The sequence below is a fragment of the Gossypium arboreum genome, chromosome 6 (genome assembly GCF_025698485.1).
Source record: "Gossypium arboreum isolate Shixiya-1 chromosome 6, ASM2569848v2, whole genome shotgun sequence".
Lineage (NCBI taxonomy): Eukaryota > Viridiplantae > Streptophyta > Magnoliopsida > Malvales > Malvaceae > Gossypium > Gossypium arboreum.
The window spans coordinates 138120737-138192825 of record NC_069075.1 but is presented as its reverse complement, the minus strand read 5'-3'; the positions used below and the strand labels follow the sequence as shown (position 1 = coordinate 138192825).

General features: G+C 33.6%; 3 protein-coding genes and 1 long non-coding RNA gene across 6 annotated transcripts; 1 reads left to right on the top strand and 3 right to left on the bottom strand.

Annotated features, from left to right (window-relative positions):
• Window positions 1-8022: 8022 nt before the first annotated feature.
• On the bottom strand, window positions 8023-9964 carry LOC108486551 (ethylene-responsive transcription factor RAP2-4-like). The gene has a single exon (XM_017790670.2). The coding sequence runs from the start codon at window positions 9410-9412 to the stop codon at window positions 8333-8335; it is 1080 nt and encodes a 359-aa protein (XP_017646159.1). The 5' UTR covers window positions 9413-9964; the 3' UTR covers window positions 8023-8332.
• Window positions 9965-49573: 39609 nt separating this feature from the next.
• Window positions 49574-51606, bottom strand: LOC108484961 (uncharacterized). Its single transcript, XM_017788835.1, has 2 exons — window positions 50186-51606; window positions 49574-49754 (listed from the first exon to the last, which is right to left on the bottom strand). The coding sequence occupies exons 1-2, from the start codon at window positions 51604-51606 to the stop codon at window positions 49574-49576; spliced, it is 1602 nt and encodes a 533-aa protein (XP_017644324.1).
• Window positions 51607-61355: 9749 nt separating this feature from the next.
• LOC128293744 (uncharacterized) lies at window positions 61356-62171 on the top strand. The gene is made up of 2 exons (XR_008283928.1): window positions 61356-61531; window positions 61858-62171. It is a non-coding gene; the product is annotated as an uncharacterized LOC128293744 (long non-coding RNA).
• A 3226-nt stretch (window positions 62172-65397) lies between these two features.
• LOC108486381 (uncharacterized WD repeat-containing protein C2A9.03-like) lies at window positions 65398-71826 on the bottom strand. 3 transcript variants are annotated; one of them, XM_017790421.2, is made up of 10 exons: window positions 71459-71826; window positions 70954-71116; window positions 70672-70839; window positions 70466-70552; window positions 66920-67054; window positions 66724-66825; window positions 66539-66630; window positions 66313-66418; window positions 66141-66227; window positions 65398-66050 (listed from the first exon to the last, which is right to left on the bottom strand). In XM_017790421.2, exons 2-10 carry the CDS (start codon window positions 71110-71112, stop codon window positions 65637-65639), a joined length of 1350 nt encoding a protein of 449 aa, XP_017645910.1. In that variant the 5' UTR covers window positions 71113-71116; window positions 71459-71826; the 3' UTR covers window positions 65398-65636. The 3 variants fall into 3 exon arrangements, with proteins under 3 accessions (XP_017645910.1, XP_052885646.1, XP_052885647.1); XM_053029686.1 differs by lacking the exons at window positions 70466-70552; window positions 70672-70839; window positions 70954-71116; window positions 71459-71826 and adding an exon at window positions 68961-69549; XM_053029687.1 differs by lacking the exons at window positions 70466-70552; window positions 70672-70839; window positions 70954-71116; window positions 71459-71826 and adding an exon at window positions 67142-67158.
• Window positions 71827-72089: the final 263 nt, after the last annotated feature.

Here is a 72089-nt window from a genome sequence, read left to right as displayed (position 1 = left end):
ACTTCAATCAATTGATTCATACATGTCCAGTTAGGCAGAATCCTTTGAACTGACAATCTGTTGTTCTCCCTTCCAGGCAACCAAAGATCATTCCATAAATTAATATGGGAACCGCTGCCAACCCGCCACACAAGCCCATCCGCAATCAGTTCCCTGACACTACAAATACTTCTTTAGGTAAATGAAGGGTAAGACCCAATTCTCGCTGTTAGAATATCCAAAGATAGGAAATATCAGGCTTTTAAAACTTTAGGTAGAAGGCAACTAGGTTGAGAGAAAATGCGCCAAACCTTTTTAGCTAATAATGACTTGTTAAACAAAACAAGATTTTTAAATCCCATTCCACCAACACATTTCGGACGACATAAAAAGTCCCAAGTGCTCCAATGAATACCCTTCGCAGTTTTATTATTGGTCCACCAAAATTTGTTCATTATGCCTTCGAACTTACGACATAAGGTCTTAGGCATAATAAAGCATTGCATAGTGTATATTGGGATGGCCTAAAAGACTGACTTAATGAAGACTTCCCTCCCCCCCTATAGACAAATACCGCAAGCTCCACCCATCAACATGTTTTCTGAACCTATCAACAAAATTCAGGAAAGCCCAGGCTTTTTTCTGCCCTACCATCATAAGCAAACTTAGGTACTTCTCTGGGCTTGAAGCTACTCGAGCCCCAAGCAAGTTAATTATGTTCTCCTTAACAGACGAGTCCATGTTGGCCCCAAAATAGATAAGGGACTTATCAAAATTCACACGCTACCCAGAAATCATCTCATACTCCCGAATCACATCACGAATCACTTTAGCTCATTTGCATGAGGCATCGCCAAAAAGGATACTATCATCTGCAAAGAACAGATGAGCAATTGAAAGTTTTTTCTTGCCAATCAACGCCCCTTTCAACCGTCCTTTCTGTTTGGCTTCCTTGATAAGTGAAGAAAACCCTCCCGCACAAATGAGAAAAAGATATGGGCTGAGAGAATCCCCTTGCCTCAAATCTCTTGAAGTCGAAAACCACTCACTGTTAGACCCATTGAGACTGACCGAAAAAGAGACGGAGCACACACATCTCATAATTAAAACAACCCAATCAGTATGAAAGCCCAAGTGTGTCATCATACCCGCCAAAAAATCCCATTCAACACGGTCATACGCCTTGCTCATATCGAGTTTAAGCGTAAAGTTTTCATTCTTTTCAGTTTTTCTCGTTTTAAGGGAGTGAAGGACCTCATAAGCTACTAGTACATTGTTGGAAAAAAGTCTGCCTAGGATAAACACTCCTTGAGCATCATTAATACAATGACCCAAAATAGAACTCATCCATTTCACCAACGCTTTTGCCACAATTTTATGAACAACATTGTAAAGACTAATGGGGCATAATTGAGTCAAATTTATTGGTTTCTCAACCTTAGGGATTAGAACAATTTGGGTCTTATTAATGTCACCTAACTCAGATTCGCCATTCAAAATTGAAAGACAATAAGATAAAATATCAGGCCCTATTAAATGCTAGTACCTTTGGAAAAGTATTACAGAAAATCCATCAATTTCAGGTGCATGCAAAGGCGCCATCGGCTTTACTACTGACTCTATATCTTCTGCAGTGAACTAAGTAAGAAGATTGTCATTCATGTTTTTCGTAACTCTTTTCTCCACTAACTCAAAAACATGCTCATCAGGGCCCATTTCAAAAGTCGAAAAAAGATCACTAAAGTATTCAGAAGCAAGTTTTAGCATTTCATCATTCAAGGAAATTCTCCTACCATTCTTATTATCAAGCTTAGAAATTCTACCCCGCATTTGACGTTGCACAGCTATATTGTGAAAATAGCTAGTATTTCGGTCTCCATTCTTAAGCCAATTGACATGGGCTCGTTGCTCCCAAAACAATTCTTCCTTGTCTGCCTCCAAATTAAGTCCTAGTTGGAGATCAAAAATTTCTGCTAAAATCTCGTCAAAGAGGTCCTGGTTATACAGGAAATTTAATCTATCTTTTAAATCTGCACAGACTTTGCTTTCCTCTTTTTTTTTTTTTTACTCCAACGCTGAATCTGATAGCTCAAACTTTGAAGCTTAACCAGAATGCTTCCTGAACATTCAGTCCACCATTTTTCGACTAATCCTTCAAAAGAAGTATCCAAACACCACTTAGCCTCGAATCTAAAAGCCTTATCAATGAAGCGTTGATCCTTCTTGCCTTTCCCCACGGTATCCAAGAGAATAGGGCAGTGGTCAGAGAAAGAGTGACTCAAATGTTCAATCTAATAGCAAGGGAAAAGATTGAACCAGTCCAATGAAGTAACCCCACGATCCAGACGTTCCCTAATGTTATTACTTGAAAATTTTCCTCTCCCAAGTGAACCAGCGACCAATATAACCCAGATCATTACGATTACAATCCTCCAGTGTTAGTCGAAAAGCATCCATTTGACGTTCTGATCTAAGACGACCACATTTCTTCTCAAAAGAGCTGACAATCTCATTAAAATCTCCAAGAACGACCCAAGGAATAGCTTGATCATGACTTAAGTGCCGAAGTAATTCCTAAGATTTCCTTCTATTCTTTTCCTCCGAATTACCATAGAACCCCGTTAAGCGCCAAGCAACATCACATTCATTATCCCTAATGTCAATGTCAATATAAAAAGAGGAAAAACTTCGAAGGCTAACCAAAGAGGTTACCATTCCAACCCAAAGATGAACCGCCTCTTGACCCCATAGCTCCAAAATCAATCCCGTTCTCGAAACCGCATCTCAACCTGACTCTTTTCATCTATTTAGAACATAATTTTGTTTCCATAAGAAACAAAATTTGGGGATTAATGGCTCGCAATTTGTTCTTGAGCCTTTTAACAGTTCATGGCCTCTCAAATCCACGAACGTTCCATCTTAGGATTTTTATTGTGCTCGGCTGCTCTGGTCACCAGAGCCAGCCGTTAAATCATAGGAACCACCTTCTGTATAGATACCCAAAGTGTCTAATGGGCCTGTCACAATTCTTTGACCCTTTTTTCCTTTTGCAAATTCTAATAGTTCATTTTCCTCTCCCAGGACAATATCCATGGGCCCTTGAGCCAGCCCACCACTGTACAGACCACTTTTGCCCAGATTACGTCCATTAATATTCCCATTAATAAGATTTTGTTGATTGGCCCTTGATGAGATTAGATTGGGATTTAACGTCTGATTCCCAAAATCGCTCCCTGATTTCCATCTAGAATCATTCTCCCAATTAAAGCTATTGCTTTGACTGACACTTCTCATGTTTACAGTACAGTAGTGCAACCCGTCAGCCTCGTACAACCACCTGCTCACCCCCGTATTCCGCCGCCTAGTTACCGCGCGCAGCGATAAATCCCATCCATAATTAATTTTTGAAGGCTCAATTTTTAATCGGAATGGACAAAAACTTTCCCCATGTCCGAGCTTTCCACAAATAAAGCAAAACATGTTTAACTTCTCATATTTAAAATGAACATAGACAGGCGAATTATCCCCTATTTGAATCTTCTTTTTACGTTTCAGCGGGGCTGTAACATCTAATCGAACACAGATACGCATATATAAACTGTGGCCCAACGCCAAAGAAGATACATCATATTCAAGAAATTTCCCCAAAAACTCACCAAGCTTCTTACACATCAACTCAAACATCATCCCCGCAGGTAGATCATGAACTTGAATCCAGAATTCAGTATAATTTAAAACCAACATTGAGGGGATTTCTCCTTTTTTTAATTCTTTGCAGTACTAACAGATGACCATTGAAGAATCGCGGAGTGCCAGAAATCACCTTTTGAACGTCAACCTCATTGAAAATTGGAAGAGATATTGTTTGTCCCCAAGATCCGATATGTAAACTCCTCCAATAGGGTGCCAGAGGTCCGCCATGGTATTGCGCAGCGAGGGTAAATGCACCACACTGTCTGTTAAGCATCGCCCCACCAAACAGTGCTGGAAACTTTGGTCATTCACTATTTCATCTCCTTGAAGCGCCTCTTCCTCTTCATCCAATAATCTCAAATTTGCTAAGTCCTCTTCCATATCTTACCCAACCCAAACCCCGAAATCAAAATAGAACACTTAAAAGGAGAAGGAAAAAAACAGGAGCCACGCTAAAAAAAAAAATTAAAAATGACAAAGGAAGAGCATGCCAAAAGGTAGACACAGAAAACGTGCCATAAGGCAGACAGAGAAAATATATTATGATAAATTTCACTTTTTAACCCAAATATTTTTAAATTTAATAAATACATGTTTTTATACTTTTTCAAATATGTATTATGTTAAACTCTCAAATAATTTATTCATGGTGACTAGTATATGCATTTATTTTTACAATTTGCATAATAAATGAACTACGAATCTAAAATTTCAATGTAATATCATTGAGCAAAGAATAAATGCTATTTTTGTTTTTGAAGAAGTAGAAATATTTTTTTTTAAAAGGCTATTATATTTTTTGTTATATTGAAAGCTAGGTAAGTTTGTGACTAACTATGATCACAATGAATTAAGCTATACAGATTTGAGTAGGAAGAAATTTGTGTAAAGCTTGAAGAAACTGATTTTGTATTTAGTCTTCTTACTTGCCCCTGTTCATTGTGATTACACTATTTATAGAGTTTGTGTATAACTGCTTTTCAACAATCTGCCAACTGACTAGCTGTCTTTCAACTACATGTATAACAACTTTTAACTAATAGTGATGATCACATACTATTTTCTTAACATTTTACATTTAAAAGTTATTATAAGAATCAATAAAATTAAAATTTGAAATGAAATTTATTAAATTTTGTGTGTCAGAACCATATTTTGGTACAATAATAATTAAAATAAGAATTAAATTCCAATGTTCTTTTAACTTTTTTCATTCTTTGGAATATTTAATGGGAATAAATAATTTTATAAAAGAAAATGATTGAATGATTCTTTTGGTTAAATCCTATGTGAATTTATGCATTGACAAGAGTATTTCTTTTCTAATTTGGTTTCTAGTGTCATATGGAGATATTGGGCATTAAAATATAGTGTTTTTGACCTTTTAGGGTGGATATGGATGAACAATAGGGTGCGATGCGTTTAGTTTACTGTTTATTTTTCGCTATAGTATCGTTACAATATCTAGTCTTACTGACACTTTTGTTTTTACACTAACTATAAGTACACGTACCGTCTATCTAAACTCACACTTAATTTTAGAGCTTTTAGCTTTTTACTAGAGGAAGGGGCTATTGTTACACATCACCATTAGTAAGTCTTCATATCATGATTAAACCCACTTCGTTAGGAGGAGTTCGTCATCATATCATCTCCGACTACATCCTAAAAAAATTTCCCTTAATTTTAAAAATAGCCTAACAGTCGATAGGATAATCATGCAAAAGGATTACATCATGTCCCCCTCCAATATATAAACTCCGCTATAAGAAGTAGATATTGATAGATATATTAAAACTCTGCCCAACTCTCAATCTAGCTCATCAGCATCACCACGATGTGAACCACTTGTATCCTACATCACCAATAATAATCCACAACTTCCATCACTAAATATTACATCAACAAACTTAAAGCCGAAAGAATGTTAAGTCATTATGTAAGAAAGCTTTAATTCCAAAAATATGGTTGTGTATGAATTTATGGATGCTTTAGTTAACATATATTCCCATCATGATACTTGATTGGGTTGGAGTTGTTCCTATTTTCTACATTCAGGTGTTTACACAGTTTGGGAAGTATTACTCTTTAAAATGCCATACCCAAATTGCAATCAAGAATGAGATGAATATTGTTAAACCTAGTTCATCATGGATTGAGTTGAGTATGAAATTATCGCTGCTTCATCGGCCAATAATAGGTACTAAATATGGAAGTATGCATATCAAAAGTCAAATTGCATGCTAATTTTTTTATTCAAAAAATAAATATATTACTCATTATACAGACATTACTAAAAAGGTAATTATGTATTTATAAAAATTTGAAAAATTAATAATTATACCAAAATAATGAACTCCAATATCAAAGTACTTGGTCGGTGGGTGAAGGAAATATGGCATCCAATAGGAGAAGGTTGGGGAAGACTTATGGGGTCTTTCCCTGATTCTTTTCATATGGTATTCCACAATCATACCCTCCTTCCATTATTGTTTTGAAATCATCAAACCGATCAGTAAGATATAATATCTCAATTGCACTAAGTTTACGCCACCCTTACCACAACTTTTGATCGAGATGCCTTTGCTTTTCAGTAAATCGAGTTTAATATTTGATAATTAAGGTTACCTTTAATATTATCCCACATCTAGTATAATTTAGATGTATCCAATTTTATAGGTTAAGTACCTAAAACGTATTATTCTTTTATTTATGAATTATGGAAGGGTTATGCGTAGTTTAAGGCATTGTATCGTAAAAATATATATATAATCAAAATTTATAATGAGACTATTCAAAAAAAAAAAGAAAAAAATAACAATATAGACTGTTTCAATGGTGACATAGGATTTTAATATTAAATATGAAAATAGTTAACCACAATTAAAATATGAACAAAGTTCAATTTTAATATTCAAAACTTAAGCTTATCTGTAATTTATATTGTATGAAAATTATATTATACTATAATATAAAGGGAGATGTCCACTTATATTATTGTAAAAGTAATTTACGTTTATACCCTTATGAATATTTTGGTATGATAAATATTTTAATCATTTTACCATTATATTCCATATTTCATTAGATCTTGTATGTCAAATTTAACATAAATTTAAAATTTCTAATTATTTGTTTAATATAAAAAACAAGTTTAAATCGTCAATAAATATTAATATATAAACTATTTTATATCAATGCGAAAAAGATATTGAATCACAAATACAATTACATCGATAAATTCAACGATTGTATCATTGAAATATGTTTTACTCATATAAAATATGAGTTAATATTTGGTATAATGAAAATATACATTTTTTATTCCACAAGCTGCCTAAAAAATTATCATGTGTCTATTCTTTTAAAATATTTTTTAACATTTTACTATAATACTATAGGATACTTGTCAATCCCAAACATGGTGTTTAAAACTCGTAGCTGTACCAATTATTATTCCTAAGAATATAAAAAGAAGTGTAACTAAATTCCTTAATATAAATATTTTTAAAATAATTTTATTATAGGTTTTGATCACATTTATTTTTTTTAACACAATATCTAAAACTACCCATAGTTCTCCCCAACTCAAAATTAGGAGGATAATGTGCTTCAACTCACTCAACCCATGCACTCCTATATTAACAGTAATGCCTATATCAATCAAGTTAAGACTCAACCGGCTCCTAATATGAAAGGTTTGGTGGTTTTATTTATGTTAAGAATTTCAATAGAATATATATAATTATTAATAAATTTTATTATATATAAATATTTTTTAATAACTATGGATTATATTATGGTTTGTATAAATCGGATGGAAATATAAAATCATCCAATCATGAACACCTAGGGAGATAAGCGATTGTGAGGCAAAGGAAAAGGATCTCCACTGCCGAAATGGAATTGCAATCATAAGACAAGCCAGGTTAGCTGTTGGGTAGACACTTTACTTGAAAGCCAAGTCTTCAGAAATTGTGCCCAACTCAAGCCCACGGTAGATTCATTGAACGAAGTTTTAGAAACACTACAACTTCCCTGCAATATTCACCCATGTTTTGCTTAAAATATACTGTAAAAACACAAAATATGGTATGTTACTTCCGTTTTTGTCCACTTGGAGTTGAAGATACCAAGAAAAAAACACACACCCCTTGTGTCAATCTCGTGAACTCCAAACCCAATCTCCGGATTTAAACGCTTTTCAAGCCATAAAATGTCCATTAATTCTCAAAGATTTATGGATTTCAGACAAGAACCCTGAGGGTTCTGCAGTCCATCAGATCCTGTGGGGGTTATTTGATGCTGTGATACAAGTTTCCATCATGGCATGTTCTAAAACAATGAAAGTAGACAAAGGAAAAGGACCATAAATAACATTAATAGGATTCAAATTACAGAAGCTATGGAACTTTTATGGACGCTAACAAATTTCTCCCTTTCGGTCCAGCAAGAAAAAACGAGCTGACAACCATGGAGAACATCTTATAAATACTTATAAACATTAAGACTTACACGATAATACCTTTAAGAACCCTAAACTCATAAACAGACTTTAATAATAACCTAAAGAACCTGTCACTGCAACTACCAAAAACTCAATTGCAGTGAGCTTTACAAAAAATAAATACACAAGGAAAACATCTGTTGTTATATCAAACTAAGCTTTTAGAATAGAATCCCAATCGATCTCATATGATGGGTATTTGGACAACATAAAAGACTCCGACGAAGTAATAACTTCAGGCCATGGCTGCTCGTTGAAGTCCGAGAAGGTAAGATCCGACAAAGGTGAAGATTCTGTCGACCCCTCATTCTCCGACAGAACCGGAGATAAAGATGAGGGGGAGTTCTCCACCTTCACTGTCTTTTCCTCAGGCTCAGCCAATTGGACTTTGTTCTCCTTCGATAATTTCTTCGTCTTCTTGTTGTTCGCTTGCTTTTGGTTGAGTTCCAAACTTTCACAGATAGCTTGAAGCTTAGCATCAACAGAGGAATGCAAAGGCTTGTATTCACCGAACTCGCCACCGATATGGGAACCTTGGTGACGAAGGTTAGGGAAGTTGAGTCTCGCAAAATCACCCCTAAGTTTATAGGCTGCTTTATCATAAGCCAAGGCTGCTTCCTCGGCTGTATCGAAAGTGCCTAACCAAAGACGTGTCCGGTTCTTAGGTAGCCGGATCTCAGCGACCCATTTTCCCCAGTGACGTTGCCTAACTCCTCTGTAGAGCTTGGTGGGTTTTGGTGGTGAACCCATCTGTTTCATCGGGACTGGTTTGGGACTAAGAAAGCTGAGCATATGGTTGGTGTTGGGGTTGGCGTTAAGTTGAGGATTTTGGTAAAGGTAGCTTGGTTGATTGTTTTGGAAGAGGAATTGAGCCTGAATTTGGTTGATCTGAGCTTGGGTTAAGTTGTTTAGCCCAATGGTTGAACCAATTTGAGGCTGTTGAACACCTGGATATTGATCAACCGCTGGGAAATAACAACCATCTGCGTAAAAATTGGGTTGTGTTTGGGAAGAAGACAAAGAGAGATATGAAGTAGAAGGAGAAGGAGAAGGAGAAGGAGAGGGAGAATAAGAAGAAGGGGAAGGGGAATAGGAAGAAGAGGAAGAGGAAGAGGAAGAGGAAGAGGAAGAGGAAGAGGAAGAAGCACTTTTCATAAAAGGTTCGAGTGCTTCCATCAACTCTCCACCATATATATCTGAACTGCTACTATAGAAATCCGTTGTAGCTGCCATTTCTTTCAAACAGAAAAGATTGAAACTTGAATATGAAAAAAAAAAAAGTAACCTGTTTCTTATCAAAACTTAAGAACAGGTTTCAAAAACCCAGAAAAGGATTAAGGAGGTTTTTGTTTAAAATAGACAACCCCTTTAAATCCAAGATAACCCTAAAAAATCAAGCTATTGAGGTATCAAAAATCACCCCTTCAGCTGATTTTATCTACAAAAAACAGAAAAATTAAAAGCAAAAAACCTGGATCTCGATTCTGAAAACACCTGGCTTTTGAAGAAAATCCTGTAATCTAAGTTTGCTTTCAAACCACTGTCAATAACTGAAAACAAAAAACAAACCCAAAAATCAGAATTTTTTTCAAAAATAGAAACAGATGATTAACAGAAAGGGATTCAGAGAAGCGGGGATTAACAGAAAAAAAGGGGGGGGGGGAGATCTTGAAACAAAAACCACAAATAAATTCTTCTTTCTTTTTTTTCTCTCTTAAATTTTTGGTGTAAATAACTCTCAAAGCCTCACTCTGGCTTTTCGTCACAACCTTCCTTCGATTTATATAGTTGTTCAACTCAGTTAACCATCTGGTTTTAACCCCTAAAGCAAACCCTTGTAAATTTAATTAGCTGATGTAAGACTCATTTCAATAAGTTATTTGTAACCATTAAAATGATGACACGCGCACGCAATCTGATTCCTGTGACTGAAACTTGTCCTTCGTATTAGCTGTCGGTTGACAAATATTTTTGTAGTTTAATGAAAAATGAAAAGCGGGAGTCACGAGAAGTTTCACATGTAATGTGATTTATCAAAGGTGGTTAGTTTTTTACACCTAAAATCTGTCGGTGATTTCTTAGTGTGGGTTTGGATTCACCGTGTTTTTAGTTTTAGTGAGTGTAAAAATAAATTATGGTAATAGAATTAAATATTATAATAATATCGAAATAAAAAATAAATTAAATGTAATTTTATATTAATTTATAATTTAGGGCTTAAAAAAGAAATTAATTTTATCTTTAATCTTTTATAAGAAAATTAAATAAAATAAAATTTTGTACTTTTCAAATTTTAAAATTTTAGTCTTAATTAAAAGATAGCAATTAAATTTATTTAGTTAAATTCTACTATTATCTTATGTTATGTGTAAAATTATAAATTTAATCTAAGTTTTCAAATTAAATAATTCTTAATCTCTATATTTTTAAAAGTTAAAATTTCAGTTTTAATATAAATGATAGCTGTTAAATATATTAATTAAATTTTTGTGAATAACTAATTGATATTACATAATAAATATAATAATATTGGAATGTATCTAATTTAAAATAAGGTTCTAAAATGGAAGGAAAGCCTAGAAAGGGTGGTTGATAAATGGTTGTGACCTTTTTAATGCATCACCAACTTGCTTCCACTTTGACCAGTTGATGAACAAATCATTAATTACCATAGTTTTGTGCAACTAATAGTGGGGACACTCCATCATTCCACGATGGACCAACAAATGTAGGCATTTGAAAGGAGGAAGTGGGCACTCTATCATTAATGCATCATTCATTATATATCACCAATGTCTAGGCCAAATTTCATCCCACGATTCTTCATGTTTAATCATAATTATTATTAAATTAAATGTAAACAAATGTTCATAGATATCATTCAACATCGACTAAATTCTAATAAACAAATAAAAACATTTTTAATTTAATAATGTATTCAATATTTAACATAATCCATTTTATTATAAGAAAATGAACCACTTGCATTAAACAATTAACCCAAAAAAAACAACATTTTAAGTTAATATAACAAAAGTGAAAAATAATATTATATTAAAGATGATGAGTTGATAACTTTCTTTATTATTTTTATGAAAGATTATTCTATATTAATGAGTTAATTAAATAGATTGGACCTAACCAAAGAATATGATGCCAAAGGAAACGACAACCGTCGGATATTGACACAAAACCTTGACGTCATTCTTTTTATATCTAACGGTTATTATCAATCCATTCGACGTCAGACGAAATAAGAAAACAGAGAGTCATGTCGAAATGGCAACAAATGGGAATTTCCATCGTCGCAGAATTTTTCATTTTTTTTTTTTTTCTCTTTTGAAAGACTTGACCGAGGTTAATTTAAGTTGACCATGGTTGAGTTTACAGCTGAACAAGTCACGTGCGAAGGCAGTGGGGGGTGGGGGAAGAGTACGACAATCTCAACAATTGCGGCGACAGTTACTGGAGCAGGCTCAGTATTGGAGTATATTTGACTCACGATTGTTTACAGCGCGTGTTGTGCAATACGGGCATTTCGTCGCTGTTGAACCGTGAGGCTGTGACTCTCACGCGGATTTTGGAAATGGGGTTTGGTTAGAAACGAAGGAAGAGTGCAAATCAGGGGCTCATAATTGTTACTAAATTAATAGAGCCAGGAGTGGGGGAAAATCTTAGACTTAGATCCGAAGATAAGAGTAGAACCATGGGATGGGATGCAGTGTTGGTTAAGTTAGTTAACCCAACTAGCGGGTTTAGGACAACCCTGAACTGCAATCTTGGTCCTTGTCGGGTGGGGAAATTCACAACCCGAAACGCCGGTGTTCAAGTTGATGCTTTTGTCAAGAGTTTTAGACTCTGAAATTAATTGATGCAGCGAAGAGATTAAGTTGAGATTAAAATTAATGATAAAATATGTGTTTGGATTTAAAAATAATATGGTGATAATAATAAAATAGAAAATGATGATTAAATATATTAGGTAAAAAATCTTATATAAAATATGTTATATCTTTTCGTTACCTAGATACATGTCAACAAGATAAAAAACGTTGATTTTTCTAATTGATTGCTCAACCAAATTAGAGGAGCAACACATTTAGTTATTAAGACCATCAGTTAGAAAAGCACTCTTGACAAGCCCTCCCACCTTTCAATAATGAGATAATTATCTGCTTGGAAGATATTTGTATTTTGGTATGAATACATTGCCAATACAATAAATGGTCTATTTAGGCAAAACAACATCGTATTGTTTAAATGCATAACAAAATAGATCTCACGACGCACATCGTTCATGCTCATGAATATCTTTCGCACATTTAACGAGGCTGAGTACTGATCTTACCACATCACATTAGTGGACAATAGGACCTCTCTTATAAATACCCTCCTAATGATTAAAAAGGAATAAACCATTTAAAAACCTTAAAGTTATTCTAAGCTATTCCCTCATCTCTCTCTTTCTCGGCTAATCTGACCTTTTGTTCATTTTCGGCTCACCACTCTCTAAGTGAACCGGTCTCCACAAAATCACCACCGTTTCCTCATTAGTCATTACTCTCCTCTCTTGTTATACTTTGTATCAACACTACAAAATTTAGAGTATTTGTATTTAAAATATTAAAAATATGTAAATTATATTTATTAATAAAATAATAATATAAGTTGGCTAAGTTTTAACTTAATTGATATCAATATTATTACTAGTGAAAAAGATATAGTTCAAGTGTGTTGAAACATATTTATTTTATCCTCTTTAAGGGATAAATATTTCTAAGTTTTATATCAACAATAATAATCATTAATACTTTTATCTTTATTGTTATTACTGATGTAATTTATTATAATAATGCACTGGTCTTTTGTGATTCAAATAAAAACTAGCACAGCAATCGAGGTCAAGATGCAGCTAAATCCACCGATAATAATTGGGCATCCAAAGGAATACAGCAATTTTCTAATTTTATTAGAGAAAAGATAAAAAATAAATAAACTTATAAAATAATAATAATAATTTTTAGAGTTACACAAATAATTTAATATTTTTGATAAACAAGCCAACAGCCTCTTGATCCAGTAACAATAGTAATATATTGCAGGCATGAGAATTTAAGTTTGATCTCAAGTAATTTTATTCTTTTCTTAATTATTAAAAATATATTTTTGAAAACACAAAAAAACCAATATTCCTAATATTTCTCTTGAAAATTTTTAATATTTTTATATCAACTTATGTAATTCTTATTTTTTCTATATTTATAATAGAATTCTTATTTTATAATCAAATTAAGGATGGGAGTCGCTTTGCATTTTTAAAAGAGATGTAAGGTCAAATTTTAAAGACGATATTATTGATAATGACAACACCAAATTCTAAACATAAATGATAAAACGAACATAAATATTATGTAACCAATTAAAATTTCTTTTATAAACAATTAATTAAAATGTAATAAATTTAACCACCACAATAAACAAAACGATATTATGTAACTCAAGAATTGATACTCCAAGATTATATATATATATATATATATATATATATATATATATATATATATATATATATATATATATATCAGTTGATTTTGTATTATTTAAAAGAAATAGAAATTTTATTACTGAGAATCCTTCATCAGTAAAATTGGAAATATATGAAAGCAACGCAGAAGAATAGAATGGTGGACATAATTTATGATTCAATTATGTTATCAGTAGGCATAGATTAAATATTTATATATTGTACATGAATCAATCAAGTATACATGCATGTTTCAGATATATTTTATAAAAATTTCAATATAAGAGTTGAGCCAAAATTGCTGCTCCATTTCATGGTTAATTATTTGAGAAGGCACGATGGCTGCATTTGATGGAAGAATAATGTTGTTCAATTAATCACAGATTTATTGGTAGACAAATCCCACTTTTATCGTACAATTTATTTTAATAAACAATATTTAAAAAATAATAATTCGTTAGAGTAGCAAGCGGGAAAAAAGTGTTATTAGGATTAAAAAAAAAAAAAACATTATGTGTACCGTCGAACTAGAATAATTATTTTTATAACAATAAAGAAGATATGAATTCGATCACGTTTAAATGTATTTTTTTTAATTTAAAAATTGAAAAGGAATTAACTATATTTAAATTTAAAAACTTCGTTGACCTTTGCTGGAAAAAAGAATCATTGACCATAAATGATAAAAATTATCTTCTTTCATGTGTCCAAAATACAAATATAAACTTTATTGTTTTAATTGGTTGGCTTTTGTTTAATGTTATTAAATTCAACTTGACGAAAGTGCATTATTTGGCTAAGAAAATACACTTTATCAAATATATCTAAGTAATCTTTTTAATTTCAACTACTCATCACGAATTTCATAAATATAATTTCCTTTTTCATAAAAACAAAATAAAATTGTACATAATTAGCTGGTTTCATTTCTCCATGACTCATTACCATTTATGGGTGCTGACATCAATAATTGTACATTTGTAGAAACAATTTTGAATGATTATAGTGAAGGATGAATTTTAATAAGGGTAAACTTTTAAAGTAGTTATTTTTGTTTATTTTAGGTTATATTTTAATTATTTATATTTGAAATGTTACTTATTTTAGTCACTTACGTTATTGTGTTGTATCATTTTAATTATTGAGTTGTTCATTGTCGTTAATGGTGTAACGATAAGCTGATGTGACACGGTAAATAATCATTTCAAACAAAAATTTTAGGTTAATTTATACAATTGGTCCCCTTGTTTGTTCAATTTGAGCAATTTAATTTTTTTCTTTCATGTTTTTTAACTTTAATTTTTTTCTTTATTTTCCATTCTCTTTTGTTTCTCCTTCTATTTTCCTCCCTTCTCCATTTCTTTTAACGTAGTTTTTCTATGTTTTTCATTTGTTAAAACTAGTTCCTATACTTTTTTTTTTATTTTTTTGAACAATTTACATTTTTTGAGTGAAGCGAGCTTGTGGACTAGTTTTAAAAATGAAAAACATAGAAAAACTACGTTAAAAGAAATGAAGAAAGAAAGAAGGAAAATCGAGGGAGAAACAGAAGAGAATGGAAAAAAAACTAAAGTTAAAAGAATATAAAAGAAAAAAAATAAATTGCTCAAAATGAAAAACTATAGGTAGCAACTGTAGAATTTAACCTAAAATTTCTGTTTGAAATAATGATTTAACGTGTCACGTCAACTTACCGTTACACTGTTGATGGCAATTAACGACTCAGTGACTAAAATGTTACAACACGATAACGTAAGTGACTAAAATGTAAAATTTCAAACATAAGCGACTATAATGTAATCTGAGGTAAACAAAAGTGACTACTTTTGTACTTTACCCTTTTCATAAATCAAGTTGCACTTTATTGCAATTTTGCCTTACATAAGATATAAAAATCAACTTTTGAACGGTGATTAAACCCCAAAAATATTAGGTAAACAATAACAAGGAAGCTGATGATCAAAGAAGCTAGTAACTTAGGTTATATTATCCTGGTATACCTTCATTTTGGGGAAACAAAGTGAGAAGCAATGGGTATGTTAAAGGAGAGAGTATTGAGGAAACACTACAATAAATTTGAAACACTTGGTGATTGTTTTTGGAGATGTCACAAAAGGTATGATTTTCGATGACTTTTCTAGTAAGTATTATGGTATTGTCCCCTAGCTATTATTATAGAACCTTAAGGTTTTGTCCTTTGAGTTTAAAGAGAGCCTAGAGTGGAAACCATGACCACTGAAAAATAATAATGCATGGTGTAGCACTGAAGAGTACAAGGTGGTTGATACTTGAGATCTCTAGGGTATAGAAATAATTTGGACATGGATTTCTACCCTACGTTAACTTTTTGGGAACATAAAAAAAAAAAACCCTACATTCACGATGATATGTTATCAACGGAATGTACTCCCATTTCTCTCAACATTGATTCCTCATTATTATTTGAACATACTATTAATGAAAAATGTACATTATTGAATTTGTGATGAATAATTGGGTGTTTGTAAAACTTTGACAACCCGTTAACATCTCATTTCCCATGATTGATTGCAACCCAAAATTCAACTTCCATCCCTAATTTATTATTTAAAGAAAAACTAATCCAAAGTCAAATCTACCTATCTTGTTCTAAATGCATGCATTGCCAAATTCCGACTCAAAGTCAAGTGATGCAAATTTCTAAAAAAATAATTTAAAATTTGGTATTGGAATTTTAATATAGCAATAATTTATGGTTTAACCCCACTTCACAAGAAATCAAAATGCATGATTCAGGGCATAAGGTGAAAGCAAAAAACATGTTTTGAAACACCCAAAAGTCAATCTATGATTTTGGGAGATAGCTGAGGTAGCCTAACATGTTTTCTTTCTTGTGCTTGAGATAACATGACGTACGATTTCATTAGTTGCTACGTGTTTCAAAGGAGTACCATAGAATTTTAGGGTTGGTGACATAAGAGTAACACGTGGTTTTAGTAGGTTAAGTTATGTTTAGATTAATCCTTGTGTAACTATCTTTGGGTGGTGGGGCGATGATTTCCAGGATTTCAATATTCATATAAATGAATGAAAATGATTGAATTTCCGATATTTTTGAACTCTTTTTTTTTATTTCTTTAAGTTATGTTGACAAAAATAATTGAAACTAAAGCTTTAGTTAATACTATTTTTAGGTTGGATTTATAATAATTAGAAAAGAAAATGGTTTTAAGTTATGGAAATCAATTATAAGAAAAGGGTTAATGAGATTTACTAATAATCTTGAATTTTGAAAATGTAACTTTTTCTGGAAAATCCATTTTAAAAAATAATGTCTTGATGTGTCTATTATGAATGGATTAACGAGGAAGGCATCCTTTGGACGGGGAAAAACGTTTTGAATGGGATTGGCTAAAATATTTTTTAAGAATGTAATTTCATTAATTTAATATTTTTATTTTTATAATTTTAAAATAATTAAATTAATTTTTATTATTTTAGGGCATAAAGTACAATTTTATATTTATTAATTTAAAATTTTAAAAATTTAAATGATAATTTTTCTATTTTAAGGAGACCAAGGCCTCTACCAGCCCTTTAATTTCACCCCTAATAGTGGGACTTATAATTATTACAAATTCTATTATCCACACTTAAAAATATGAATATACAATAAATAAAACATACGATTTATGATTAATAACAATACATAATAATATATGGAAAATAAACAAAAACAAAATAGAATGAAATATTGGTGGGTAGTGGTAAAATTAAGGATTTATGTATGTTGATGGCATGAGTTAAAATATTACTATTTTTAATTTTTATTAATTTTATTTAAAATGCAAAAGACCAAGTATAATTGTAAGAGTATAATTTATTTTAAATATGTAAGGATAGTATAATTTTTCTAATTAAGTTGGTCATTCGTGACACCAAAATAATCAAATAATTAAATAATAGTATATATATTTGTTATAATTATATCTAAAATATTTTATATTAACATAAATTTCAATTTAATAAATTTTTGTTATTATCTTTTGAAATAGACGGTTGATTTAATATAATTCTATAATTCTATGAATATAAAAATGCATTATATTATTTTTATTATTTTCGTGTAGTAGTATTTAATATTTATTTTGGTATGTATGGGTAAGTAGCAAATGCTTTGGGTTGGTAAAAAACGTGTGTATCTCACTTAAGAAGAAATTTATTGCGTATTTATGATTGACCATGGACTTCGTATTTTCTTAGTTATTATCGAATTCAATATCGTCTAAGTTATGTCCATAGGTAGGATGGTTCACCTAATTTCATAAGTTTGGCATTGCTACATTGGAACTTGGATGAGATATTTTTCACCTCCAACTCACTTCATTTGCCGAAAATTTAACTTAAATAATAATTATTATTAATTTAAATTTAAATTTAATTATAACAATTATTATATATTTATAATAAAAATAACTTAATTCGGAATCTGACTCGAAAAAAATCCATTATATAAGTAATCCTAGATACTCTATTTGAGGAGGGAGGAGACAGGCAAAAGAGTCCATGGCTTATATTCTTCTTCTCCAGAAAGTCTTCTGTCTACCTACTCAAAAATCCCTTTTTTCACTCATGTTGATAGTGTGTATCAACAAAAATATATAATCAATATTTTATTAATATATAAATAATGAAATAGATTGTCAGATCCGATTGAATTAAGTTTAATTCAAACATCGACTTGAAAGGTTTAATTGAATTCTACAATAAAATTGATTGAACATATTTTTGTATTAGGCTGAAAAAATATTTGGTATCTATATTTGACATTTTTTTTAATTTGATATCTAAATTTGTCAAACGTTATACTAATTACTCCAATATACTAATGGTGTTATTTTTTATGAGGTAGCAAAAATCATTAATGTATGATTGACATGTAAGAGATGACATGAAATTTCTTTTTGATATTTTAAATGTTCAAATACTTTTAGCTTAATTTAATTTAGTTCATTTCATTTTATTAATTCAACATAATGAATTTCTTTTATTTGGAATTTTAAGATTCTTGTCTTCTTCTTCAATATTCATTTGTTAATTATAACTCAATCACAATTTTTGAACATGAACTTCCTCTAACATTGACTATGTTTTTGTTGAATTGAAGGCTTTGTGAAGACGAAGCCATGGCTTAAGCATGTGGTCCATCTTGAATCATTCATGCCATTAAAAGCTTAAGTAATTTCAATTTTGATAAAAAGGAAAATTTGAGTATATTGTTTACTGAAATAGAAGAAACTCTAAATAAATGTGATTATTCCTACCATTGAGTTTTATGTCATCTACCACATGTTAGTCATATATTAGCTATTTTCCCCATATAAAAAATAAAACAATTAGTGTTTTGAGGGTAATGTGTATAACATTTGACAAGTTTAATACCAAATTAGACCAAAATAAAGCTTGAGTACCAAATTAAGAAAAAGTGTCAACTTTAGGTATCAAATTGGAAAAATAATTAGTGTTTTCTTTTTTCAGTTGGGAGCATTTTCGTAAAATTAGTCTATTCTCATAAATTTTTTAAGAATCAAGCTATCCACGTAATTTTTAAAAAAAAAAATTTCAACATATTTCATTTTAATTATACTTTATAGTATTAGTTCTGATTATAATTATTCGTACACGTCACTCTATTTATTAAAGTCATATAATTCGTAATATGTACAAAAAGGAAACAAGAAGAAGAGAAGTTAAAGTGTAGCAACTTTAGCAATTCCAAATTGTAGAGTGTGAGTGTGAGTGTGAACATATCTTCCAATATATTCTGTGATTAGCACTCCATATATCAGTTTGATACGCATGGGATGCATATAAATGGAGAATCCGACTTTGATGCTGCACCCAAGTAGTTTTAAAAAAGAAGTATACAAATTTGTGCTTAAAAAAGAAGGAAGGGGAAGGTCAAGTCATGCAATGTGAGGTTGAAACTTTGAAAAGATGGGGAAAACCCATTAAACACCTTTTTGTGTGTTCCTTCTTTTAACGCGGTTTCAAATTGAAAACCAGCTGCCGACGACGTTTTCCAGTCAAAAGGGAAACTTGAATTTGTAGCCAAGTGTGGCTCCACCCGCACTGCAATAATATGCTTTACTTGGACAATTTAATGGTTGTTTATTCACATTCTCATCACTACTATTACACCTACTGTGTCTGCATCTGCATTTACTCTGTGGACTCATCAAATAATGTGAGTTTCTAAAGTAAAAGACCATGTGTTTTGCTCGTGAATTGTTAGGCAGTAAGCTCCAAAAGTTATCTAGTGCTAAATACCGCATTGAATATTTGATGAACATATAGGTACATACAAACTTTTTTATTTATTTTATAAATTTGTGATTTTTTTACATGAATAATTTTTAATTATGAAAATGCATAGGAAACAGATTAATTGTGAAAATAGACATTTGCTATATTGTTCCAATGGTGCTGCCTAACATATTGGCGGTGCCAGACTAAAAAGTGATTGACCCAAAATATTTAAGGATTTAATATATAAGATTTCCATTTAGATTAAGGGTGCCATGTGACCGCACTAAACTTTCAATAGGTAAATTGTTTTATAAACTCTCCTTATTTATTATTTTCTTTTATTTTCAATAGGGTAAATTGTTTTATAAACTCTCCTTATTTATTATTTTCTTTTATTCTCCTTTAATACTAGAAATAGAGAGGTTAAATTTATTATCAATTTGAATTAGGGACACAATATAAAATTATAATTATAAAAACTTTAGAAAAAATTTATTATGTATAAGTTATGTCGACATAATTTGGAAAAAATATTTTTAAAAATAAATACAATTTATTTCTGGTTGGAATCAATTTTTTATGAAAAATACTTTTTGTAAAAAAACTGGACTAATTGATAAGAGGCTTCTTTAGTTTTGGTGTTGAAAGAGAATAAAAAGAAAATAATAAATAAGGAGGGTTTACAAAATAATTAACCCTATTTAAAATTGGTGCCATTGCAAATCAATCAAAATAAGAAATTTACATATCAAGTCTCTAAATATTTTAAATTATCACATTTCAATTTGGTGCCGCTAATATGTCAAATGGCATTGACAAAAATGCCTATTTTCATAAATAAATTGTTTTCCTTACCAATTTCGTAATTAAAAAAACTTAAACCTATCTCTATCTCTCAATATAGTCGGCAGGTTGGGATGATGGAGTTGGGACTTTCGGTATTGAACGTGTTTTTTTTACATTTTTTCTGCTAAAGTGAAAAAAAAAGAAGTGTGTATTATATTATTCAAGGAAGCGGAGTTATTGGATCAATGAACTATGTAGTAGTTGAAATGGTTAAAACTCAAAAATGTTATAAAACAGGTCGCAAATATAATATCATATGATAACATTTTGGGTAGTTTTATATGAGTGTTTTGTTGATGGAGTGTTAGCTTGCTTGGTAATGATATTGTTGTTAGTGTAAGAGGTTGTGAGTTTGAATGCGTTGAAACATATTATTCTTCTATTGAAAGGTTGGGGAAGGGCTATGCCGTTATTATTACGTACTTTTGTGATCAAAATTTTTGTTGCTAAACTTTTAGGCAATTAGGATAAAAAAAAATTTATGTAATGTTCAAAACTACATATAACTTCTTGAGTTTTTCTCTCGTTTGAAGGTTAGAATTATAAGAAAGAATTGGTGATCCAAACTTAAGCTTATCTCTCCGATATATATTTTTCATTCTAGATTTATAATTTGAGTTTACTTTTTTTAATAATATTATTTCTAATATTTGAATTTACATGCATTTTTTTAAATACAATATATATTACTCTCACACTTAATACTTGTCAGTATACATATGTTTTTTTTTTCTTTTCTGGTATAACCTTCGTTAAGCTCATTTACACAAAAGTAGCTAACACTATAGTCCGTTAGTATTTGACAAAAGTTGCATCTTTGAATTTCAACTGATGCACATGTTCGAATATCAACTGCCAAGTTTAGTAAAAGAAACTTTGTTCTTCCTTCCCTAATTAACTTTAGTGAAACTTGTGGAATAAGTAAAGTGTTGAGGTAGTGATTCCGCGTTATTCTTAAACGAGTCATAAAGGGTATAACAAACATACCTTGTCTCCACATTGAATTAAGAAGGGGATCGGAGGGATAAAAAATGGCTAATATTAGTCATTGAACCGGCCTAACCAGCAACTAGAGCCGTATGCATTATATGAACAAAAAGCAAGCAACTGGGATCATTCAATATGACAGTATGAACACGATACTAAGGCAAACCCATGGAAATACTCCTTTATCAACAAAAAACAGACACTGTAATTTTATTGCATTGGAATATCTTCCTTTTTTTGGTGTATTTGTTCTATTCCATTAATAATTAAGGGAAGAATTTAGCTGAGTCTGATATTATCTAAATATATAGAGTTTTCTCTTAAATTTACTTTAGTAGAATTGAATTAATAATTAAGTTAATTATTTATTTCAGTTCTTATAAGACAAACACAAATAAAACAGGTGTGGAAGGAGTTAATTTAAAACATCTAATTCGGTATAATATCAAACTCAATAAAATGTTTTGTACTTACAGGAGCTAAAGATAAAAATATTATGTTGGGATTGAAATAAAATTATAAAATTTTGAGGGCTCAAGATTAAAATTTTTTAAATTGAGGTGAAAAAAGTGGATGGATTTAATATGGCTTAATTGCATAACTTATTCAATCATGCAACTGCTTTCTAAATCAAATTCCTTACTTTAATTGGTATTAGGGAAAGGTAAATCATTTGGAAACTACCACCACCCATAACTATCTATATTTATATATTAGAATAAGGTCCAAGTCATCTTCACATAGCATATACCTATCATCACATTCTATACAAATGCCAATTTTGATTTTTCTAATTTTAATTTCTAATATAATTTAGTTTTATATTTTTATAATGTTATTAATTAATTTAATATTTTTATAATGTAATTAATTAGTTCAAATAGTTTATATTTTCAGTTAAAATTTTATGTGGTTATATATAATTTGAAAGTAGATTTATAAATTCAAAAAGTAGAAAGATTAAAATCTTAAAAATAAAATTAGGAGGACTAAATTCCAATTGTACAAAATGTAAAGACTTAAAGTCATGATTGTTTGAACCGGCCAGAGTATCAGTCCAAAAGGAAACATTAAACCAGTTAACTTGTGAACTAATTCGAAATGATTGAACCAAACTAAAACATAATTTTTTTTTTTATTTTTAATAATTTATACAGTCGGACTATACGCAAAACGTATGAATATTAATAAGGTTGGGCTGGTATGAATTTCTGGAAGACAGCGAAATACTTGTCATTTTCATTACAAATGCATGTGAGTGTAAGTTAGAGTTGTGTTGGGGTGATTTTCCAAATTTCAACTTTTTCAAGACATTGCACGTTTTCCTTGTATTTGGTCTGCCACGCTTTTCACAAAAACAGGAATTTGATACGTCCACCAAAACTGTTTCCTTCTTGGTCGTGTCAAAATCTTTGATAATCAAATTCTGGAAATAAATATCCGAGGAGGGAAATTTTAATAAAACATATGGGGTCTTAAATTTGTTGGAAAACTATGTGTCACATTTGCATTCATATAGTTTTCTTATGAAAAAAAAATGGTATAAAATTATAATACTAAATCAGATTTTTTTTTCTAATTCAAATCCAACTAAAAATGCTAAAAATTAAGAAAAAAAATCTGATTTGTCATTTTGTTATTAGAAAGTGATAAGAATGACGTAAAATTAAAGTTTCATACAATCCTTTCTTTTACCTATAGATGAATATTTTAATTACCAAAATCTTTCGTCACCTTGTTGTTCAATTCATAATTTGGTGATGAATAAAACTAAATTAATTATGTTGTTTCATGATATCTTGATATATTTGAGTTTAGAAATCCATTTATACATATTGAGAAGGGATTATATGAAACTGTGATTCTACGTCATCGATATTTCTTTCTAATAAGAAAATGACAAATCAGATTTTTCCTTTTTATTTTTAGCATTTTTAGTTGAATTTGAATTTTTTTAGGAGAAAAAGTTGAATATCAGGAGGAAAAATCTGATTTGTCATTCTTTTATTAAAAAGTAATAAAGATGACGTGGAATCACAATTTCATACAATTCTTTTTCTGTGCATGTTACGTTATTTGTTTACTTTTATGGGTTCTTTTATGATATATATACACACTTGTTTTTATTGTCTTTAGGCTTTAGTATTCATTGATGAAGATATCGTAAATCTATACCTATAACATTCTCTATTCAACGTGTGTACTCTTTAGTCATACCCTTTTATTTTATTTTTATATTAAGTAAGAGTGGTCAAATTTTTAAGATTTAATTTTTATATTTTATTCTATATATAAAAGAAAGGTCGATAGGCAAACTATTGGCCTTTTTTTTATTATTATAGAAAAATAGTTAAATTTCATTTTTGGTGTTTATATTTTGATTAAATTTGATATTAGTATAATATCAAATTTAACTTTAATGTTTATATCTTTTCATCAATTTAACCTTAATTATTTTTGAACAAAATTTAACCCTCAATGATGCAAGAGAGCTCAAGATTTAAAAAAAATATTTTTATTTTAGTTTATTTATTTAGTTTAAAATATTAGATAATTTTTTATAGCTAAGATTATTATTACTTGAGGGGTTAAATCTAGGATTATTAATTATCATCATCATCTTCTTCTTTGAATCTAATAAAGAAACCTAGAGTTAAAACCCTAAGTTGTTTAAAGTTCCATCTTCATTCTTACTAAATTGCTCAACCCTAATTTCCTTTTTTTTTTCTTGTTTTCTTGCAGAACTAAATTAGATTTAAAAGCTTTCAAGTTTCTAGTGAGAAATTAAATTAGGTGAGATATAAACTTTTACTTTGTTTGGAAAAAAAAACATAAAGTAGTTGCAATGGAATCAAACTATGGCAGGAAGCCAATTAAGACTTAAGCTATGAAATAAAAATAAATAATTCTAGTTTGTTTCATTATATAAAACATTTAATAAGGGTGAAGATTGGAGTTTCCCAATAGATATTTCATCTTTATATGATAACTAAGAAAATAATTAATATTTTGATCGTTCAATTAAAAAAATAATTTAATCACGACATTATAAAAAATATATTTTTATCATTCAACTTTAAAATTTTCGCTTTATAAAAAGTCTATATTTAAATTTTATGTTTGAACAAGAAAAATATGCATGCTTTTGAATTTTGACCATGAAAATTTCAAATTCATACCAATGATTCAATGAGTTTGATATATAAATCTTTAGATTAAAATTCTAATGTTAAAAAGATCTTTATTCTAACTAAAATCATTAAAATAAATATAAAAGTATTTCACATTAAAAAAGATTGCATGCAAAAAAAATATATAAAAAGTATATGTTAAATATGGTAATGATTTAAGTTTTCTTATTTGGTTGCATGAACATATATAATGGGAAGGGTAAATTACAAGAATAATCACCTAACTATAAAATTTGTTTTATGTTGGTTACTCAGTTTTTTTCCGATTTAGTTATTCAATTTTTTGAAATTAAATATTTAAGTTACTCTTTCGTTAGTTACCATTAGCAGAGAGATGAAAAGTTGATGTGACCTTTTTTTATTGGTCTAATAACAAATTGAATACTCAATGTTTGTACATTTTATCAATTTGACCCAAAATCTAAAAATTTTGAACAAATTCTATTAAGAAACATTTGGACTCTCTTCCACTCCCTACAATACACCCCCGACTCTCTCATCAACAACCATACAATGACACATCGTTGTCTTCGACTCACCTTCACTGGCTATTGGCACCACTGACGATCTCCTCTCTACTTACTCTTGTTAAATGCAAAATAGTGAAAGAAACTATTATTTTAGCAACCATAATGTGATAATGTGATATTTTACATGAAAATAGCAAAAGAAACACTTGTTTTAATATCCATAATGTGATATTTAAAAAAAAAATGATAAGTGTCAAAAGTAACATTTTTTAACCTCATTCTTAATGCGTTTTTGGGTGATTATCCAATGTTTAATTGTGAAATTTATACTCTAATCCTTTAAATTCATGTTTTAATGCTTAATAGAGCACTTGGGAGCAAAATGAGCGAAAAATGAGTGAAAATTAGAGCGTCGGAGCAAGCTACAAGACCCATACTGGCTGAACCATTCCACATGGCCATATCACACGACCATGTGACCCACACGAGCGTGTGGTAGGTCGTGTCAATTTCACGAGATTGGATACCGAATAGCATAAAATCACAATTTTTAGATTTTTTGGGCATTCTAAGACGTATGTATGACAAAAATAAGAAGATAGGAGGGAGCCGTCATAGAATATTCAAGAAAACAACTCGAAAAACACCATTGAAGCCGACTTTGAAGTAGATTCCCGTCGAGATTGAAGATTCCCATTTGATTTCTTAAGAAGTTATCATGAGTTTTTTTATTTCTTCGGTTATACTATCTTTTGGATGTTTTTATTTTCAAGCATGAACTAATTTTCTAAACACCTAGGGGAGATGAACCCTATGATGAATTTTGTCATTTGATTTTTATTTTATGTAATAAATACTTAGTTTCTTGTTCTCAAGATGAACCCTATGATGAATTTTGTCATTTGATTTTTATTTTATGTAATAAATACTTAGTTTCTTGTTCTCAATTATGTGTGCTTAATTCTTGGTTTAATTTTTTTAGAGCTCTGTGATTTGATTTTTATTTTACGTAATAAATACTTAGTTTCTTGTTCCCAATTATGTGTGCTTAATTCTTGGTTTAATTTTTCTAGAGTATTGATCTATATTTGATATGTTTAATTCGGTGGCTGAATAAACCCTATTTAAAAGTAGCTCTTGCATAGTTGAGTAGAGTTGCATGCAATCCTTAAAATAGAATGACATAAATTTACCGGATTAGAGTTAAATCTAAAAGGGGAATGCATAATATGAGTTGAAGAGACCCATTTTCACCCGGCCCAAAAATAACCCAATAAATAAATAAATAAACACAAATAAATTCATTAAAGAGTTCAATCCATTACAAGTCCAAATACAAAAAAAAACCCTAATAGCCCAAAACATTAAAAATTTTCAAAAACCCTAGCCCCCTTAACATCATCAGCCGCCGCTCCCTTCGCCACGTCAATAAACGTACCATCTGAGGCCTGACACCACCGCCTCGTCTTTGCCACCATCATCTGCAGAAGACAGAAAAGGAAGCAGAAAAACATAAAAAAAAAAAAGAAAAGAGAACAATAAATATATTGTATTTCGGCTATAAAAAGCCAAAGTACCATCTGTAGTTTTTTCCCTTCTCTTTTACGAAGAAATTGAACAGAGCATCCAAAAAAAAAAAGGTGTTCTTTTTATTTTCAATCTGCCATTCTTTTTTTTTCTATTTTATTTTATTTTTATAAATAACATAAAAAATAAAAAACAAGATTTAAAAAACAAAAAAACTTACCGCACCGTGTCGTTTCTACTTCCATTTCTGTCGGTGGCGACTCTTTGTCGATTCAAGGGGTCTTCGAACATATTGGGGTTCGTCAATGGCTTCATCGGAGAAAAGAAACCGAAGGGTTCCTTGGGTTTTTTTTAGAAATTTCGATAAAGTTTTAGGGGTATTTAGTTTTGGATTTGGGTAAAGGAAATCGAAAGGAGCAAAAGGGGTCGTTTTGGGTATTTTTCAGCCACCGGAGGGAGCAGTCGCCGTAGCCGATGATCAGTGGTCGCAGTGGCCCTTGTGATCGGAGGGGAAGGCCTCTTGAGAGAAAAAATAAGAGGGAATGAAGGTTTTTTTTAAGGGGCTGCTAAAATGAATTTTTTTATTTTTTTTTAAAAATTTAACTTAAATAAGCTCTCCAAAAGCAACGGCGTTTTGGTCTTCGCTTAAAATGCCCAAATTGACGTCATTTTGGAGCTTGACCCAATGACCCGATTCGGATCCCATGAGGATGCGTGTGTTTTCGTAGAAGGAGTCTAATTGCTGCCTAAGTCCCTCCGCTTTTAGACACTACTTAATATGGTCATAATTTTGATTTTTTCTTTTTTTAGTTACGCCATTTAATTTCAATTTGTTTCCACTTTAGTCAGTCGAAACCCTTTTATTAACGGGGTTTGAAAAATGGGGTTCGACTTTAAAAAATGAAAATGGGAGTCGCCACCAATCAGTTTAAGTGTGATTGAACCACCTTCAAACTACTTTTTGTTTTGAAATCATTTGTTTTGGTCTACGAAATCAAGGAAACGAGTTCGGGAGTTGATTACGTACGAGGAAGGGTTAGCACCCTCGTAACTCCCAAAAAATTGGTACCAAATTGAATAATTTTCTGTCTTTAATGTCAAAAGATTGAAAGAATTTAGAAATACTTTTTTTTTTTAATAATAATTTGAAAAAAGAAATCAAGATTCCTTCGCTTCAAAAGAGTACAAACATAACATCCAGCATGATTGGACATGATATCTTTAAACTTTCGCAACCGAAATCATCTTGTAATTTGTGGAACTCGTTTAAAAGGATTTTTTACACATTTAGACAAACGGGAAATCGCAACCCAGCATGTTAGGGCACTACTTCCCAAATTCCTAAATACCAAAAGCATTGCCTCACTTTTTTAAAATTCCTTTTGGATTAAATGAGATATGATTTTTTTGAAAATAATGATGTATTTTACATATTACAAGAAATTAATACTAAATAAACCTAGCTACATAATACATGCTTTATCATTTTATGCGAATATGGTATAAAAGATGATAAATAATAACATAACTCATATAATACATTAGTATTTCATGCATATATAATCATTAAAAATGTGCATACTGTAGCGACGTAAAAAATTCGTTTTGGTTTGGGGTCGCTAAATGTGGCGATTTATTAAACACTTGAAAACCAACTTTCGATTTTATTAACAAAGGGAGTCGCCATCGATCCTTTTTATAGGTGTGATCGGACACCTAATAAAATTATTTTAAAAACAAAAAGAAGGCCAAATTTAGGTCTACGTGAAAGCCCGAGAGAAAATTGGGGTTCGGAGTCGATTCTGTGAGGAAGGTATTAGCACCCTCACGACGCCCAAAATTGGTATCTCATAAACATGTGTTGACTTGATTTTCAAAATACGAGTTCAATATAATATTTAATCGTGATCTGATTGAAAAATAAGAATTTTTAGTTTTCGATTTTTTTAGAAAGGGTGTCCCGTTTTTTAACACAAGTCGACGAATTTCACCCAACATAGCGATGAAATCGATGGCTTAATATTACATCGGTACATTGCCTTATTTTTGAAATTAATTAAAACATGAGAAAAAATATTCCTAAAGTGAGAAATTAAAATAGATAAAGGACGAAAAAAAATGATATCATTAATGAAAAATATTAACATGAAATACTAGAATATTAGAATAACAATAATAATGATATTTACAAAATAAAAATATATCATGTACTAATAATAAAATAGGAAAAATGATATATTTGGTAATAATAATATAAAATAATAATATGTACATAAAAATACATATATATATATGCATATAATAAAAGTATGTAATAATAATAATAATAATAATAATAATAATATCTACAATAAAAGAAAATATTAGGAAACGTACATAAAAATATATACATAAAAATTTACAACAATAATATAAAATAATGATATGTACAAAATATATATATATATACGTATGTACATAAAATATACACTAATATAATAATAGTTATAATAATACTAGTAATAGTAATAATTTATAATAATAATATATACACAATATGGTATTTAATATATATATATATATATATATATATGTATATATAATAGTATTTAATAATATATACATAAGAAATATATAACTAATGGCATTAAAAATATATACATAATATATATAAAATACCTAAAAAAATGGGGAAAGAAGAGAGAGGAGGGGGAAAGGAAATCCGCCAAAGGGGGCCGTTCACCGGTCGATTGTCGACCATACCATCGCTGGCTCGCCACCACCCAGTGGCTGGAAAAGGTAAAATCAATATTTGTATATATAAAGAAAGAAAAAAATAACACAAAAAAGAAAGAAAAAAAGATTCGAAGAAGAGGAAAAAGAAAAAATGCAACCTTTTATTGATTTTTTGTGTTCAAAATTTGAAGGATTTTGTGTTTTTCCTTTTCAATCTTTGTAAAATCCTCCTCTTTTTCTTACATGATTTTTGAATGGCTTTTATAGCCATTTTTACATGATTTTCTATTATTTCTTTTTCTATTTTGTAGGTGGTGGTGGTAGACAATGGATATCAAAAATGGGAGGAAAAATGGGGCAAGTGGGAAAGTGGTTAGGTGGCTAGGGTTTTTTTTTTTGGGTTAGGTTTTTCTTTTTCTTCTTCTTTTTTTTTGGGTTAGGTTTTTCTTTTTCTTTTTTTTTGGGGGTTAGGTTTTTTGGGGGCTTAATGGGCTTTTGAATTGGGTTTAATATTTAGGTTTTGTAATGGGTTTGGGTAGATGTAAATGGGTCATGAGTTAAGGGTTTTAGTGGGTTTAGAGGTTTGGTTGGGTTTGATGAAATCGGGCCCGGCAATTTGGGCTTCTACAATGCCCTCTTTGCTCATTGTCGTACAACAGAATAGAGCAAAGACTTTCAAGGAAGACCAAATTTGCCTTCTTGCTAGGTCTTGACTTGCTTTAGAACTCTTCTTGTTTAGTTAGTCCTTTTCACCTACGCATCTTGTAGCTTTGGTTCACTCCATCGCATCTTATGATATACGCCTTGTAGCTTCAATCTATTCCAATGTAACTTCAAGGATATGAAATTTATGGCTTCGATCTACTTCACTGTAACTTCAGAAGGGTGAGATCTACAACTTCAATCTTCTCTTCTATCGCTTCAGTGAGATAAGGTTTGTGGTCTTTTCTCTTGCGACTTCAGAAAGGCAAGATCTGATGCCCTCGATCAACTCCACTGCAACTTTAAGGAGATAGAATCTGACGTCTTCAATCAGCTTCAATCTTTATTCTCTTCTCGGCATGTGATCCTGAGCTCAACTCATTTTTCGCAATATGAATTGACTCACTAAAAACAGACATTAAAAACAGAAATTGAAAATAGCTCAGCGCGTGAGCCAAGGCTCAACTCACCTCTCACAATATGAGTTGATTTTTTTGAAACTTAACTTGAAAAGCAGATTTTGAAAATACCTCGATATGTGATGGAGGTTCAACTCACCTCTCGCAATATGAGTTGAGTTTTTGAAAAAGAAATTAAAAGACTCAACTCAACTCTCGAGAATTAAAAGCTCAACTCACCTCTCGTAATATGAGTTGAATTTTTGAAAAAAAGAAATTGAAAATAGCTCAAGACATGAGCCAAGGCTCAACTCACTTCTCATAATATGAGTTGATTTTTGAAAAAATTTGAAAACAGATTTTGAAAATACCTCGACATGTGACCGAGGCTCAACTCACATCTCGCAATGTGAGTTGATTTTTTGAAAATATAAATTGAAAAAATACCTCAGTGTGTGATCTGAAGCTCAACTCACCTCTCGCAATATGAGTTGATTTTTTTGAAAGATAGAAATTGAAAATACCTCAGCGCGTGAGCCAAGGCTCAACTCACCTCTCGCAATATAAGTTGATTTTTTGAAAACAAAAATTGAAAATACCTCAACGTGTCTTGAGGCTCAACTCATTTCTCGCAATATGAGTTGAATTTTGAAAACAAATTGAAATTACCTCAACAGTGTCCCGAGGCTCAACTCACCTCTCGCAATATGAGTTGATTTTTTTTTGAAAGGCAGAAATTGAAAAATGGAAATTGAAAATACCTCGGCGTGTGATCTGAAGCTCAACTCACCTCTCGCAATACGAGTTGACTTTTTTGACAATAGAAATTGAAATTACCTCAGCGTGTCTTGAGGCTCAACTCACCTCTCGCAATATGAGTTGATTTTTTTGAAAGGCGAAATTGAAAACGGAATTGAAAATACCTCGGCGTGTGACACGAGGCTCAACTCGCCACTGCATATCTGAGTTGATTTTTTGACAACTGAAATTGAAATTACCTCAGCGTGTCCTGAGGCTCAACTCACCTCTCGCAATATGAGTTGATTTTTTTTTAAAGACAGAAATTGAAAAACGGAAATTGAAAATACCTCGGCGTGCGACCTGAGGCTCAACTCACCTCTCGCAATATGAGCTGATTTTGAAAAAGTAGAAATTAAAAGGTTCAACCCACCTCTCGCAATATGAGTTGATTCTTGACAAATGAAATTGAAATTACCTCATCGTGTCACGAGGCTCAACTCACCTCTCAATATGAGTTGAAATTAAAACACAAAATTGAAAATACCTCAGCGTGCCCCGAGGCTCAACTCACCTCTAGCAATATAAGTTGATTTTGAAAAACCAAAATAAAAAGGCTTAACTCACCTCTCGCAGATGAGTCAATTTAAAACTAAAAATACCTCAACAGTTCTCGAGGCTCAACTCACCTCTAGCAATATGAGTTGATTTTGAAAACAAAAATTAAAAGGCTTAACTCACCTCTCATAATATGAGTCAATTTAAAACTAAAAATACCTCAACGTGCCCGAGGCTCAACTCACTTCTCACAATATGAGTTGATTTTGAAAACAACAATTAAAAATACCTCAACGTGTCTTGAGGCTCAACTCATCTCTCGCAATATGAGTTGAGTTTCCTTGAAAAGCATGAATTAAAACATCAAAATACCAAAACCCGTCCTTTGGTAGAATTCGTGTCTTTTCCTTTGATTCAGTGCGACTTTCATTCAAGATTTCTTACTCTGTTGGAGTACCTGTATATGCCATGTATGATGTTATCATGATATGCACATGTTTGTCTTAAATGCTTTTATGCCTACATGATTATGTAGTGCTCCTTAAGCATGTTTGTCGTATGTCCATTTAGCCACAATTGTTGAGGATCTGTGTTCATTGCTTTGATTCTCGACTTTCTCTTCAGGCCTTATACCTGTCTTCAAGCTTCACGAGTAATCGACGTTTCTCAGATATCATTCTTCCGCCTCGATTGAACTTTGTTCTTACTTTGAGACTCTTATGCTTATCAAATTTTCATCCGTAATGCTTAACATTTCTTTTGTTTAGAGTATGTCATTTCACCATTTATCATGTAAATAAACACATAATGAGATGCATGAAAAGGTCGATAGGGACAAAATGATATTTCATATTCATCTATTTCAAATGTGGCAAACAAAGCAAGTTAACCAATGAGAGTAAAAATGTCAAAAGAAAGAAAGGATCATATTCAACGGATACAAATGCTCTAGATATTCAACACATGAACTCTTCCTCGTTCCTCAATCAAAATCTTTTCGAGCGGCTTCTTGCGTAGAAGATTTCGAGCTTTAAATGCTTCAAATCATCGTAGCCTTCTTGCTTGACCTATCATTCGATCACCAGGTTTGTTTCATTAGTACGCCCTCTCGAGTTTTTATCCTAATCCTTTTGTACTAATCAAGACGCCCTTTTCGGGTTTTCGCCTTGATCCTTTTTTTTTTAAGATGCCCTTTTCGGTTTTCATCTTAAGCATAATATTTCTTCACAAAGATCCGAGTTCACTTGGATTCGACAACTCTTTCCCATCCATCTCGGTAAGGATCAAAGCTCCTCCCGAGAATGCCTTCTTTCGACATACGGTCCTTCCCGTTTGGTGCCCATTTCCTCGCAGATCTTTTTGTATTGAGAGAATTTTTCAAAGACGAGTTCTCCTTCATGGAATTCTCTTGGTCGTACCTTCTTGTCATAGGTCGCTATCATTCTTTTTGGTACATCCGCCTGTGACAAATTGCCCCGAGACGCTTTTCTTCAATGAGGTTCACTGATCATATCGAGCTTGTACCCATTCTCGCTTCTTCTAACTTTGATTCCATTAGGACTCGTAGAAGGGATCTCAACCTCGATAGGTAGCACGACTTCCATTCCATAAACCGAGAAAAAGGAGTTGCTCCGTAGATGTTCGTATGCAGATGTGCGATATGCAAACAAAGCAAATGGAAGCTTCTCGTGCCAATCTTTAAACGTCTCAGTCATTTTCCCAATGATCCTCTTAATATTTTTATTGGCTGCTTCAACAGTCCCGTTCATCTTTGGGCGATAGGGCGAGGAGTTATGATGCTTTATTTGGAATTGCTCGCATACTTCCTTCATCATCTTATTATTCAGATTCATGGCGTTATCTGAAATGATTCTTTCAGGCAAACCATATCGACAAATGATTTTCCTTCTTCAAAAACCTGCAAACTGCAGTCTTGGTCACATTGGCAAACGAAGTGGCTTCTATCCATTTTGTGAAGTAATCAATGACCATAAAAATGAATCGATGTCGATTAGAAGCTTTCGGGAAAATAGGCCCTATGACATCCATGCCCCACATAGAAAAAGGCCACGGAGAAGTCATGACGTGAAGGGGCGAAGGGGCTACATGAATTTTATCGCAGTAGATTTGACATTTGTGGCATTTTCCGCAAAACTAATGCGATCGCTTTCCATCGTCAACCAAGAGTAATGGCGAGTCTCATAGACTTTCGGCCATAGTGAAACCATTGGCATGCGTCCCGCAAATTCCCTCATGGACGTCTTCAAGTATTTTTCTAACCTCAACAAAGATTCACGCATCTCAAGAGCACCTGATCTTTTCCTCTTTTGTACAGGATGTCCCCATCAAGAACAAATCCTGCTGCCATTCTTCTGATTGTTCTTTTGTCGTTCTCATTTGCTTGTTCAGGATACTTTTGATTCTTGATATATTCTAAGATATCATGGAACCATGATCGTCCGTCTGGCTCCTTTTCAATGCTGAAACAATGGGCAGGGACTTCGTATATGCTCATTTGAAGAGGCATTATTTCAGTTTCCCAGTTTGCTTTGAACATTGAAGCCAAGGTGGCCAGGGCATCAACCAATTGGTTTCCTTCTCGCGGGAAGTAATGAAAAGTTATTTCTTTGAATTCTTTGATCAATTCAGCTACTAAATCACTGTACTTAATCAATTTTGGGTCCCTCACTTCCCACTCTCCACGGATTTGGTAAACCACTAGGGCTGAGTCCCCGTACACCTCTAAGATTTCGATATTTCGTTCAATAGCTGCAAAAAAGTCCCATGATACAGGCCTCATATTCTGCTATGTTATTGGTACAGAAGAAATTAAGTCTTGCAGTGAACGGATAATGATTCCCGTCTGGTGATACCAGGATTGCTCCAATTCCATGCCCTAAAGCATTTGACGTACCATCAAAGCACATCTTCCATGACTTCTCTTTTGATGACTTGGATTCCATTTCTGTGATGCACATTAAGTCTTCGTCTGGGAAATCAAATTTTAAGGGCTCATATTCCTCCGTCGTTCGAGTCGCTAAGAAATCAGCTATTGCGCTCCCTTTTATCGACTTCTGACTTACATAGGCAATGTCATATTCTGATAGGAGGATCTGCCATCATGCCATTCTTCCTGAGAGTGCCGGTGATTCCATCATGTATTTTATTGAGTCTAACTTTGAAATTAGCCATGTCGTATGATACAACATATATTGTCTGAGTCTCCGAGCTACCCAAACCAGAGCGCAACAGTATTTTTCAATGGACGAATACTTTGCCTCATATTCAGTAAACTTTTTACTGAGGTAGTAGATTGCATTTTCTTTCTTTCCTGACTCGTCGTGTTGCCCCAGTACGCAACCCATTGAATTCTCGAACACAGTCAAATACAATATCAATGGTCTTCCCGGCATTGGCGGTACTAGCACTGGAGGATTAGACAAATACTGTTTTATCTTGTCAAAAGCCACTTGGCACTCATCGTTCCATTCTCCGGGATTATATTTTCGAAGGAGTCGAAAGATTGGGTCGCATTGGTTGGTAAGTTGAGTGATAAATCAGGCGATATAGTTTAATCTCCTAAAATCCTCGACTTCCTTTTGCGTCTGCGGGGTGGTAACTCTTGAATGGCTTTTATTTTATCTGGATCAACTTCAATGCCTCTCTCACGACAATGAAGCCAAGCAATTTTCCCGAGGTAGCCCCAAACATACATTTGGATGATTGAGCTTTAGATGGAACTTTCTCGGTCATCAAACAACTTCTTCAGTTCGCTACATGCTCTTCTTCCCCTAACTTAGCAATCATATCATCGACATAGACCTCTATTTCTTTATGCCTCGTGTCATGGAATAACGTCACCATAGCCCTCGATATGTTGCCCCAAAGATTCTTTAACCCAAATGGCATCACCTTGTAGCAGAATGTTCCCCACATTGTTACGAAGGTAGTTTTTTCCATATCCTCAGGGGCCATCTTGATCTGATTATACCCCGAGAATCCATCCATGAAAGAAAATAATGAATGTTTTGCTGTGTTATCCACCAACGTATCAATGTCTGGTAAGGGAAAATTATCTTTAGGACTTGCTAGATTTCTTTGGCACCGGGATTATGTTAGCCACCAATTCTGGATATTTGGAGGCTTGTAGGAAACCAGCATCAAATTGCTTCTTGACTTCCTCTTTTATCTTCAACAACATCTTAGGCCTCGTCCGTCTTAGCTTTTGTTGAATGGGCTTGCATTCTGGCTTTAATGGGAGCTTATGGACCGCTACATCTTCATCCAATCCTGGCATGTCCTGATATGACCATGCGAATACATCTTTGTACTCACGGAGCAAAGCTATCAAATTATGCCTGGTGCCTCCTGAAATAGAAGTCCCAATCTTCACTTGTTGCTTCCTTTCTTCAGTTCCCAGATTTATTGTTTCAACAAATTCTTGATGAGGCAAAATCTGTTTATCTTTTTGTTTCACTATTCTTAGCAAGTCAGGGGACAAAACATAGTCTTCAGCATTTTCTTTGACTTCAAATTCTCCTAAACAAATAGCCTTCTCAAAATCGATTTCAGGACTCGTAACGGGTTTGTTCATGTTGTTGATATTCGAGCACCTGAAAGTTGAATGGAAAAGGAAACTATAGAGGGGCATCCAAGTATTGAAACCAACAAACGAAATGTTATGGCATGGTATGAGGCAAATGTATAGATAGGCTATGAAATGAGGAGATGATTATGAAATTAGTGATAATGCGAAAGATCGTGATAAAATGCATCTTCATTGATATTCATTTAAATGATAAAGAGTGAATGCAAGTTCTTACAAAAGAATTCTATTATATCTAAGGACACAATAGAATGTTAATGTTTGAGCATTACTCTGAAGACTTATAAACTACAAGAAGGTCATCGGCAGTCCAATTGTTCAACATAAAACCCGGAGGACAATGGCGTATCGTTGAAACATCTTTAATAGCCTCACTTCCTTTATCAATAACATTTATACTGACATTCTGAAGACCCCTTTCAATTAATAACAGCGTGTTTTGTATATTATCCTGTCCGGGGTATATCATTCCCACAAATGTAAATATTTTTGACAAAGGAGGGTATGTTATGGGCTCCCATTCTACTTCTCGGCCCAAAGTTCTCGCAATCCTTCTCTCCTGATCTTTTTCCCACTGTTTTCTTCTTTAACGCATGTCCATTTGGAACCCCAAATCAGACGGGCCTTGTGGTGCCTTCGGATTTAGAGCCTGACTATTCCTTGCAAATATCTCCTAAACTTTTTCTCGCCGAGCTCCCTTCCTACATCGGTTTGACACCCATCCTGGTATTTCTTGACAATTTTGGCGCGGGAATTTTGTTTCCCTCAGCGACGAATGTGGCATTGACAAATTCAAGAGATCGGAAGGAACATTCCATAGCGTCTTTACTCACTTCAATATATGGTGCGTCAGCAGAAATAGATGCTACAATGTCTTTTTCTCCCTCGACAGTGACCAAACAGCCATCCATGATAAATTTCACCTTTTGATGGAATGATGATGGGACCGCTCAATGAATCTAATCCAAGGTCTTCCCAAGAGACAATTGTATGATGTTGTAATGTCCATGACTAGAAACTCAACATCGTATATGTAGGGACCCACTTCTAAAGGGATCTCAATTTTTTCCATAACTTCTCGTCTTGTTCCATCGAATGCCCTTACTGTAGAATGGCAAGGCCTTAGATAGGACAAATCCATCGGAATCCTGGAAAGTGTGGCTAAAGGCATGACATTAAGTGCCGATCCATTGTCGATGAGCACATTCGGTATTATATAGCCCTTACAACGAGTTGTGATATGCAATGCTTTCACTGAGCCTCTACCATTGGGCGGTATTTCATCATCATTAAAAGAAATGAAATTATCCGCATTCAAGTTGTTCACCCATCTATCCAGTTTTTCAACGGATACATTGTTTGCCACATAAGCTTGATTTAACACTTTCAGCAGAGCGTTCGGTGTGGTTCGAATTCAACAAAGAGAGATAATACCGAGATTCGCTACCGGTCGCTTACTCAATTGTTCTACCATATTGTACTCACTTTGCTTGATAAATTTTAAGAATTCCTGTGCTTCCTCCTCGTCCACAGGATTTTTAGCTTCTTGTTCAGGCGCAGTTTCATGCTCATCATTAGTCACGTGCATCGGTGCTTTTCCTTTCTGTTTCAAGTCACTGTTCTTCTTTATCTCATTCGAATAACATCTTCCACTACGAGTGAAATGACCTACTTCCCTGACGCTTCCAGTCATGGCTTTGGGTTTTTCATCTTCAGGTGTGACAATATGAACGTCATATTTCCATGGTAATCGCTTTATTGTCCTTGTAAGGAAAGGAGACGGTGCTTGATTATCATTTTTGGTTTCACCGGCTCTTTCGTCAGTATCGTAATAAATTACTAACAGTCGATCGGTATTATAAGGGGACTGATGATTTGGTTATCGAGGCGATACTTCTCTTTCATTAGTCTCTTCCCTTTTGTTAAGAACCTTAATCTCCTTATTATCCATCCGGTCTTGAAGCAACCTTTTAAATTCCTCACACGACTGAATGTCGTGTCCCACAATTCCATGGAAATTGCAAAAACTTTGACCTTCTTCTCCGAGAATTCTATCGGGGTGACAAAGTAATCCTTTCTTAACCAGTACCTCCCAGATTTTCTGCAGAGGCGTCCTTATTTCCGAAACACATCTTCTGACTTTCCATTCGTCCACTTTCCCCACTATGCTCACATCCCTTTCGGTATGGTTAGGGAATGGGTTCCCGGCTTGCATTATCGCACTATCGAATCATAGGATACCGCATCAATGAGTCCTTGAACTCTTCTCTTAAAGGCTAGGCGCTTTCCGTGGAATGTCCCCGGTTTCCGTATGGTATGCACAACTAGCGAATTGTATGTTTTAACCTCAATGACGAGTATGGAATATGCAATGAATGAATGAATGCATAAATGAATGCATGAATGTCAAATGACTGTTAGTCATGAAAGAAATGCAAGAAATTGGTGTTAATTTCAAGATAGCCCCTATTTAGGCATTTCCTTAATCAAAGGAGTCTATTACACAACGTTTTGGTCACTCGTATAATTGACTCCTCCATTAGAAACCCGTTTTTGGCAACCAATCTCTAATCAACACCTTCCTAACAAGATGCCTTCGATGCATGATGAAAAATAGAAATACAGACAAACGACCTTGGTTAGCGCAACACATATAAACAGAGAAAAACTGTGGAAAATCTAACAAATTAAGCTACTTGGTCTAGTGGACTCGATTCCCTTGCTTAGAAAGCACAAATGTAAAAGAAATAGAAGGTAAGATGTGCTTTTCCCGTGTACTTATTTCGGTGACTATTAAACGAGCGGAGGTTCGACATGGCTCTAGTTGGGTGGCTCGTATGGTTCACTATATGCAATTTTGGTTCTAGATGGGTACTCGAATCGTCTGCACTGTCATCTACTAAGATTAGTACAGAGCCTCGGTCATGGCCCATCATAGGCTTACGAGATCAATTCGAGGGATTACATTTACTTATGCCTATGCGGAGGGACAAGTTAACTCACGAAAGCATAAGTCATATGTAAGCCGAAAGTATTCACTAGCCTGTGCGGAGGAACGAGTTAACTCACGAAGGCGTAGCATTTACTTTCACTTAACAGGGACGGAGCCCGGGTATAGAGCTCATGTTATGCAACAAAAATGCACGTGCACGGTGTGTGGGGAGAAACTTGCAAACCTTTACGTTTTATTTAAAAAACTAAACCAAAACTAAAATCACAAAAATTTAAAGCTGAAAAACAATCGAATAAAACAAGTTAGAATATATACAACACGATGCAAATGCATGATTTTTTTGAAAACAAAAAATTTGAGGATCACGACTAAATGTTAATTTGAACAAGGAACTTTGAAAATTTTGACAACGCGAGTTTAATTCGACTCGACTCTCAAAAAGGGTCCCCAGTGGAGTCGCCAGCTGTAGCGACGTAAAAAATTCGTTTTGGTTTGGGGTCGCTAAATGTGGCGATTTATTAAACACTTGAAAACCAACTTTCGATTTTATTAACAAAGGGAGTCGCCACCGATCCTTTTTTATAGGTGTGATCGGACACCTAATAAAAGTATTTTAAAAACAAAAAAGAAGGCCAAATTTAGGTCTACGTGAAAGTCCAGAGAAAAATTGGGGTTCGGGAGTCAGTTACGCGCGAGGAAGGTATTAGCACCCTCACGACGCCCAAAATTGGTATCTCATAAACATGTGTTGACTTGATTTTCAAAAATACGAGTTCAATATAATATTTAATCGTGATCGATTGAAAAATGAGAATTTTAGTTTTCGATTTTTTAGAAAGGGTGTCCTGCTTTTTAACACAAGTTTATTTAATTTCACCCAACATAGCAATGAAATCGATGGCTTAATATTAAACCGATACATTGCCTTATTTTTGAAATTAATTAAAACATGAGAAAAATATTCCTAAAGTGAGAAATTAAAAATAGATAAAGGACGAAAAAAAAAATGATATCATTAATGAAAAATATTAACATGAAATACTAGAATATTAGAATAACAATAATAATGATATTTACAAAATAAAAACATATCATGTACTAATAATAAAATAAGAAAAATGATATATTTGGTAATAATAATATAAAATAATAATATGTACATAAAAATACATATATATATATGCATATAATAAAAGTATGTAATAATAATAATAATAATAATAATAATAATAATATCTACAATAAAAGAAAATATTAGGAAACGTACATAAAAAATATATACATAAAAATTTACAACAATAATATAAAATAATGATATGTACAAAAATATATATATATATATATATATACGTATGTACATAAAATATACACTAATATAATAATAGTAATAATAATACTAGCAATAGTAATAATTTATAATAATAATATATACACAATATGGTATTTAAAATATATATATATATATATATATATGTATATATAATAGTATTTAATAATATATACATAAGAAATATATAACTAATGGCATTAAAAATATATACATAATATATATAAAATATCTAAAAAAATGGGGAAAGAAGAGAGAAGGAGGGGGAAAGGAATCCGGCCAAGGGGGCGTTCATCGTCGATTGTCGATCACCCAGATCAGCCGGCTCACCACCTACAGTGGCGGAAAAGGTAAAATCAATATATGTATATATAAAGAAAGAAAAAATAACATAAAAAGAAAGAAAAAAAAGATTCGAAGAAGAGGAAAAAGGAAAAAATATGCAACCTTTTTATTGATATTTTTTTGTGTTCAAAATTTGAAGGGATTTTTGTGTTTTTTCTTTTTTCAATCTTTGTAAAATCCCCTCCTCTTTTTTCTTACATGATTTTTGAATGACTTTTTATAGCCATTTTTTACATGATTTTCTATTATTTCTTTTTCTATTTTGTAGGTAGTGGTGGTAGACAATGGATATCAAAAATGGGAGGAAAAATGGGGCAAGTGGGAAAGTGGTTAGGTGGCTAGGGTTTTTTTATTTTTTTATTTTGGGTTAGGTTTTTCTTTTTTCTTCTTTTTTTTTTTGGGTTAGGTTTTTCTTTTTTCTTTTTTTTTTGGGGTTAGGTTTTTTTTGGAGAGGGCTTAATGGGCTTTTGAATTGGGTTTAATATTTAGGTTTTGTAATGGGTTTGGGTAGATGTAAATGGGTCATGAGTTAAGGGTTATAGTGGGTTTAGAGGTTTGGTTGGGTTTTAATAAAATCGGGCCCGGGCAATTTGGGCTTCTACACATACATTATCATTCCATGAAAGATACAATGTGACAAATAATAAATATAACTATATAACTACATAATATGTATATGTGCAACAATATTCCATGCAAATGTATAAAACGATAAATAATATAATAATAACAAACAATTTACGAGATAATATTATTATACCTACCACAACATCAAATAAATATGTAAAGAAAAACTAAAATGAACAAACAGATTATATAAAAGGAAATAAATATAGTTTGCAAAGAATAAATGAAAAAATATTTAAGGCAATAAATAGTAAAGAAAATTTAGACAATGGTTAATATATATAAATGTATTGTATGATTTAATATATATTTAGTATATATTTATAAAAAGTATTAATATATTACATGAGAACAAAATTTCACATTAAATTTAAAAATATTACATATTAGATTTTTAAATAAGAATGTATAAAAGTGTAAATTTCAACAATAATTTAAAAATTTTAAATTATACATAATAAATAGTTAATAATAAAATGATATAAAATAAAATAATAAATAATAAAATGATATAATATATATTAATTTACATATATAAATATAATAAAATGAATTATAAAGTAAAAAATATATATAATAAAATTTATAAGAAACGCATATAATAAAATAAAATAATATATGTTATTTTTATATAACTAATGTTTATAAAATAGATAATACATATAGTATTTTAAAAATAAATTAAATATATATAAAAAAGGACTAAAATTGAATTTAATTAAAATTAGGGCTAATTTCAAATAAATGAAAATTTTGGGCTTAATTGGAATGCGTATTAAAAATGAGGGACTCACTGGTCAATTAGCTCTAATCCCCAAAAACGATGTCGTTCTGCAGAGTAGGTTTTAATGGCCATTGGGACTAAATTGAATTAGATATAAAAGGTTAGGGCCAATTTAACATAAAAATAAAATGAAATTATAAATTTAAAATAACGGAAGGATCGATTGGGCAATTTGCCCATTTATCAAAAACATACGGATCCTCCCCGGGTCAACGCGCGAATCCTCTATTGAAACGATGCCGTTTTAGTGCTTATTGAATTAAGCCAAAACGACGCCGTACATAAGAGGCTATATAAGCCAAAATTTAGCCCTGAAACCATTTTAAATCTGTTCTTTAAAAAAATAATAAAAAAAAACCCTCTGAAAGAGGATTGAGGGCAGGCCCTCGGAGCGCCGTTGTGCCTCCGTCATCGGACTCCCACGAGCCCACGCGCCGCCCTCGACTCCGTCACGTACGGCGGTCGGGACCCTAAAACTTTGCCTTTCTCAGCAAATCGAGAGGTAATCCTCTTTTTATTTGTTTTAGCTTTTCATATACATATATTCATGACAAAAGACAAATAGAAAAAAATGAATCACCTCTGTTCTTCGATAAACTGCTGTATTTTATTATATATGTGTGCTTAAAAAAACCGTAATGTTTACAGATTAGAAAAGGGTTTTTATAGCCTTTCTGCAAATTATTATATTTTGGGGAAAGAAATCTTTGATTTCTTTCCATGTTTGTTTCTCTTTTTGCTGTGGTTCTTTCCTTTTTTTGTAGGTGCTCGCGAGGATATCACGGTGGTGAGTGCTCTGGCATTGATTTGTGCGCCGATTATGGAGCGATTCGAAGCTGGAGTCACGGCGCTGATGAAGCCCACTGAAACGGCACGAGATGAAAAGGCGTGACGCTTGGGGTACTTGCAGCGCGAAGTTTCTAGAAACCCTAGGGTTTCCAGATTTGGTTTAGGCATTGGGCCTTGCTAGTTTGGACCTTCGTTTGGGCATTTGGGCTGTTGGGTGTAACCGGGTTGTTGGGTAGTTTTAGGTATTTGGGTTTAGACCAGTTAGGCTATAAGTGTAACCGAGTTTGGGCTATCGGGTCTTTTGGCCTATGTAAACGGGTTTAACAATTTTTTTGGGTTTTGTAAATAAACTGTAAAACTTTTATTTTATTTTTTATTTTTTATTTATGGGCCCGGGTAAATTTGGGTTATTACAGCTACCCCTCTTTGCTTATTACTGTGTAATAGAAGGGCAAAGATTATAAAGGACCAAATTTGCCCGGCCTGGCCAAATCTCGAAATCTTGGTCCTCATATTTCTCAAAAGTATTCTGACAGCTTTAAGAATGTTAAATTGGCTATCTTCAACCTGCTTCTTGCAAACTTAGGAACGCCAAATCTGTTATCTTCGATCTGCTCTCTGGCAATACAGAGATGCCAAATCTGTTTTCGATCTGCTCTCTGACAATACAGAGACGCCAAATCTATTTTCGATCTGCTCTCTGACAATACAGAGACGCCAAATCTGCTATCTTCGATTTGCTCCTTGTAAACACAAGGATGCCAAATCATCTTGGATTTGCTTCAATGCAAAAACATCTGAAGGTTAGATCTGTTATGTCTTCGATCTGCCCTCCGTTGAATATGGAGATGCCAAATCTGTTTCTTCAATTTGCTCTCTGACAATACAGAGATCCCAAATCATCTTGGATCTACTTTAGCGTAAACACCTGAAGGTCAGATCTATTATGTCTTCGATCTGCCCCTTGTAAACACAAGGATACCAAATCATCTTGGATCTACTTCGATGTGAAAACATCCGAAGGTTAGATCTACTATGTCTTCGATCTGCTCTCCGTCAAATATGAAGATGCCAAATCTGTTTCTTCGATTTTCTTTCTGACAATACAGAGATGTCAAATCATCTTGGATCTGCTTCAGCGTAAACACCTGAGGGTCAGATCTGCTATGCTTTGGCCTGTTACCCTACTGTTTAGGGGGTTAAGGCGCATCAATCTTCATTGTCCCTTGAAGGACATAACCTGTATAATGTGTATGAGTTCATGCCTAATAATTAGGATGCTATGATTGAAGTGAGTCAAACGCTCCTAATTAAACCTGTTATAATGCAAAATGTTTATGAATATGACCCCTATTGCAGACGTCACCACTCATTCCTTCATCAAAGTTTATCCTTATTTCTCTCGAAGTATCATTCCTACTCAGCCTGTGGGTTTGTACCATTCTTCAAATGCTATGACCCAAAAAATGTCTGTAAGATGATCCTCTCTTAGGATCGAATCGTTTGATTTGTCCAATCATCATTTTGGACTAAAGAAATAATTTCCTCACTTACGTGAATTCCTCGAACAATTGTTCTGTTTTAGTTTCTTGTATTGTCTAGAAATTTCCAGAGTAATGAGCAAAACTTCATTTGTGAAAATTATTTAGTTCATCCATCATTATTTTAATGCAACATACTTTAAGAATAATGGAAGATGAATTTAATCTTGAGAATAATTAGATTTGAATGAATTTGTCAAAAATACAAAGGAAATTAATTTGATAGCCTATCTTTGAGAAGAAAGAGAATCTAAAGATAACAAACAGGATAAAAGTTAGATGCCCTAGATATCGCCACTTGAGTGTCTATGCACCAGCTCCATGAAGACTTTCTTGAGTTTAACATGTGTTTAAACGATCCAAAGTATTTTGTTGATGCCCCGATATGCAACGCGCCCTTTGCAGGTTTTCAACTCAAAATCCCCTTTGGTCACAAGGCGCCCTTTGCAGGTTTTCACCCTGGCCTCTCCATTTTCTTTTTTATTTTGCTTAAGGCGCCCTTTGCGGGTTTTCACCCTAGATTCTCCTCTCCTTTAGACAAAGTACTTTTTGACTGAGTCTGAATTCACTGGATTGGGTAAACTCTTCCCATCCATTTCCGTTAAGATCAATGCACCCCAAGAGAAGGCCTTCTTCACGGCATACGGCCCTTCCCAATTCGGCATCCATTTTCCTCTAAAGTTCTTCTGAATGGGAAGGATCTTTTTCAGCACAAAATCCCCCTCGTGGAATTCTCTTGGTCGCACTTTTTTGTTATAAGCTCGTATCATTCGCTTTTGATACATCTGACCATGACGAATGGCCCTTAGCCTATTTTCCTCAATCAAGTTCAATTAATCATATCGTGATTGTATCCATTCAGCTTCATCCAATTTTATCTCTGACAAGACTCGGAGAGACGGTATTTCAACTTCAATGGGTAATACTGCCTCCATCCCATAAACTAACGAGAAAGGAGTTGCCTCAGTTGAGGTTCTGATGGACGTTCGGTAGGCTAATAGTGCAAATGGTAATTTCTCATGCCAATCTTTGTAGGTTTCAGTCATTTTCCCCACTATCCTCTTGATGTTCTTGTTGGCTACTTCTACTGCCCCATTCATTTTTGGGCGATACGGAGAAGAGTTATGATGCTTAATCTTGAACTGACTGTAAACTTCTGCTATCATTCTGCTGTTCAAGTTCAATGCATTGTCTGATATGATCCTTTCAGGCATCCCATACGACAAATGATCTCTTTATTCAAGAATCGACTCACAGCCGACTTAGTAACATTCGCATAAGAAGCAGTCTCTACTCGCTTCGTGAAGTAATCAATGACCACAAAAATAAAGCGATGCCCATTTGAAGCTTTTGGTGATATTGGCCCAATGACGCCTATGCCCCACATGGAAAAAGGCCATGGAGAAGTCATAATATGTAGAGGTGAAGGTGGTACATGGATCTTGTCTCCATAAATCTGACATTTATGGCATTTCTTGGCATAGTTGATACAATCCCCTTCTATAGTAAACTAATAATATCCAAACCTCATGATTTGTCTAGCCATCGTGAAACCATTAGCGTGCGTCCCACAAACACCCTCGTAAACTTCTTCCAAGATTAACTTAGCTTCCACGGCGTCAACACATCTCAACAGTACTTGGTCCTTTCTTCTTTTGTACAAGATGTCCCCATCCAAAACGTAGTCGCAAGCTAATCTCCTTAAAGTTCGCTTATTATTTTCAGTTGCCTGTTCTGAGTATTTACGACCTCTCACATATCGCAATATATCCTGATACCAAGGGTTATCATCCTTTTCTTCTTTCTCAATGTTACAACAGTGAGCTGGAGTCTCAAAGATACTCATCTGAATGGGTCACATGTCCTCCTTTTTATTTGCTTTAATCATTAAAACCAAGGTTGCTAGAGCATCTGCCATCTGGTTTTCATCTCGTGGGACATAATTGAAAGTGATGTCATCGAATTCCTCAAGTAACCCCAAAACTACCTTTCGATAATTGATCAATTTAAGATCCCTTGTCCCCCATTCACCTCTAAGCTGGTAAATCACCAACGCAGAGTCTCCATATACTTCCAAGGTTCTTATTCCTCGCTCTATAGCCGCTCAGAGTCCTATGATGCACACTTCATACTCGGCCATATTATTTGTACAATCAAAATCCAACTTGCACGTGAATGGATAATGATCACCATTTGGGGATACCAAGACTGCCCCAATTCCATTTCCCACCGCATTGGATGCCCCATCAAAGCTTAACTTCCAAGAACAATCCTCTGTAGTTGCTACACACATCAACTCCTCATTTGGGAAATCAAAATTCAACGGCTCATAGTCCTCTAGAGCTCTACTAGCTGAAATTCGCTTATCGCTTCCTTTTATAGCCTTCTGGCTCACATAGACTATGTCAAACTCTGAAAGCAGAATTTGCCACCTCGCCATTCTCCCATTCAAAGCTGTTGACTCCATCATATACTTCAAAGGATCAAGTTTTGAAATAAGCCAAGTAGTATGATATAGCATGTACTGTCTTAACCTTCGAGTCGTCCAAATTAAAGCACAACACAATTTCTCAATTGGCGAATATCTTATTTCACACTCTGTGAACTTCTTACTGGGGTAGTATATCGCGTTCTCTTTTCTTCCCGACTCGTCATGTTGGCCAAGCCCACATCCCATAGAATTACTAAACACTGATAAGTACAAAATTAATGGTCTATCTGGACTAGGCGGAGATAACACTGGAGCATTTAACAAGTATTGCTTAACTTTATCAAAAGCATTCTGACATTCCTCATTCCAAGTACCTTGGTTGTGTTTTCTAAGGAGGCGAAATATAGGATCATATTTTTCAGTTAATTGTGAAATAAACCGAGCAATATAATTTAACCTTCCAAGAAAACCCCAAACTTCCTTCTGAGTACGTGGTAGAGGCAAATCTCGTATGGCTCTAACTTTGTCTGAGTCAACTTCTATTCCCTTTTCGCTGACCACAAAGCCTAGTAATTTCCCCGACCTAGCTCCAAAAGTGCACTTTGCTGAATTAAGTTTTAACTAAAACTTCCGTAATATCAGGAACAGCTTCCTCAAAACTTCAATATGTTCCTCCTCCGTTCGAGATTTGGCAATCATATCATCAACATACACCTCAATTTCTTTGTGCATCGTATCATGGAATAAGTTCACTATAGCCCGTTGGTATGTTGCCCTTGCATTCTTTAATCCAAACGGCGTTACTTTGTAACAAAAGGTGCCCCATAATGTTATGAAAGTGGTTTTATCCATGTCTTCCAGATGCATCTTGATCTGATTGTACCCCGAGAAACCATCCATGAAGGAGAACAACGAATATCCCGCTGTGTTGTCTACCAAAGTGTCCATGTGTGGCAGAGGGAAATTATCTTTTGGGCTAGCTTTGTTCAGATCTCTGTAATCAACGCACATTCGTACCTTCCCATCCTTCTTAGGGACTGGTACAATGTTAGCTACCCATTTAGAGTACTTTACCTCTTGTAAGAATCCTGTATCGAACTGTTTCTTGACTTCATCCTTTATCTTCAATATGATATCTGGTCTCATTCTTCGCAACTTCTGTTAGATTGGTTTACAATCCTGTCTTATTGGAAGACGATGTACCACAATATCGGTATTTAACCCTGGCATATCTTGATAGGACCATGCGAAGATATCCTTGAACTCACATAGTAACTCAATCAGTCATTGCCTTGTGTCCTTGGCAATATGCTTGTCGATTTTCACCTCTTTGCCTTTCTCTAGGGCTACATTCTCTATTGCCTCTTTCTCATGGGGCGTAATTTGTTTTACCATCCTCAACAGATCCGGAAACACATCATAATCCTGGACATCTTCAAAATCCTGAGATTCCTCTAAACACATGTCTTGCTCGCAAGAGAAATCAGGATTTGTAATATCAGTGCTCATGTCATTGACATCTAGGGACCTGTGAAGTATAAAGAATATAAAAAGAATGAATGAATTTAAGAATGATTATTTATGTACTATGAATGAAAGAATAAGAATTGCCAAAGTTTAACGGAATATTGGTTGATAAAAATGAAACAATACTCGTTCAAATTGATAAAAGTTATGTTTTATTTAAAAAATAATAGATGATCGTAAGCCCATTCCACAAATGTAATCCTATTACTCCTAGGCCCTAAAGTAACAAGAATGTTCCAAGAATTACTCTAAAAAATTCCTAAAGACTATAGGAAGTTTCTCCGCAGTCCAATTGTTCAGAGAGCTTCCCGGTTCACAAGGGCGAATGCCCTCAAGGTTTCTTTATTCTAATCTTTCATCATGTATAGCGTTAATCTGATGACTTTCTTCTATAAGTAACCCTCCTGATATAAAGGCTTGGGATATTGGAGGGAATGTCATTGGCTCCCACTCTACTTCTCTTCCATTAAGGTGCGTCCTTCTTCCCTCTTGGCGTTTCTCAACTTCCTTCCTCCTTTGCTTATAGTATGGCTTGAAGCCCAGACCAAAGTAATCTTTCTTCTCTTTCAGTTCTGGGATTTGAGTCCCTCATTGCAGGTATTTTCCTAACCCTATTCCTAGTAAGACTCCCTTTTCCACCATCATTTATAGAGCCATCCTCGTAGTTCTTGCTATCTTTGGCACCGGTGGCTCGCTCCCTTCTGAAATGAAGGTTGCATTCACAAATTCTAAAGAGCGAAAGGAACACTCAATAGACTCTTCATTCGTCTCGACATAAGGGGTCTTGCTCTCCGCATTGATGGTTACTAACCGTCCATCCGTCACTAACTTCAATTTCTAGTGTAACGATGAGGGGACCACTCCTGCTGAGTGTATCCATGGCCTCCATAATAAACAATTGTAGGAAGGCTTGATATCCATCACCAAGAAGTCTACTTCGTATATACTCGGCTCAATTTCTAAGGGAATGTCAATTCTTCCCATCATATTCCTTTCTATACCGTCGAAGGCTCTTACCACATTTTGACATGTCTTCATGTAAGAACTGTCAATGGGTAATCTGTTCAATGTAGCCAACGGTAGAACATTCAAGGCCGATCTATTATCGACGAGCACACTTGTGAGTGTGTACCCCTTGCATCGAATGGTGATGTGCAAAGCCTTAGTTGACCCTCTGCCCCCCGGTGGGATTTCATCATCATTAAAGTAGATGAAATTATCTGCACTTATCTTATTCACCAACCGGTTCAGCTTGTTAACGGATATGTCATGAGTGACATATGTTTCGTTGAGCACCTTCATAAATGCATCCTGATATACCTCAGAACTCAGAAGTAGAGCCAATATTGATATGCGAGCCGACTGCCTACGCAACTGCTCAACCACGCTATACTCGCTATGCTTAAGGAACTTTAGAAATTCCTTAGCCTCATCCTCCTTTACTGGCTTCTTGACAGGCACTTTAGCCTCTTTCTCCTTCTCTGCACTAATATTCTTTATTTTTGTGGGCTCCTCTCTAAAGCCCACCGTATCATACCGCTTCCCACTCTGTGTATGGAAACCCTCAACTTGTACATCTTTAGACGTGCTGGCTATATTCTCCTCCTCCGGCACTGTCACATTGCAGTCATAGCTCCATGGTACCCTCTTGCTATCCTTATAAAGGAAAGGCGTAGGCTTATGGATAATGACCTTAGGCTCCGTTTGTTCCCACACTTCATTATTCCTCAGCAGGGAAATAATAATCCTTGGCCGGCTAGCTCCTTTCTGTTTATCCTCCAGCACACATACTTGTTTTTCACAAGAGCTACATTCAAAAATTTGTAGTTCTTTGTTGTCTATAAAACCTTGCACCAAGGCCTTGAATTCTTCACAATCTTGAACTTCATGTCCTTCTTTCTCATGGAACTCATCATAGTTCCTTATTTCTCTTCTCTCGTTTTTAGAGGTTAACATACCTCTCTTCATCATCTCCTCCCAAATCACCTTTATATGCATCTTCACCTCAGCAACATCTTCCTTCATTCTTCTCTCACTGGCTTCGATAATGGCATTCACTCCTTGATCACTATGATTTAGCAACGAGTTTTCAGTATTAGGGGTATTGTCGAACTTCACTACCCCCATCTTAATGAGCCTCTCTACGGTCTTCTTAAAATCGATACAATTTTTGATCGAATGCCCCGGTATTCCAGCATGATATTCGCATCTGGCGTTTGCATCATACCATTTGGGATATGGGGGCTGTAGTGGTTTCAAGTAAAAAGGAGAAATAGCATGTGCATTGTATAAGCTTTGATAAAGTTCACGATATGTCACGGGGATAGGTGTGAACTGCATCCTTTCAGAATTCTGCCTTGTACCTGATTCCTGCCTTTGAGAACTCTGTTGCTCAACCGTAGCTGTTTTAGGTTGACCAACTGTGATTGCCTTCGTGTTGAAGGTGCTTGTGTTATTCACTTCACTATCCTTTCTCTTTAGAGCTGATCTTTTGGTCGCTTCCCCCTCGATTTTGCCAGCTCTTATGGCATTCTCGATCATCTCTCCCGCCATGACTATATCCGCGAAGCTTTTAGTGGTGCTTCCAATTATGTGAGTGATGAATAGAGCCTTTAGAGTATTGATGAACAACATGGTAGTCTCCTTTTCCAACAACGGTGGTTGAACTTGTATTGCCACCTCTCTCTATCTCTGTGCATATTGCCTAAAATTTTCATTAGGCTTTTTCTCCATGTTTTGTAGCGTGATCCTATCCGGAGTCATGTCAGTCACATGATTGTACTGCTGCATGAAGGCCTGTGCAAGATCCCACCATGAACATATTCTGGCCCAGCTCAGTTGATTATACCACTTGGCTGCTGCTCCAATTAAACTATCTTGAAAACAGTGGATCAACAGTTGATCATTATTCACGTACCCAGTCATCCTCCTACAGAACATTTTAATGTGGGCTTCTGGGCAAGTAGTCCCATTGTACTTCTCAAATTCTGGCATCTTGAATTTGTGAAGAAGCACCAAGTCTGGGACCAAGCTTAGATCTTTGGCATCAACTCTATGATGCCCATCAGTATTCTCTAAAACTTTGAATTTTTCCTCCAACCATTTGCAGCATTCTTCTAACTGTCTTGCAGCCTCAGTTCTAAAATCCTCTTTTTCAGCCATGTCTAATTTAAGAATGACAGGATTTACGGGATTGTTGCCCAAATTAAATCATGAACCAGTTGTGAAATTTATAGGGATCCCAGCATCGACCGACCCTTATTGAGGCCTTATAGTGATAGACGGCCTCCTAGGAAGTGCCTCGGTTAGTGTAGGCACATGGGGTGGGGTGAAACCTGGAGGATGATCCTTACCATCCTCGCCAGTAATTGTCATGGGAGTCTTTCCCTTATCAGTGACCCTCAGTAGTTGAGCCATCTCAGCCATCATATTCCTTTGAGCCTTCAACATTTGCTCCCTCATGTCGTTTTGCATTTTTGCCAATTGCTCTTACAATTGGTCCTGCATATCCTTCTGTAGCTGTTCAAATCTTTGGTTCATATTCTTTGACTTAGCGCGTGTACCGTAGGGATGTGTTGCTTTCAGATTTTCTTTCTCTTACTCTCTTTCTCCCTAATAATTTTAACTAATTAGGGTCTTTCTATAAACTTGAATGCATATGATGTGATGAGATGCAAATGCATGAATGCAAAAAATATCGATTCTGGTTCAGTTTCATTTTAAAAAACGTTATTTAAGGAACAAGAATCTTTTCATAAAACGGATTACAAATACGCTTTCGCCCGTAGGCCTAGAATCTTAACCCTATCTAATAACAATGCTAACTCTTGTCCTCTGTCTGACGATGACTCATACATTATACTCAGCATTCTAGCTTGTACCGCCAAATCCTGCAAGTGTTCAGCAACATCTCGAATCTGAACTAAGGCTTCTCCCATGGGATAATCCCTATTTCCAACTTGATCTTGAAGATGGCAAAGTTCTCCCTTCCACTGTTCTTCTCTTGCCTCGAGCTGCTCAATCGGTAGCTCACAATCCTGTAGTGCTGCTTCCAACCCTCCAATATTGCGCTTCATTTCCTCAATTTTATTTAAGCTTTCCTTTAACTCAATCGCAGAGTTACGACCTCGGTGAAGAGATCGTCCAAGTTCAGCCACCTTAGTTTTTAATCCTTGATTTTCCTTCTTTAGGGCCTGATTACGCGACTGCATCTCTTGGAACTTTTTCTCCCAATACTTGGCTTTGGCTCTTTCTTCTCGAATCTCTTGCTGCCACTGCTCTGAAGATCTCACTAATCCGACCCTTTTTAACGTTACCTGGGCCTTCTTGTAGTGCGTCTTTAAATCATCTCGATCTTTTTCTTTTCCTTTTTCACCTTCTCGACCTCCATCTTTTGAACATCGACATCGAGACTTAAACACATTTTCTCCTCTTCGAGCTTCTCAATCCTCTTTTCAAGCTCTGAATTCTTTTTCTCAAACTCTTACTCCATAACCTCCAACTCTGATGGAATCACTCGTAAGCTCTCCTCTAATGATCGAGCCATTCCCAAAATCAATTTAGGGACATTATCGTTGACTCTTCTAGTAAACCATCCTTTATACTCAAGGGTTGACGTTGAGCCTTCGGTCAAGATATTCATACAGAAAGGCTTCTTCCAAGCCTCAAAAATCTCTCGCATCCTCTTCTTATAGTAATCTCCTTTATAAGAGAAATCACTTTGAGCCAAACCCTGTGTAGCCGGTATAAACTGCCTCGCCCGATATTGCCTTAGAACAAGCAATGGTGCATATCCAACTACTCTCCAAATTCCGGGCAGAGGAGCCCAATCAAAACTGACACAGCGGTAAAGGACTTCACTAGGAACCAACCAAGGAGCCTTCCACATAACATCTTGCTCTCGAAGATTCTGAAGAATGTCTATCCACCTCTCCTCTGAAATGTCATCTCTCTTAGGCATGTCTACTGCTTCCTTTAAGGGAGAATAACCCTTAAAGAATACTTGGCAAGGAACCTTATCAAGCTTCCAGAAGTGGCTATGGAACCAGACTAGCAACAATTGCACACATCCAATAAATCTTCCCTCGCCGACCCTCCGACATGCACTCAAAAATCTAAATGTCTCAGCTAAGATTGTTGGTATCGGTGTATTCTGCTTACCAATGCGATCGAACAAATCCGCGACTGCCTCATCTATGTGCCCCAATGCCTTCGGAAAAATCACCATGCCGTAAATACTCAAAGCTAGGACATCGACCCTTTTCTTTACATCTGGATGTATCGATATCAAATCTCTCAAAACGGCCCATGGAACGCACTTACTATCACCCTTTTGCTGCACACGAGCTACAGCCCACTACTCACTCATCCCAGTAATCATCACCAGCTTCTTCACAAAAGTTGGAAGGCTAGCAGGTCTAACATAAGCCTTGTAACCCTGAATCCTCGGGCAACGCAGTAAAGTCGTATACTCCTCCAAAGTAGGTGCAAGATCAACATCACCAAATGTAAAGCAACTATAAGCAGGGTTCTAGAACTGTACCATAGCTCGAAACAAGTGCCTATCTACTTTAACGTCTAGCAAATAGGGAAGGTCTCCATAATTCTGATAGAAAAGCTGCTTAGCCTCGTCATCCCATTGGGCCCAAATGTCTCTCAACTCCTAAAACTCATTCTGCGTCGAATTAATACGGGTGAAGTCCCATAACTCTTATGTATGCCCCTCAATGACACTATCTCCTTTCTCTAATTGGATTTTCTTTGACTAGGTACAGACAGAGGCATTGTCCTCCACTTTATCAAGATATTCGTTCCCCATTACAAAACTTTCTAACCCAGAAATCGAACCGTGAATCGATACCTTTGAATGCAATGACATGCAATGATAGCAAAACAAAATAAATTAGTATCATATAAAAGTATAACAAACAAACACTCATAAGGGAAGTTTACTAAAAGTTATCACCATAATCCCTAGGGTAAGCACTTAAAGTTCACTATATGAGTTTCAGTTCTAAAGCGAGGGTACCTGAATCAGCAGATTCCTCGGTCCTCACCCATTATAGGCTCATATAGACTAAGTTCAGTTCAGGGGGTCACATTTCCCTATGGCCATGCGGAGATGAAAATCTCACGAAGACATAGGTATAGTATCCTGAAAGTAATCCACTAGCTCATACAGAGGTGAAAACCTCACGAAAACTTAGTTTCTTACTCCCACTTAAAGGTGTGACCAACGGTCATGCAAATGCAATGTGTACAAATAATATAACAAACATATGTTGCGAACACATGAAAAGGGATCTTTATCTTTAAATCCTTTCAAATTTTAGCATTAAGATAGAAAGTTATCAATTTTTGGCTTGACTCTCTTATTGTCCCCAGTGAAGTCGCTAAGCTGTCGAAACCCTTTTATTAACGGGGTTTGAAAAACGAGGTTCAGCTTTAAAAAATGAAAATGGGAGTCGCCACCAATCAGTTTAAGTGTGATTGAACCACCTTCAAACTAATTTTTGTTTTGAAATCATTTGTTTTGGTCTACGAAATCAAGGAAACGAGTTCGGGAGTCGATTACGTACGAGGAAGGGTTAGCACCCTCGTAATGCCCAAAAAATTGGTACCAAATTGAATAATTTTTTGTCTTTAATGTCAAAAGATTGAAAGAATTTAGAAATAAAATCTTTTTTTTTTAATAATAATTTGAAAAAAGAAATCAAGATTCCTTCGCTTCAAAAGAGTACAAACATCATATCCAGCATGATTGGACATAATATCTTTAAACTTTCGCAACCGAAATCATCTTGTAATTTGTGAAACTCGTTTAAAATGATATTTTTAGACATTTAGACAAACGGGAAATCGCAACCCAGCATGTTGGGCACTACTTCCCGAATTCCTAAATACCAAAAGCATTGCCTCACTTTTTTAAAATTCCTTTTGGATTAAATGAGATATGATTTTTTTGAAAATAATGATGTATTTTACATATTACAAGAAATTAATACTAAATAAACCTAGCTACATAATACATGCTTTATCATTTTATGCGAATATGGTATAAAAGATGATAAATAATAACATAACTCATATAATACATTAGTATTTCATGCATATATAATCATTAAAATGTGCATACATTATCATTCCATGAAAGATACAATGTGACAAATAATAAATATAACTATATAACTACATAATATGTATATGTGCAACAATATTCCATGCAAATGTATAAAAACGATAAATAATATAATAATAACAAACAATTTACGAGAAAATTTAGACAATGGTTAATATATATAAATGTATTGTATGATTTAATATACATTTAGTATATATTTATAAAAAGTATTAATATATTACATGAGAACAAAATTTCACATTAAATTTAAAAATATTACATATTAGATTTTTAAATAATAATGTATAAAAGTGTAATTTTCAACAATAATTTATAAAATTTTAAATTATACATAATAAATAGTTAATAATAAAATGATATAAAATAAAATAATAAATAATAAAAATGATATAATATATATAATAATTTACATATATAAATATAATAAAATGAATTATAAAGTAAAAAATATATATAATAAAATTTATAAGAAACACATATAATAAAATAAAATAATATATGTTATTTTTATATAACTAATGTTTATAAAATAGATAATACATATAGTATTTTAAAATAAATTAAATATATATAAAAAAGGACTAAAATTGAATTTAATTAAAATTAAGGCTAATTTCAAATAAATGAAAATTTTGGGCTTAATTGGAATGCGTATTAAAAATGAGGGACTCACTGGGCAATTAGCCCTAATCCCCAAAAACGACGTCGTTCTCCAGAGTAGGTTTTAATGGCCATTGGGACTAAATTGAATTAGATATAAAAGGTTAGGGCCAATTTAACATAAAAATAAAATGAAATTATAAATTTAAAATAACGGAAGGATCGATTGGGCAATTTGCCCATTTATCAAAAATAAGCGGATCCTCCCCAGGTCATCGGGTCAACGCGCGGATCATCTATTGAAACGATGCCGTTTTAGTGCTTATTGAATTAAGCCAAAACGACGCCGTACATAAGAGGCTATATAAGCCAAATTTTAGCCCTGAAACCATTTTAAATCTGTTCTTTAAAAAAAAAACTAAAAAAACCCTTTGAAAGAGGATTGAGGGCAGGCCCTCGGAACGCCGTCGTGCCTCCGTCATCGGGCTCTCACTTGCCCACGCGCCGCCCTTGAATCCGTCACGTACGGCGGTCGGGACCCTAAAACTTTGCCTTTCTCAGCAAATTGAGAGGTAATCCTCTTTTTATTTGTTTTAGCTTTTCATATACATATATTCATGACAAAAGACAAAGAGCAAAAAATGAATCACCTTTGTTCTTCGATAAACTGCTGTATTTTATTATATATGTGTGCTTAAAAAAACCGTAATGTTTACATATTAGAAAAGGGTTTTTATAGCCTTTCTGCAAATTATTATATTTTGGGGAAAGAAATCAAAGATTTCTTTCCATGTTTGTTTCTCTTTTTGCTGTGGTTCTTTCCTTTTTTTGTAGGTGCTCGCGAGGATATCATGGTGGTGAGTGCTCTGGCATTGATTTGTGTGCCGATTATCGCGCGATTCGGAGCTAGAGTCACGGTGCCGATAAAGCCCACTGAAACGGTGCGAGATGAAAAGGCGTGACGCTTGGGGTACTTATAGCGCGAAGTTTCTGGAAACCCTAAGGTTTCCAGATTTGGTTTAGGCATTAGGCCTTGCTAGTTTGGACCTTCGTTTGGGCATTTGGGTTGTTGTGTGTAACCGGGTTGTTGGGTAGTTTTAGGTATTTGGGTTTAACCAGTTAGGCTACAAGTGTAACCGGGTTTGGGCTATCGGGTCCTTTGGGCTATGTAAACGGGCTTAACAATTTTTTTGGGTTTTGTAAATGGACTATAAAACTTTTATTTTATTTATTATTTTTTATTTATGGGCCCGGGTAAATTTGGGTTATTACATAGTCCTCCAACTGTTGACTCCTTTTGGGAATGACACGTGTGCTGGCTGGGGAAGAATAACATCCTGGGTCCTTGAACATTTTGATGTTATTTTAATTTAATCCTTTATTCATTTTTTTCTTTTTTTTTGTTTTCTTGCAATTCGGACTTCAATTTTTTTGGGTTTCAATTTAGTTTTTATTTTTAGATTTGGTCCTTTATTTTCTATTATTTAAATTCCAACATGCTTAAATTTTATTTATTTATTTATTTTTCTCTTTAAATTACGGATTTTATAATTTTACCCTTAAATTTCCCAATTATTTTCTTTTAGTCTTTATTTTTTAATTTTCCTTTAAATTTCGTTTAAATTTCAATTGAGTCCTTTATTTATTTCATTCAAGATGTTTATTTCTTTTTAATTCCTTTCACTTTTAATCTTTGTTATTTATATTTCGCCTTATGACATCATATAAAAAATTTAAACATGTTCGTGTATCTTATGTAATGTTTTATGTTCGAATAAGTCCATAGCATGTCATATTAGAAGTTTCATTTTCACACATTGTCTATTTAGCAATTTGAACCAAGGCGATATTCTTTATTTTGAGGATTTGAGAAATTGTGTCCCTAACTTACGGAGTACGATTTTCTCTTTGAACCAAAATAATTGAATGTCTATTATTATTATTATTAAAAAAATAAAATGAATAATAATAATTAAAAATATAAGATTTGGGCAATAATTAAATGGTGAGCGTTATTATTTTCGAGAATTCGAGATTTTGTGCACCAACTTACGAAACATGATTTTTTTGTCTTGGTCAACTCAAAATGAGAATGCCTCCTCATTAAAAATTCAATTTAGATCGGATTTTTTTATACCATCAAATAACACCATGCAAGGAAGGATCTTACTTTTCAATTCTCTCGGAATTTTTAATTTTCAACATCAAGACTTTAAGTAATTAACTAGGTACCAATTTTGGGCGTTATGAGGATGCTAACCCTTCTTCATACATAACCAACTCCCGAACCCATTTCATGGATTTTGTACACCAAAAAGTATCGTTTTAATGAATCTAACAATTTATTAAAATGACCAAGTTTTGAGGCTGTTGAAACCATTTTTTTATTTGAAAGTAAAAAACAGAAATCGACTTTTAAACAACATGTGGAGTCGCCACCAATCTCTTTGCTTAGGTGTGATTGGGTCACCTACTAAAATGTTTTGTTCCACTTTAAACAATTTTGGTTCACATAAAATTTAAAAAAATGGGTTCGGGAGTCGGTTACGCATGAGGAATGGTGAGCACCCTCATTACGTCCAAAAAGTGGTACCAAATTGATTCGATGCTATCCTTATATCAAAGATTTAAAAAAAAGATCTTTCAAAGCATGATTCTTTAAAATGTGTGAATAGTTCAAGTTAACTGTCAAAATTCTTTCGTTTCAAAAATATGCAGCATCATACCCAGCACGATTGGATACGATCATTTATACCTTCAAAAATACGATTGATTTTTGACTTTCAAAAACTTGCATACTAAAATTATAAAAGGATATCCAAATATTTAGTTCACCGAAAAATCATACCAAGCACGGTAGGGCACGAATTCCCGAATTCCCAAATATCGGATATTGCCTTATTTCAGAATTTTTGAATAATAAGGAAAATTGAAAATTCGCTCAAAACACATTCATTTGTTTTAAAATAGATGGAATATTTCATGCATTGTGACGAAACATTTGAATAGAAAAGGATTAATGAACATGAAATAATATAGTACAATAAACCACAATTAATAAATCTAACAATTATGTACAACTATTCTAAGTAAAATGTAATCAAATTCTTAATCATGGATGGAGAACAATTAATATAATGAATAAAACAATGACTAAATGATATACATCAACAATAGATTTGGCACAATATAAAACAATCAACAAAACTTGTACAAAACAAAGTGGAAATTAGAAGGCAATATGGTATAAGACAATTTTAAAATAATGACGAACTAATGAACACGTAATTTATATAATTGATGAATTGTTGAATTTATATATAAAAAACTTGGCATTAAAATGAATATTGTAGAATGAAGACCTTTGAATCAAATGACATGCAAATTGTAAAAACATTTATTTAAAATAACAATACACACAATAAAAGAGAATTTAAATAATATATAAAATATGAATGGATATAGTAAAATACATAAGAAGATATAATCCTAAGAAATAAATTATATACATAATAGATTTACAAAAACATACGTGTACATAAATATATTTGAAAGCAATTATTTGTAAAAAATAGCATGAAATCAATAATTATAAGATTAAATTAATTTTATCATAAATTGTATATATAATATATTTCAAAAACCTAATTATGTACACAAATAGATTCAAAGGAAAGTATACATATAAAATAATATGGATTAAATGATGTATATATAAATCGAACATACGTAACAATATATACATATACATAATAATAATTTAAAATAATACATTAGAGATGTAGGATCTTCCTTTAAATAGTAAAGATATATAATAAAATATAGGAATAAATTTAAAAGAAGTTATATGTATAAAATAATATAAGATTAATAATATACATGGAACAAAATTAATTTTATTATGAACTATATAATAATAATAATAATAATAATAATAATAATAATAATAATAATAATATAAGAACATTTATGAGAAATATTATACAAAATATTAAAATAATCGATATAAAAAATTTTACAATAATGATTTAAAAAACAAAATAAAATTATCAAAGTAGCTAAAATACAAAAAAATAAACAAGAATTAAAAATGAATGCTCAGTGGATTTTAAAAATAATAATGAATTATACAAAAATAAAAAAACTCAATTAAAATAAAGTTAAAATGAAAGGGATAATTAATAAATTAAGCCATTGAAATCGCAAAAGACTAAAGCGCAATGCGCGCGAATATGCAGGGATCAAAACTAGAAATACTCCAGATCTCAAAGCACAGCGTTTAAACAAGGATTAAATTGTAACCATGCGCGAATCTCAGGGAAAATGTAAAAAAAGATAAACAGAATCAAGGCCGAATTAAAGATCAATGCATGAGGGGAGGGACTGATCACGCAAATAATCCTCAAAGACCCAAAACACGCGGCTCTAGCCGCATCTGGGTCAGGTTATCGGGTTGCGTCATGAAACGACGCCGTTTCAACACCAATTCCCACAGCTTAAAACGACGCCGTTTTTTAGCACATATAAAAGCCAAAACATTTCCTAAAAATCATTCAGCAGATCATTTTCTAAAAAAAAAACCCTAAATTATTTTTAAAATCTCTTAATCCCCCACGCAGACCTCGACGGCGCCAAGTAGGCCTCCCCTCTCCGTCATGGCTCTAACCGGATTCCTAGGGATTCGTTAGCCTTTGGATCGGAGGAGCAAATGCTGATTGGATCGACGCCGAATGACTGGTAAGCAAACTCTCCTCCTCGTTTTTATATTTGCATAACAGATTCACCAATAAGAAAGAAATAAAAACGAAAAAATAAAGGCCAAAGTTGATGAATGAATCACCTTTTCGATTTTTGTCTGTTTTTTTTCAATATGCATGTATATTTATGGGAAAAGAAGCCCCTATTTACAACATTTTCATTCAGTTTTATAGCCCAAAAAATAAAATAAATAAAAGAAGAAAATACAAATTAAAATACAATTTCATTACTGTCAATTGCTGTTATTTGCTGTCCACTGCTCCTTTGTTTGTTAATCTGTTGCTGGTGTGCATGGCGTGGAGAAGCCGTTCGTGGGCATGAAGCGTGGTGCGCGTGACTGAGGTAATGGCGCGCATGAAAGCTGGCACGAAGGCAGCAGCGGCACAAGGGGAAAAGAGAACCCTAGGGTTCTGAAAATATTAAACTTTCGGGCCCTAGCTGGTTTTTTCATTGAGCCATTATAATTTGATTTGTGTTTTGGGCTAGGATATTAATTTGGGTATTGGGTTGGTGATTTGAATTTAATGTTTGGGTCGGATGTTGGGTTTATTTTGGTTTGGGCTTTGTTGTAACAAAAGGGACTTAGATTATTAACATTTGTTTTCTATTTATTTATTTATTTATTTTGTTTTTTGGTTTTTGTTATGGGCCCGGGCGAAATGGGCCTATTATAGAGGTGATCTAGTCACACCTAAATAACAAGGATTGGTGGCGACTCCATTTTCGTTTTAAAATAGAAGTAGATTTCAAAAAAGGTTTCGACATGAGTTAATGCGATAATAGGGGTTTTAATTAGAAAGAAATTTTAATTAATCAACTTAAAGTCAGTTTCTCTTTTGCTCGAAAGAGATATTTGCATAATTTAGAGATTTCTATGGATCAAGTTACTCAGTAAAGAAATTGTGTAATTTAGATTGATAATGACAGATAAAATCTATGTAAATTCTTTCCTGGGTTTTGGTTATTAATTGTTACTCAATTATTTTCAAGATTTGTTCTTTGTCATGTTCGTTAGTTAATTAAATTAGTTAGTTTTTGTTTTTAAATCAATTACTAGAATTATTCGATTAAATAATAGAAAGACAATAATTATTAGTACTTTTAGTTTTCGTGGGAGCGATATCTTTGCTCACTGTAGCTATACTATTAATTGATAGGTGCACTTGCTTTAGTCAAATTTTTAGTTAGTTCTATGGATATCAAAACATTTAAATGACGGTAAATGGGTGAGGTTTGGTGCATGGTAAGTCTCAGATAGATGGTTGGTAAGAGGTGAGGAGAAAATGGTGATGGTGATAGTGTAGGGCAAAGGATTGAAATAGTGAATTCGTGAGGCTAGTATTGTTTCAATAGAATTTGGCTTCTAGTTTTGAGTTGAAGGAAGGGTGGTAAGATGAGGGAAGCCTTGGTGTTTGTTGGGTGTTGAGAGAAGAGGAAGTGATGATGGTGAGGGTGAGTCAAAGATGGTGATGCATCGTGTATGGTGGTTGACGAGAGGGTCGAGAATGAGAGAGGGTCAAAAGTGAGATACGGTGCAGTTGTTTCTTGATAAAATTTGTTAGATTTTCTAGATTCAGGATTAAATTGATAGAATGCGTAAATATTGAAAAACTAAATTTTGTTATTAGGCCAATAAAAAAAGCCCACATTAACTTTTTGTTCCTCCATTTAACTAATAACAATTAATAGAAAAGTGACTAAAATATTTAATTTTAAAAAGTTAAAGTAAATCAGTTAAAAAAATAAATAATTGAGTAACCAAAATAAAATGAAGTGCATAATTAGATGACTATTCTTATACTTTAACCATCGCACACCATCACTTTCGCGAAAGCCAACAACCCCTAAACTTTCCTAAACCAACACCCATTGCTATTCTTGCTAAACCCAAACCTAGAAAATTAACGAAACCAACAAAACCCGTCAGAAACCAGACAAAAAGGAAGGTAGGGTTTCAGTTTAAAGATAAAGTCTTTTAAGGGAGAAGAGAATACTTTTGGTCGTGAGGGAAAAGAGAAATAAAACATAAAATTATAAAACAAAGCCATGCCATAAGCCGTTGAATATTAAACTGCAGAATGACTAAAAAAGTCAATTTCCTAGTGATTAAATTGAATATTTTCATAGTTGAATTAAAATTGAATGACTAAAAAGGTAGGTTGCCCAATTTTTATTAATTTTTTTACTATTCCATGTTGATAAAATAATGTCATGAGTCACATTGTTATCGGTTAAAAGTATTAATTATTTTTCTAAATTTGATATCAGATTGAGGTATATCATATAGGCCTTAAAAGAATATAGAAGTTGAACAAAAGCATAGTGGCTCCAAGTTGCATGCTAAAGTGAGAAAAATCATTCAGACTCACAAATAAATGGTTTTCTTTAACCTAAAACTAAAATTTAATCTTATCATGGGCTAATTGGTTTATTTGGTGTCACATTAATTACCATAATTTAAGATAAGGTTGTCCACAGCCCAATTAATTTGTTGATAAGCATGCATTAATAACACTAAACGTTGGTGAACAAACTAGAAATTGTTCTTGTCTTACTTTCTTAACCTATTGTGAGTTTAAAGTATTATAAAGGAATTATATTAGAAATAGATGAAAGAGTAAATTAATTTTTTTATTAAAAAATTATTTATTTGTATTGTTAAAAGCTGATGTGCTTGACGGAATAATCAAATAGTGGCACGTGGTGTGTCATGTGTACGTCATGTTGACGTTTATGGACTAACTTTTAACAATAAAAACGGATGGAATTTTTAATAAAAAGATTGATTTGTCTTTTGATCTAATGTACAATAATTAATCTATCTATTGTTTTTTAATAAAGAGAGCAAAATATAATCTAACTTCCATTACAAATGCTTTCATAATACTTTTGTCGATTTTGAAAGGAAAAATAAAATAAAATAAAATATGTATTTATCAAATATAATCGTTTGCCATTCGTCCATATCAATAACCATGAGGTGATGAAAAGGTGCCTCAGATAGTAGCAAACGAGTAGGCCAATAGCAGATAAAATAAAGGGTCATTTTCAGGATATTTTTGAGCTAATGGCAGTGGCAACAATCCATGAAGCTGTGGGTCAAATGAAGAAATTGGAACGCGGTTTTACCACGACTCTTTGACAAAGACCTAACAACACTACCTCTTCTTTCGTTTCCATCTTCATAGATTGTTTGTTGCTTTAGAACTTCTATTTTATCATCTATTATTTTGAGATTTCATTGTATGGTCTATATTACATTTTGACCATCGAATTGTAAATAATTACTATATAATTATTAATATCATTAATTTATGACATTTTAACATTAAACTATTAATGGTGTAATAATAAATTAAAATAATACGTCCTATCTTCATTTAAGAAATAAATTTGTAAGTTAATTTTCTCAACTTATTTTTCTTCTTCTCGTTCTCTTCTTCTTAATATTATACTTCCAAGTAAAATATTCAATCACTTTCATTCGAATATTTGAACACCACCTACAATATCATAAAATCTCTAATCTCTCCCCCCAATTTGTTTCGTTTTCTTTCGCATTTCTAGATTTCCAATGAACCAAACCAAATGAAATACTAAAAATTCATGAGAGGATTCAAATTTTAGAATATTGATGTAGTTTGATCAGAGATAATTGTTGGGAAGAAAAATAGTAAAAAAAAAAAGGTTGAGAAGAAAATATAAAAAGGAAAATTTTATGGATTTATTTTTTAAATATATGTTTCAAATTTTGGAATATTATATATATTATTTTAAATTTCTAGAATATTATCTAAAAATGGCAAGATAAGCTATGGATAATTAAATATAGCCACAGCCAAAGGTTTTGCTCAATAAACATTTCCTTGCACACGATTGCTAACAACACATGAGCAAAATTTTGAATTCATTTTTGGTAGTAAAAAAATTGAAGCTCCACAAAAACAACCTAAACAAACACTAAATTTGTACTCTCGCCCGGAAAGTTATATAATAGAACCCAATCATCCCAGGCAATTTTTAACCCATCCCTTCAATATTCACAATCATTCGTCTCTATAGATATTGGCCTTCACTTTAGGTTTTACAAGATGGAATACAAATACTGGTTATGTCGCCTGCGGTTGAACTCTAACAAGCTGCCATAAGTGCGATCAGCAACACCAACGAAGAGCGATTCTGTATCTGGGCTAAAGGATATTCCAGCAACCTCACCAAAAAAGTCAATTTCCTGGCACTTCACATACCCAGACTTGGTGTCGAAGACATGAACGAAGTCAGCTGGCTCAGCCATGGCAAGAAATCGACCATCTGATGTGAACTTGAGAGCTCTAATTGCTCCCATTCTTCCCTTCAATACAGCTAGGGACTGGGATGGTTTTCTTACGTCCCACAATCTGCAAGTTGTGTCCTGATTCCCAGTAGCAAGAATGTTCCCATCAGGGTGCCAAGCTGAAGCAAAAGAATAGTCCAAATGTCCTTCTAAGGTGTCAGTGACCTGCAGCATTGTACAAAATAAATTAGACATAAAAAAGATTTAAACCTCAAAATGCACCATTTATTTGGATGTCCAGCAAGAGTGGCATACTTTGCCAGACTGAGCATCGACAATTAGGCAGTCGGTACTGTCTCCGAGGATTGCAAGCAGCTTCCCGTCTGGACTAACAGAGGTATTCTGTTAAGATAAGACAACCATAAAAGTAAGAAAAACACCCGAAAAAATGGAAATCTACAGCAAGGATTTGAAGACTAGCACTTACATTTACAGACCAGTCGAATGAGAACCGGTTGAGGGTTGAAAAAGTTTCAGCATCAAAAACTCTGATTTGAGCATCGTTATTTGCAGCCATAACTCTCATTGCACCACTGCAGAAATAAAGAAGATTCAGTTTTCTTTTAAAATGTAGTCAAAGTAATATATTGCTCAAGATAACCAAAATATTTCTCTTTGTTAGACTGCTAAAAAAGGATCAAAATATTTCTTACCTAGGATTGAGGTACACATCCACCGCATTAGTGATCGCATTATCATCAGTGGTTACTTTTGTGGAGAATGCCACTCCCGGTTGATTTATATACTGCCCAAGCAGAAAAATACTCAACAACATGAGCGAAATTGCAAACATAATATTTTATCCCATAAACATTTGTCAAACAAGGAAAACAGATACCTTGCAAATAAGCTCCCCCTGGAAACCACCGGCCACCATTAAATTTTCTTTAACTGTCATAGTGCTAATCTGCACCCTAGAGAGTTGCTGAGATTGTCGTTTCTACAAACATATCAAAATACAAAGTTTATCTCAACTGCTCTTCAAACAAAGCAGCAGAAGTCAAATTAAATTAATCATGGCCATATTCACTAACCAGGTTGGGAACAATTGGCTTAGCCACATTTAGCACTTCTTTGCCCTTGCGTAGCAGTGATGACCAATGCATTACCGAGTAGTTTTGCATGAGGTACACATCTTGCTTTGATGTAGCCCACAACAGATTCCTCAGCTGCATTATAAAAAATAAATTAAACACAATACCATAACTAATATCAGCATTCTTTCAAGCATGAAAGCAGATAAAAATATCCATCACCTAGATAATTGAAACTAAAATCTTAAATTAGTGTGCATGTGTACAAGACCATACTCTTCCACATAATCCTTTCACCGACAGATAGTAATGTTACTGTTAATTAAAGACTCGATAACTAGCTTCACCACTCAATGGGATGACCCAAACAATTTATAGCCACAATTCAGCCTTCCAACATCCGTGCAACAAGAAGTACGGCCCAATGCCATGATCAAGAGTATGGATAAAAAAGAAATTGGTAGTTAATAGGAAAGACAAACAAGCATTAATCTTCTTGTGCACATTAATTTCAAAATGAATTACTAGTAACATATTTCTAAGACCATGTAACCACATTTTACCAGCAATAAATGTTGTGAATCCCATACAAAGAGGAAGAAAAGAAAGGGAAAAAGAACTGTCATAAAAAGAAAAATCGGCCGTTGATTGATCATGTATGTCCCCTTTCAGTATGGGAAGCCCCAATTCACTTTCCTCAAATTTCCCACTACATAAATAACAAAATGGAAAACAAAAATTCACAGAGCACAGGTAATGCATTAAAATTTGCAACATTAAACAGAACCATGAAAGAGGTAGACCCATAAATGCAACCAGTGAGTTAGAAGGAACTTTTTGAATTCCATGTCAAAAGAAGGGGGAAAAAAGATAAAAGGTATAGATCAGAACTGTTAATCTCATCCTAAATTAACCTTATTTCCCATACAAAATTCAAGCCCCAATTTACTGCCCTCAAATACCCGTTAAAAAATGGGTAAAAAAATTCACAGATAGTAGGTAATGCATGAAATTTTTGCAAAAAAAAAAAAAAAAAGATGAGAAAGAAAACCATATGAGAACTATAAAATGACAGAATGTAAAGCACAAAAGACTATCACACAGCTCACAATGATGTGATTAAGTAATCAGGATGAGGATTACTTGGAACAAGCCTAAAGCACAGTTAGCTAATGAAAATATGGCGATATGGCAACACCATGAAAATCTCACGGATCACTTAGAATGATGAGAAGAGAAGATAGAAGCATTAAGCACTCCATTTATAAGCTTAGAAGTATGACTCGATGCAATGACACACAAATATGATACAACATGGATCCCTTGGGTAACATTGAAAACCAAACGGTAGAAATGAAAATGCTGTGCTACAGAAAACGGAAAGGGGAACACATTCATGCTGAGTGGCTAATGCATGGAATACTTGCAAAAAGATGATAAAGAGGAAATTGGAGATATCTATATACTAATTGCTACCAACCATAATGCCTAGGGATTACCACAGAGATGCTGACCTAGCAAGGGCCACTCTTTGTAAACACAACATAACCTAGCATCTACTCAAGAACCTAAAAGAGGTTATAGCTCCAGATCTCTATTACACAGTAAAGAAGATAAGAAAATACAAAAACAACAGCAAGAACACAGCAGTAACAATAAATAAGATATACATCAATCCGATGATATCTATACCTTGATTACAAACGAAAAAGTGCAAAAAAAAAATCTGAAAAAAAAAAAGAGGGAAACTTTGACTTGCACATGGAACAAACATCTAAGAACAACATGGGCAGCAAATCTAGTAATGGAAATTACCCATGCAGATGAATCTCAGAACAGAATATTAAGTAAATAAAAATATGCAATACTCGTGCAGATGATATTTAACAGCAGTAAATCAGGTAAATGAAATTGAATTATGCATGCAGATGATCCCCAAAAGCAGTAATCAAATAACATAATGCATCTAATGAAACAATGCAGCGTGATGAAAGGCAAATTAAGTATTAAAGCGTGGGACATATAGCTCTAGTCAAATTACTTGCATCGCTACAAGGGCCCTCTAAAATGCTTCCTGTCATACCATAAAAATAATGCATTTTTACCGCGCCAGCTGCTCAAAAATTACTCCAACCTGCTTTAAAGGCAGAAATAAGATAGAAATAGCATTCCTAGATGCCACAGGTTAAATCAATATAAATTAACAGGCAAAAGTAGAACAAATTTGATATTCCTAACAACCCCATAAATTATACAAACCATAAAACTGAACCATACATCCAAAGACAAAGATAAGATCGTAATCCCATCAAACGCAAATATAATCTATATCAAAGGATAACAAAAGGGATTAATCAACACCTAGACTCTTACGAGTAAGATGTAGCTGTCATCTTAGCACCTTGTTCAGATGAGTGTAGGGTGTAGGCGTGTAGCCAGAAGTAAAACCTATGGCAACTCTAGGCGAATGGCTAATCTAGTGTCAAAAATACTACATCCTAGTTCAAAACTCACCAACATCATGAGCCTCAGTGCCTTACAGTTGATGTATACTGAAGCCATGGCATATTACAGATTGTATGGTGAACTCTTCATAGTACATGAAACTGTGCATGTATCTACAAACTACAAACCTAAAGTTCTACTACTATAAATTGCTATTAAATTTCAAAAATAAGCATCGATATCCATAATTACGATGGTACCTCTGCAAATATTGCGCTTTTAAATTTTTACAATTGGTATAACTGTTAGCATGGGCAAGTTATATATTAAACCATCCTTCGCAAATCTGCACAAAAAGGATTCATGTGAATACAAACCCCATCTTGATGCCTCAAGTGGGGTACATAAAAAATCTGAAATTAATAGAAGAGCAAGAAAAAGTTGACAACAAAATTTTCAAGTCAAATTGGAATGAAAATATGGCGTCGCTAAACCTAATAGATATCTACAACGTATCACTCTAAAATTAGCTGGCTGCTGCCAAGTTAACTACAAACAAAGGGATAAATAGAAGCCTAAGGTCTCACAGAGTAGCTGCAAACTATGTGCCTCCAATGAAAGGTTCAGGCACAGAGCTATTATAAATTAAATAACAAGGATAAAATGTAATAAAACGACAACAGGAACTGCAAAACTGTGAGACTGCAATATGCAAATAATTGAAGTTCAAACCATTAGCAAAGAATGACAAGTTGAAGGCAGCAAACAGCTCTAGATAACAAAACTAACATATAATTTGGAAGTCTGAATATATCACGTCTCTGATCAACTGCAAGTACATCTAAACCACTACGGAAAAAGAAAGAACGGAGAAAAGCTGTATGCAGAAGGAAACTAAAATTGATAAGCGTTCAAAACATTGAACAAGTGGACTCATTCTATGTTAAAAAAAAAAAAAAGCGAATCCTCTTGACCAGACTTCTCCTAAAGTGGAAACGTCAACCCAAAGAATGCAGTGCGATGCCTTAACAAGGGAAGGAAATTGCAACAAACAGAAGATCAATAGTAAAAATAACTGAAGGTAATGAGCAGATTCTCTACCTGAAAGTGCACAATTGTAGACTTGACAAGCCTCGTGTTAAACTGAAAGTCATAGAAGGCATTTCCCTTCTCTACGTGCAAGCACTCCTGTCAAGAACAATAAATTGAACCGTTTATTTATTGGTTAAATAGAACCGTTTTTTATCATATGTCATGTCAGAAGTAGAATTAGCGTTTTAGATTTAGCAAGAAACTCAGAAACTGACCTTTTCCATCCCTTCACGGGAACCAGAAAGGCTCTCGTAGTTCTTATACTGTCTCAACCTCGTCTCACGATACTTGTCTCTAGTGAAATTAAGCCTCTCCCAAGGAATTCCTTGCATATCTTTTCCGTTTCTTGCTTCCACAGCTGATGTATCAGTTTTCGGCTTCTTCTGTTTCCGAGTAACGGCCATACATATATCCAAAAAAGGTTAATAACATATTCTAGAATCTAAATCATTAGAATCAAAGCATAATCGTGAAAGACTTCTAAAAAAAGAACGTACTGATTCGAAATCGTCCTCAAAATCGGAGTCAAACGAGTCAAAATCAGCAGTGTCTCGCCGAGGCTCAGGTTCAGCGAAGAGATCGTCGTGCTCAAAATCATCGAAGTCGTAATAGTCATCGACAATATATTCAAGATCGTCGTTTTGAAAGTGTTCCATTGTTCTACAGTCAGGAAGCAATACAAGAAAGTTTTAGTGAAAAAAAAAAACAGAGCGTTTAATGCATATATTACTGAATATCAATCAAAACAACACTGTAAAGAAAAAGGTTGTCAAATAAGGAATTCCACAAGAGAAATTACAAAAAAAAAAAAAACTCATTCTTATGTAAGGAACAATTTAGAAAGGAAAAAGAACGCAGAAATCTATATAAACAAACACTCTTAAAGAAGGAAAAAGACTTTTAAAAAAGAGTCACAGAACAAGTCACTTATAAACGGTTTGCAAAAGTCATTCAAAAACATAAAGGAAATTGAAAAATAATGAATGTGAATACAGAACATACCTCCTAATAATGGTAGACGATAGATCAAGAAGATTCAAAGATCCTTGAATGCAAACGAACAGGCAGAACAAAGGAACACGAATTAAAAAGCACCAAACGAACGGGAATTGTAGCGGTTTTCCCGAGAAACAAACAGATGGAAATATAAACAAGAAAAGCGAAGAAGTTTTAACCACCGTAAGTACAGTTTAGAACTCGATGGAGAATCTAAAACAAAAAATGGAGCAAAAAAAGAACAAGCATTCAAGTGCAATGATGAAGGAAGAATCTAGATAGATGCTTTGTTGTTTTAGAGGGTTTAGCGCAAAGGGCAATGGAGACTGTCCCCGTAGCGATACTTATAGCATTGAGCAGTGAAGACGGGGAGGGCGGGTTTGGGTAGGCAACGAGGTAGTGAGACAGTGGACCCCAAGACCGATGGGCCCTAACGGTTAAAAAAATGAAACTAAGACATGGAATGCCGTGTGCTTTGTAAGGGGCCCACTCTCAACTGCCTGAATTTTAGTGGCCAACTTTGCCGCGGTTACGGTAGTTGTGGATATACCTCCATGGGAGTCATTAAATTATTTATTAACATAAATTTATGCTCTAATTTACAATTTTTATCAAATTAATTTTTATTTTTAATTAA

Bases quoted from the DNA above. Each gene is read 5' to 3' on its own strand.
- LOC108486551 (XM_017790670.2), bottom strand. From the start codon at position 9,412: ATGGCAGCTACAACGGATTTCTATAGTAGCAGTTCAGATATATATGGT.
- LOC108484961 (XM_017788835.1), bottom strand. From the start codon at position 51,606: ATGGCGGGAGAGATGATCGAGAATGCCATAAGAGCTGGCAAAATCGAG. The intron at 49,755-50,185 runs GTACACACTCAC...CCTTCATTTCAG, and splicing joins ATCACCATTCGATGCAAGGG to AAGGGAGCGAGCCACCGGTG.
- LOC108486381 (XM_017790421.2), bottom strand. From the start codon at position 71,112: ATGGAACACTTTCAAAACGACGATCTTGAATATATTGTCGATGACTAT. The intron at 66,826-66,919 runs GTTAGTGAATAT...ATATGTTTGTAG, and splicing joins AGCCAATTGTTCCCAACCTG to AAACGACAATCTCAGCAACT. The intron at 66,419-66,538 runs GTAAGAAATATT...TTATTTCTGCAG, and splicing joins GATGTGTACCTCAATCCTAG to TGGTGCAATGAGAGTTATGG.